The sequence below is a fragment of the Chrysochloris asiatica genome, unplaced genomic scaffold (genome assembly GCF_000296735.1).
Source record: "Chrysochloris asiatica unplaced genomic scaffold, ChrAsi1.0 scaffold00023, whole genome shotgun sequence".
NCBI lineage: Eukaryota > Metazoa > Chordata > Mammalia > Afrosoricida > Chrysochloridae > Chrysochloris > Chrysochloris asiatica.
Window position 1 is genome coordinate 11,697,237 of NW_006408541.1, and position 68,236 is coordinate 11,765,472.

Sequence of the window (68,236 nt, forward strand, 5' to 3'; positions counted from 1 at the left end):
GGGGTCTGGCGGCAATGAATGGGGAGCGGTTGCAGGCGCACCCCTTCTCCCCAGGGCTCCCCCCCAGCGGGGCTGCCGGCGGGGAAGGACGCGATTGCACCTCTTCCGCTTCGGCCCCGAGCAGCCGCCGGGGCGCCTGGCGGCACACGCCTCCCACACGAAGTTTTCTTGGGCTGTTGCCCCCCAAGCCGCTGGCGAGTTGGGGCCGGGCCCCCCGTTTCCCAGACAAAGGCTCAGGAGGGCTTCTTGGGTTGGCCATTTTCGGCGCTGCCCATCCCGACCCCCGGTGCCCATCCCGAGGTCGCCTGGGTCTGGGGCCTGCGCCTAACACCTAACACTTAACGGGGTGGGGGCCTAGCGGACCCCCGGGCGGCCGGTTGCAGCTTCTCGGGGAATCTTCATTGTTGCCCCGGCTCTGTGGCCATGAAGCCAATACCAGCCCCCACCCAAAAGGCACCGCAGCCAAGTCGGCGAAAGGCGATGAGTGTGGGCGTCAGTAGGGGGCGCACTCGCGGTTGCGGGCCGGCCTGCGGGGGGCGGGCCCAGCGCTGGAGCCGGAGGTGCTGCACAGCGCCTTCTAGGGACGGCGGGAAACGGGCTGGCGCACGCTCGCCCTCCGCTCCTCGTGGGTGCGCCCACAGCAACATGGCGAAGCCCTGAGCGAGCCCGGGGCAGGGGTTCGGGGCCTGCCGCTGACCACTGTCCCCTCTTTACTTCCGCACAACTTGACCCTCAGACAATCCACGTGAGTTCTTGACAGATCACCTTGGCATTTCCTGGGTCCACAGGTTTCACCTCCTCTGGAGTCTAACATTCTCAGCTCTGGATGTGGCACCATTTCCTTTCCTAGGTCAAGTGGTCGAGGGCCGGGTGTAAAACCTGAGACGAGAGGGTTTGTGGCCTTGTGGATGACCTCCCTTCTTCATAGCCCAGTTCTGCCCAAATCTTTCCAAGGCTTGCGAGTTCGGAGCTGTCATTCTTGAGGGATGTTAGATGGTAGTGCGAGTAGTGGTCTTAGTCAGCACCTAGATGAGTGTCACGATTTGCAAAGCCTTGTTGGTAAACAGTAAGCCCATGTTGAGTTCTTCATTGTCAAACTCAACAGCTTTGAGTATCCAATTGGGTTTCTTTCCAACATCGGGTTCCTAATTGCCATCGTTATCTCAGTGGCCAACCTCCTTTGCAAAAAGATTGACACTGGTCTTCTGCGAGCACCCACCTTATTTGGGGGTGTTGATGTCTGTAGATTTTACTCCTTTCGTTATTTCCATAGGTGTGAGATGCACAATGCGAAACCTAGGCCCCAGCTTGGCCCCAGCTTTTGCACCATGATGCACAGGGTTGTAATTTTGGTGCTGAACTGATAGGTGGCCTAGTGCTTATGCCCTGTACTACCATTTTGAGGATCTGGACTCCGTTTCCTGCCTTGCCTTTTGGACCACATTGTCAGTTCACACCGGTGGGTATATTCCTTTTTGGAGGGATGGGGGAAGAACTACAGCAACATGGAAGCCAGAGACTTCTTTCTTCTTGGTCACCACCAAAGCCCACACTTCCAAAATTCCAACCTAGCCACCACATTCCTCAAGCAAGCTGCTTAGAACTGGCTGGCACCGTAGACTTCTAGAATGGAAAAATGACTTAATACGGTTTTAAGAGAAATACTTTCTGTTGATGATATTGTTTTAATCATTTACAGTCTTCCATCTTATGTATAAAGTACGTTAAGTACTCACCATTATTTGGATTAGACCAGTCTCAAGAGCTGCCCAGAACAGACCTTTCCATGAACTTGTCTTGCTACTAAAGGTTGACCAGTGTTGATACTTAAGAGTACTTTTAGAGACTTCATTTCATATCTCATGTAGATCCATCAAGATAAATTTATGGGAAACGGAATGGGCTACTCTTTGATACAAAGCTAACCAGTTAATGCTTACAAGAGAATTCTCTGGGCATTTGCTACCAAGTAGCATTTTCATGCAGTTTTTAAACTTGGATGGATGGCAGATTGGTTCAGGTATTTCATTAGAGACCTGGCATGTATTTAGTAGTTAAAAATCAGATGTTTAATCTAGTTGGTATTACTTTTTTCGTTTAAAAATACTGTATAATATTTGTTAAATTAATTCTGACCCATATTTGATCTGTGATACACAGACAGCTACACAAGTTTTTAAAATGAGTAATTTGAATACAACTGTTTGAGGATGTATTGAAGTTTATGAGAGTGCTTTTGTGTGATTTAGTGAATTATAAATTAGATGTAGTATTAATTGGTGTCCTTAGTGGGAATAACCATCCCCCTACTCTACCCTGATATGCACACACACACACACAGGAAAACATGAACTCTTAGAAAGCATATTTTCTGTTGTCTCAAAGATTTTCTTATTTTTTTTGACACTTCAAAAGTGGAAGAGGAGTGAAAAACTTGGCCCTGATGGCTAGGATTTACAAACTGTGGGTTTTAAAGTATCTACTATCCCTTACTAGAGGCTGCTGTACATAATGGAACTAAATACATCTTGGTTTTGGGGTTGCATAGTCTCTGAAATCATTGATATAGGTGGTTTCACAGTCTCCTGAAATCTATATAGAAAATGGGGCTGTGAAGTTGTCAGACTCCTGACTCTGCCTATCCTGGAAGTCATCAGTTTTAAAGTACCCATTGTGATTTGTTTCGCCTAAATACCTTTCTTAAACCAGAGTGTAGGAAAAATTTTGATATTATTTATATGAAAAATAAAGCTTCAGCTTGTTGACAGATTTAGCACCACTTGCAAATGCCCAGACGTTAGGCTTTTAATCAAGTAAACATTTTTATTATAAAATACATATTTATATTTGCTAACTGAAAGCATAGGGGTATAGGATAGACTGTTACACTGTTGCTTTCTATATAATTACTTTTGAGAATAACTATTTGGTATTTGAAAATACTTGGCAATGTGTGGGTTGATAAATTATGATTATATACAAGTATAATTGTGGAAAGTACTATTTACTAAGGAAAATAACTTTTTGTTATAAAAGAAGGGAAAGTTCAGTACTTGTATAGAGGGAAAGAAGTAAAATTAAAACTTTAAAATTTAAGCACAAGTGTTTCTTTTCAGAATCATTCACGGGACAGAATTGTAGACGTTATAACAGACAGATTCCGCTAGTTGGGGTATGCGTGTACGTTTGTATGGGTGCATACACATAGAATTTAGTCAGGTTTTTAGAGATAGAAATTGTCTTCCCATTATTAAATATAAATAAGAAACCCCAAACATTAGAGAAGTGGTGTAGGACAATGCATTTAAATTCTGGAAAGAATACGTCCGAATTATACACTATTTAAATAACCTACATAAATCTCAATGAAATAACCTTGAAAATTACGTTAAAATATGAAAATGTTGACATTTTTCATTTTGTACCATTGGAAGTCAATTTGTGGCTTACATGTGCCCATGAGAGTGTTGTGCAATAAACTACTTGTTCAACCTGAGTCTTCCAATGGATTTTTCACTTTAAAAAGTCCATTACATCTTCGAAACGTAAAATACTTTCAATGAAAGTTTACCTTTCATTTCCTTGCCCTAATGGCATGGCGTATACCTTAATAGAACTTCGGCTTCCTTAGGTGAGCAACTCGATGGTAGTTAAATATCCAGCATTTGGTATCAACATCAGTGAACTTAACAGTTTTTCATCCCCTATTTTTCCAGTGCTTGTGGGTTTAAGTCATTTTGCTAACCTCATTTATAGCTTTTATGTTATTTGGAAACCTGGACACTCCAACTCCCACACTAAATTGGTATTTTGAAAGTAAGAAGCTGCCAGGCGGGGGGCAGAGCTGTGTGTGTATACATTGACACTTTTCACCTAGATTGCTAAAACACTCAATGAGATAATGCCATCCGTTTTTTTTTTTGCCCAGCATGAGGGTCTTCATTGTGTGTTTTCCTTTTTGTCTGATCTGTTTAGAAAATGAGAGAAGGATGATTATGCTCTCTCAGTGTCTCAACGTCATAATACATTTAACTGTCTTTTGGTTTACTTATAACAAACATACCTTTAATATCTGCCAGTTTGGGCATGAGCTTAAGTGAGAATCCATATTCTGCTTAATACAAAAAAGGCTCTTGTGTATATTACCATGCTTTGAAAAATGGGATGCTTGATGTGAAGGGGTATGGACATAGAGAGAGGTGAGTCGTGGAGTATGTTCCAACTCATAACACCCCTGCATAGGGTTTCAGAGGCTGTAAATCTGTACAGGAGCAGAAAGCCTCCTCTTGCTCCCCCTAAACAGCTGGTAGTTTCGAACTGCTGACCTTGAGGTTAGCAGCCTGACACATCACCAGTACGCCACCAGAGGTCCCTAGATAAGTTAAAAATAAAAATAGGATCCAACTTTTTAAAGCGACCATCTTGATTGGCGGTGCACTTTGTTACTCAAATAGCGTACAACAACACGCAAAATTCTTGTAGTGTCTCTTCTGGGTTTCCTGGAATCTGTCTCCTTGTATGAGTCTGCTGCCCCCTGTCTTTCCAAGTTCTTTAAGACGCACACTCAAGCTGCTCTGGTATTAATGCTCCCCAGCTTAGTTCCTGGGTGGCAGCTAGAGAAATCCTGGAACCTCTCAAGAATTTAAACAGCATTCCATAAATAAACTTTTGGAAAGAGGAGCATGTAGAAGACTTAGGGTAGCATTTACTAGAAGACTCCTCTGAACAGTGGAAGATGTAATTTACAAACAGGCCTGTAATCTAAAGGAGGCTTTAGTCTCTGCTTATCCTATCCTAATACCGACACCAGTAAGGGTATAGATTTGTAATGAGTCGCTCAGCTGTGGATTGTTTTATGTGTCGCTTCTGTGACTTGGGTGATGCCTTTAATTAAGGACAAGCTGTAAGTCTAAAGGCTCCCTTGCTGGTCTTTGTGGTATTATAAAATAATGTTGATGGCTTGCTCATTTCATTTTCCAGCCTCTTTTATAAACCATTCTTTGTTCTCTCTGGACTGTCCGTGTTTAACAAGTAGGGAAATCTAGGCACTTGGAATGGTGCATTGATGAAGTGAACCACAGACTGTGTCTGAAGATCTGAGTTCTAATCCTAGGCTGCTTCCCAGGCCTTAGCACAGGGAGGGCCTTGCGTAGCTCCTGTCAGCTGTTTGGCTAGTGAAGAATGCGGTGAATGCAACCAAACTTCCCAACATGGCTCTGTAGGATAAGCAGTTTACTGCAAACGGGCTCGCAGTTCAAACCCACCAGCTGCTCCTCAGAAACCCAGTACAGGGTCTCTGTTAGAACATCCAACAGCACTAAACAATAGCTTCTTCCTAGCAGGGCTTCAAACCGGTTCATTCTGGTTCAACCCCTGCTGAGACTCTTCAACCCCAGAACTCTGAATCAGAATCTACATTTTAACAAACCCCCACACCCACCCCGGTCTTGTGGAAATGCAAGTTCTCAGCAGGGATCAAGCCAAAATGCACTGGTGTGTTGCCTAAATCCAGGGATCCTAAAAGGCTTTATTGGAATCCTGGTGTGGTGCTGTGGGTTAAGGTTCCAGACTGCAAAGCCCTTTGAACTGCAAAGTCAGTTGTTAAAGCTAACTAGCAGCTCCTCAGAAACTCTATACAGGGTCACAATGGGTTGGAACCAATTCGAGGGCACTTAACAATAGGCTTTAATGGGATTAAAGACATTGGCCACACCCCCAGCAGGAGAGTATCTACTTACTGTACTGATGGTACTCAGATGAGTTCCCAGGTCTGGTTTGAAATTCCCTATAGAAGAAGATTTTTAAAAGTTTATGCCCCTTCTTGCTTTTCCGGATGTTTCATCTTTGAGCTGTCTTGTTCGTTTCACTTCTAAGCAGCTATTTTGCTTAGATAGTTGCTAGCTTTTGCCCTGTGGATTGTTTTTTAATCTGAAATCTCTACTCCATTTAAGAGCTTGAGGTGGCCTGTCCTTCCCTTAGAATTTTCTCCTGGTAGGAGCTGACTCCTGTGTGAGTGGTCTCTTGTAACCTGGCATATTTGAGGAAACTCATGTCCAGTGGCAATATATTGGGATTTATTAAAATGGTGCATTAATTGTAAATTTAAAATTGGCCAGTTTTCTTTTGAAAAAGTGAACTGAGGATGCTGATGTACTAATAATAATGTAGGGAGTGCTCAGAATCCTGGCTCGAGGTCAGTTATACAAAAAAATAATAATAATGCAAATAAAATTTCTCTAGGGAAAGTGTAAGGATTGAGCCAACAAGTGGCCAGACCTGCTACAAGAGTGCTTCATTAAAAACTGCTGTTGCTTCAGCCTTGACCCGAGGAGAAAGTTTGTTTATAAACTTGAAAACATTTAAATAAATTCTATTGTTCAAGAATGAAAAAAATTACATTTAGTATTACTCAGGGGAATTTATTTCTGAGTAGTTTTGATACAACTTGACAGAAATTCATAACCCTTTTTCATATTTTCTTAAGCCAGATTGTCCATCTATGTTGATAGCACTTCTGAGCCTACGGAGTTCTTTGTAAGCAGTTCGTTTCCCAGGATCGGGCAGTACCTACTTGCAGTGAACACTCCCTAAATCTAGATTGATACACGCATACTTGCTCTTTTTTTTTTTTTTTTAAAAGACCCCCCCCCCCCCCCCCCCCCCCCTTTTTTTTTTTTTCCCAAATAAAAATTGATGTGATGCATGGGGAGGGTGCCAGATTTGGATCTCCCTCTCTGGATCTAAAGTCTCCAGCTGCTCCTCGCTCCATGTCATCATCTCTGGCTCCATCTCAGGCATCACTGCTTCTCTGGGTCCCGCTCTCTGCTCTTCTCCCTTGATGGTCCTAGGGACCTCCGCTCCTAGATTGAAAAGTGACTCACTCCCCTCCTTGCTATAAAACGTCTACCTTAACATTTCCGACCCTCACAATCAGTCCTGATAACAATTATTCACTATTGTATCACCAGAGACCCACCTGCATTTCATTGCATCAGCCCCACCTAGTCAGATTGAATACTACTCACTGGAGATTTTTTTTTTCCCTCTTCTTTTTACTTCTGGGTGAGCTCTGATCATGCAGTCACTGAAGCCAGGATAAGTGGGTATTATCTGCAAGTGTGGGTGTTCTTGTGCATTTGCCCTCTCTTCTTATCAGCTGGACGCTTCACTCTCCGCTCTAGTCCTCTGTGGCTATGTCACTGACTCTGGGCTCTGTGGCTGTGTCTCTGACTCTGGGCCCAAGAGTCCCTAGGTCTTGTCACACTGCTGGCCAACCAGGTCTTCACCTGGGTTCACAGAAGTCTATTGAACATTGTAGGGCTTAGCTCACCGCTTCATTGCTGTTTTTCCCTCACTTCCCCTTATCGGTGTCACGCGTGGTCACCGATCAGAGCGTGTATTCCCATTGAGTCTTAGTCTTGGAAGGGGGTTTGCACTGAGGGGACCCCACCACTTGCCTTGATGTTTCCTGGGCAAGCAAGTTGCTTGTTCTTGTAGTAACAGTTGGTCTACCTATGTTGTTTTATATTTTTCCTGTAGGTCTTTCTTTCAAGAAGTCTCTCCTGTTCTTCTAGCCACTCGAGGTTGGTCTGCTTTTTCTTTCAAGTGGGAATTTTCCATCTCTGGAGATCTGGATGTGGTTTAGGCTTCTACCTATAGTCTTATGTATTGCAGAGGTTCCATAGGAAGCCTCCTTCACTGGGCACGTTGTAGTCCCATTTTAGGTATTCCAATCAGTTATAGGCAGAAGACAGACTTACAAGCTTTCTATGGTGACTTCAGGCATCATCTTTCCCTCCACCCATGCACACAACCTAGCAGGATCTGAGGAGCTCAGCCTGAAAACCAGTGATTCCATTGGTGGTCTAGAGAGCAGATCCCAGCTAGGACTCAGAGTCGCAGCAGTACATGGTGGCAGTTTCCAGGGATAGGCACTGCTGTTTCTGTCCAGACATGTCTTTAAAAGAGGGGAGGCCACATTTTTAAAAAAAGGTGCATAATCTAGATGACACCTTTGTGTTTCTTTGTGACTGTAAGTCACCTAGGTTTGTTGTGGGTCAAAGTATTGTATAGAAATACTACTGTGTGTATCCTATCTTAAGTATAAATGCACATTGTGTGTGTAAGAACAGATGTTGTCATGGCAACTACAGTCTTAAAGGGTTACGTTCGGATATGAACTCATGATTTCCAAAGAAATTATTCCAGTGGCTTTTCTAATTTGAGGTAATGATACCGGTTTTAAGCATTAGCTTGCATCATCTCATTTAATCCTGACATATGAACAATGCACTAGTATCCTTCTGGTTAACCCAAAGGAAGCAGGACTTTAACAAGTGAAGTAGCAATTTCAGGGTTGCAAAGATGATAAAGGCAGAGCCAAGATTTAAACACAGATCTGTTCAGCTCTGGGCTTGTATTCTTAGTCACTACATCTTACTATTTATTTTTCTTTCAGGCAAAGGAAAGCTTTACTGTCTCACCCTATCCATTGTTACAGAAGTGTGATAATACACAGTAAAAGTTTTTCCTTGTGGATGAATATTTGTCCATTAAAATAATACAGTCTTACTAGAAAACACAAATTTTGATTTAGACTTAACCCTTGAACCTTTCTTTTCGTCTTCCTTACTCCTTATACCTAAGGTGCTGGTGGTGTCTCAGACCTTGCAGATAAGTCTGGAATGGTTTTGCTTTAAACAGTTGACTAGGTTTGGCATACTAGTCTGTTGGCTTCATCCAGCCTGCCTTAATGGGACCTGCAGAACACAACCAAGTTAATCATCTTAAAGTGTCATTGTAATCATTAATTCTCTCCTCCTGATGTCTGCAGCATCTCCTTAGTGCCACATAAGACTCTTAACTTCATACTGGAGGTCCTCCATCCTGTCCCCAACCTTGTCATTCTTTATTACCCAGAAGTTTGGCTTAGCCACCATTCTGACTGTGCAGTAGTTCCTAGAACGCCTTAGTTTCCTGCCTGTGGGACTGCACCCACAGGTCTTTTATAGTGGGTGCTGCATCAGGCCCGCGCCCCTCCTCCTCGCTGAGAATGAACTCTCCCCTTTTGTGGGTGTAGGCAGGGACTGTTGATTCAGTCTTTCCTGGGTGCCTGATGTACGCCAGGCACTGATCTAAATGCTCGAAAAAGTAAGAAAAGTACAGGCAAGGCCCTTAATTTTATGGTGCCTGCTTTCTCTTGAGTAATAAGATGAAACTCTAGTCTTACATGTTTTAAGGATTCTGTTGAGTCCAGCAGTCAAAACTGGGAAATTGCTGTTAAATGAATACCCAGACCGAAACACTGTCTGGTTCTACGCCAGCCTCAAAATAGTTGCTAAATACATAAATAACGGAACATTTGCTGGTTTCAACAGTCTGTACACGTGCAGTTCAGTGACATTAACCATGAAATGTTCCTGAAGTTTTCTGTTAACCTTTAGCAAAAGCTCAGTATTCCCTAAAGCATGTCGTCTGTCTGTCCCTGTCCTTCCCCCCACAGCAGTGATTAAAGTCACAATATGAATATATAATTTTGGTGATTGATAATGTGATGAACCTGGCTGTTGGTTTTCCATTAGATTTTTGATTTATTACTAATGAGTCACACTAACAAAAGAAAATGAAACTTGCTTGAAATACTAAAATTAAGGGTTTTTTGTTGTTACTTTTTAAAGGGCTCCTTGTAAGTGTTTATGGGGAAAAAACACAAGGTGATTTTGAAATTTAATACATGGGAATTCTGTGCAGATCTTTTTTGTACCCCAACCTGCTCTCAAATCATTTTGATTTTGTGAAACAAAAATAGTTGAACTCCTCATATAACCCCAGATGGATTAAATCTGTTATTTAGTGAGTTTTAGCATCTTTGACTTCGTAAAAGTGATACGCTCCTAATTATGCTGTTCCTGGTGTGGAATAGATTGGCTACAAGAGTGGACTAAGCCTTCTAACAACTTGTAGGCTACCCAGATTGATTCATAGATTGATACAGATAATAGAGTCACTCTATTTAATAGTGTCCAAAATGGTCTAGAATGTTGTAAAGATGTTCAGCGTTCCCAAGTTCCATCCAGGACATGGTCTAAGGGATCTGTCCAGTTCAAGAGGATTGTATTCGATCCTTAATATTTATAGTTTTAAAAAATTAATCAATTTCAATTGTCTCTGATTGTGAACCGAGACCACTGTGCTGGTAAAATTTAAGCAAACCTTATCTTGTTTTGCCGTTGCTTTAAAATTTCTAGTAGCTATACTTTAAAACTAACTTAGTTTTAAAGTATTGTCATTTCAACATGTAACCAACACTTGTAAGGTACATTTGAGCTATTTTATTGTATTTTTTCATAATTAGAGCAAAATATCCAGAGTACATTTTCTACTAATGGATCTCAGTTCAGACTAAGCCACGTTTCAAGTGCTCAGTAGCCATTTGTCACCAGTATCTATCATATTGGAAAGCCGAAAAAGCAGATTTTTTTTTTTTTTTTAAGTCCATTTTCTGAACTGTGAGACAGACTCTTCCCCTGCCTCTTCCTTTTTTGCTGTCTCCCCCACCCCCTTGGGAGACAGGATTTCTGTGAGCAGAAGTGGACCTTATAAAAACTTTCATGCTCGATTAGCCATCTTGCTGCCAGAGTAGTCAATGAAGTAGAATGATTCCAATTATTTTTTAAAAAGTTAACAACAGTAAATTTACTTAAAATTCTGGAAGGAGGAATGAACTCAGGTATTGTCTTTGAACACCTTCATGTAAATTAATTTTATTCTTTGTTGTTGCTGTTGGGTGCCATGGAGTGAGTTCCTACTCATAGCGACCCTATGTAGAGTTTACAAGGAACGGCTGGTGTGTGAACCTCTAACCTTGCAGCCACACCAGGTGTCCTCCATGTGATAGTGGTGGTGTAAGTGCAGTCAAGTCGTTTCTGATTCATGGTGACCCTGTGTAGGATTTCCAGAAAGTAGCTTTTGGTTGACGGGATAGTGCTGATCCTATACCAGCAATTATTCATAGACCTGTCAGACCATTAGCACAGTGTCAGCACAGTCCATGTAGAAAAGTTTCATCATCTCAAAGCATTATGGCTGACTTTTAATATTCCATTGTATGGCTGTACCACATTTTGTTTATCCTTTCATCACTTGAGGAATATTTGGTTATTTTTCACTTATTGGCTATTATAAATACTGCTTCCGTATACATCCATGTGCACGGTTATTTGTGGATGTCCTTTTTTTTTTTTTTAATTTCCCAGGAGTCCTGGTATGGCACTGTAGGGTAGGATAAGGATAACTTCAAGGTCTGTGGTTCAAATCTACCAGCTGATCCTCGGAAACTCTGTACAGGGTCTGAGCAGGCTGTTCATAACAAGTTATTTAAGGAAAGCCAGGTGGTGGTTCTCCATTATGATTTACATAGAATTCCTTCCTGTGTGACTATAGTGACATCCATGGTGATAGGAAGCATGCTTTGGGGCAAATGTTCTCAGAGCCTAGTTCTTGTTTCACTTCCTCTCTGGATGTGATAGAGCCATGTGACCAGAGTTGTGTGCATATTCTTAATCTTTCTATCACTACTTGAATTGGTTTGGCTGGACTTTTCTTTTTTAAGTCATAGAACCTGGTGGGATGTTTTTCTGGCGGGGTTTTGTTTTTGAAAGGCCCTAGCTTCCTCTCCATGGGTAATGAATGGGAGGGGCACTGCATCCTAGATCTTGAGATACAGCCTGAGACCCCGCCTGCCCGTGTCCAGGTGGCCAGTGCTGATCTGTACAATGAGAAAAATTTAAGCAAACCTTAGATTCTTTCAGTGATTCAAAGTGCAGCTTTTTATAACAAATTTCCATTTCCATTGTGGTTTTGAATATGAATCTCAGTCTCCTGTCAAGGTCTGCACTGGGCATTTGTCCTTTCTCATTTGTTGTCAGATACAGAAAGCCTGTTGATCTATCGTTCCTTCTGATCCAACATAGAGTCAATGAGACAAATCTTTCCTTCTCACCATTTGAGCCAGCTAATGTTGAAAAGGGTGGCATGTATTTTTAAAAAAGAGAAGACTGTGGTTGATGCTAGGCCTGTGTGAAGTGGCTGCCACCAACACAAATGTACTCCAGGAACATTGATTTTAAAATATAATACCCAGAATTACAGGGGTTGTCATCATACATTTTATCCTCCTAATGATGTGTTGCATCTAAACAACAGTTCATTCTGAGCTCCAGAGAGATTGACATACTGGAGCAATAGAACAGAGGTGATAGAATGGTGAACTACGTTTGATTAACTTGGAAAATGGAGAAAGACTTTGGGGCAGGTGTCTTAAAACTTGAAAGGCTCTTACGTGGCTAAGGAATTAGACCTCTGATGGCTGTACTAAGTGTAACAGGCGAGTTTAAAAGCACTGTAAAGAGTCAACTTGAGAACGGAGACTTTACAGTGTACATTGAGTAGTGGCCTGGTGGGATTTTCCAGTTCCTCTCACTAGAGGGGACCAGGCAGAGTTAACTGGTCTCTTAGAGCAGGCTTTTTTATAGATGAAATTTATACATTGTTTATAGAAAAATGACAGTATATTTCAATCACCAGACACTTGTATAAGGTAACCATGTCTAGATAAATATACTCATTATTATGGAAGGTATTCTATGAGGAATATAAACTGTTAAATGCAGAATTTTGTAAAAATGATGTGGATTAAAAGGTAAAGGAAATGGGTGGGGCTATTTGTTTTATTTCTTAAAGTGGACGCAATTGGCAATTTTGTGTTTGAAACTCTGAATATGATTATCATCATCATCAAATTGGGAAAACAGTAGAAGTCCAATGTAGATAGTAGTTATATATGGAAGAAACCAAATGAGAATACATATTCTGCCTGCTGCTTTGTCCTCATTAACAGTATTCTAACATGATTACAAATCAGGCTGCTAACCTCAAGGTTGGCAGTTTGAAACTACCAGCTGTTCCGCGGGAGGAAGATGAGGCTTTCTGCTCCTGTAAAGATTTGCAGCCTTGGAAACCCTGTGCAGGGATCACTAGGAGTCGGAACCGACTCCATGGTACTAAACAACATGATTATCCTAAGTGACAGTTGATGCTCACTATTCAAATTTAACTTTGGTACAAGTTTGCTGTCATTCACCAAGTGCTTTCTCTTCCTAATCCTCTTGACTTCCTTAGTGTATCCACCACCACCACCACCCCTTTAACCTCAACACTACTGTACATTTTCTAGGGAGATGAAACTTTTATTCCTTCAGATATGCTACACAGCAATATTGCCTACTCTAGGAGAACATTCTGCCCCTGGGTGATGATGGTGATATGCCATGGAGTCTGTTCCAACTCCTTTATAGGGTTCTTTACGGGATCAGAAAGTCTCATCTTCCTCCAGAGGTGCAACTGGTAGATTCGAACTGCTGACCTTTCATTTCAGTTAGCAGCCCAGATCATAATCCACTACACTGCTCTTAGATAATTACGTGTTCTCTTGTATTTTGGATTGGAAGGTGGGTAGACAGACACTGGTAGAGTTGCTCCTTTTTTTTTTTTTTTCCCTTATAAAAGCCTCTGATACTTGAAAGTCTTGGTGTGGCATTGAAGGATAAGCACTTGCCTGCTAACTGAAAGGTCAGTGGTTCAAACCTTCGTAAACACTGTACAGGGTCACTATGAGTAGGAACTGAATTGGCGGCACTTGACAACATAAGAGAGTGAAAGATGAGGTTCTGTTGAGGGCTGTGTGTTGGAAGACTGAGTTAGGGTGATTGCTTCCAGCCTGAAACTGGGCCCCAGGTAGCCCGACTCACTAACTACTGAGTTAGTGTCACTGTAGAACTTAGTGACACATCCTTTACAACAAATACATCTTTGTCTACCATTTTCATTGTAGATTCCAGGATAGTCAAAGATTGTTATAAAAAGGAACAGAGGACTTGACAATGACTGAAGTTTACTCAGTTAATGCTGTTACATTGCTGAGGGGAAGGTAGTAGACAAGATGGTACATAAATATGAGACTGATGTTTTCGTAGTAGTTTTAATCTTGATGGATTCCAGTTGTTTCTACAAAGACATCACAAGATTTGCGGGGTTTTTTTGTTTCGAATTACAGTCCTGGCATCATAGCAGTGAAGTTCTTGACTGACACTTTGGTTCTGTTAATTGGAGTCTTTGCAAAATGTCTTGTCCCATTTAGGAAACTGCCAGCATAATTTAACATTCTTTAGTTAGATCAGTGGTCTAAAGAAACTTTAAAAATCTGTTTAACCCCTCTGTGGATTATAAGATCTTATGTAAATGCTTGTGTCTTGGTGTTAATTGAAGTGCTCGGTTTTGAGTTAAGCGGGACAGAAACAACTCTGTATTTTTGCATATTAATTTGTGTTGATGTTACCAAAAATGAAATTATAATTTGAACCTCTTCTAATTTTTATTATCATAGTAGATACAGATATCACTTTATTTCATTAGTAATGGCATCATGTCTAGGTTTCTTTTTTTTTTTTTTTTTCTTTTTTTTAATAATCTCCTCCAGGTAAAAGCTATTTCCAGCGAGATTGTATTTTTATTTATAGCTTGAATGTAGAAATGTTAAAAATACAACATCAAGGTAAAAACATTATATATTGATCCTTTAGGCTTACCGTGGGCTTCTTATAACTTTGTATTCTGGTCAGACTGCAGCTTTATTTCAGGGAGTTTTTGAGTAGACTCTTTATTGGACTTGTGGTGGAACCCTCGAGCGTCATGCTTTGGTTGGTTTACCATTGGTTGACCACTAGGCTCAGATTCTACATTTCAGCTGCCACCTTGGCGTAAGTTTACATCAAGGGCTTAGCTTTTATTTCAAAGAGACGCTGCCTCTATCCCTTTCAACCCACGCAGCTCTACTTCATTTTTTAAAAGTTTGAAGACCTGGTTCAGTCTAAGCAGCTCTGTTAGGTGCTATACAGAGGGAGCAGTACCCATCCTTGGCTACTGTCAGTGTAGTAGTAGAAATGTGTTTGTTATGAAACATGTAGATTTGTATTAGTATTATAACTGATGACATTAGTTGTTGCTCTGGCTACAGATTTTGGTTCCCAAATATCAGAGAGTAGCAGGTGTACCTGCAGTCAATGGGAACTAAGTCACTGTCATACTTACTGCTGTCTTTGATAGCATAGCGAACCAATCCAGTATGCTCTTACCAGGGATTTGAGGAAATTATTAAATAATGTATATTTTTAATCTGAAGATTTTTATGTTGAAAATGCCTTACTGGATTGATGCTTGTAGTCGCTAAAAAACTTAATGTGGATAGGTTTGATTTGGAAGTTTTTTTCTCCTGGCTGATTATTTGTGTCTGGTCAAAGGTTTAAGATGGGATTTTGTTTGTTTATTTACTTATTTATTTTTAACTTTCCAGTGGCACAGTTCTATTGACCCTTGCCTAAGTAAATGCTTTTTCTGCTTGTCTTCTGCCCCTAATTATAGGGACTATATGGTGCCATCCTTGATCTGGTAGCTTTGCAGAGGTACTACCGTAGACAACCCACATTGACTGTGTACAGTCAGGTCCTGCAAGCCTTGCCTTGAGCCTGCTGACCTAGCACTGCCATCAGAAGGGCCTGGAGTCCCCTTCTGTCTTCCTAACCCAGAAGAGCCAAGTGCACTCTTCTGACTAGACCCAGGGCTTTGGGCAGAGCTATTGTATTGGCAAAGAATTTATACCATGGACTGCCAGAAGAAGGAACAAACCTGTCTTGGAAGAAGTACAGCCAGAATGCTCCTTGGAAGTGAGGATGGTGAGACTCATCTCAAGTATTTTGGACATGTGATCAGAAGGAGAACCAGTCCTTGGTAAAGTAGAGGGTCAGCAAAAAAGGAGGCCCCTTCAGGAGATGGAGTGACACAGTGGCTACAACAGTGGGCTCAAACATAACAATTAGGAGGAGGATGCAGGGCCAGGCAGTGTTTTCATTCTGTTGTGCATACGATCACTATGAGTCAGAACCAACTCAGTGGCACCTAACAACAACACTGTTTCATAAATGATTATAATTAGATTTCTCAGTTAATGACCTCTATGGCTAAATAAAAGTTCACAAGTATTGTTGTTGCATCCTCATGCCCCTCCCCCTTTCCCAGTTCAGATTCAGCCTATAGATAGGTTATTATTTCCTTATTAGTCGGGTCTATCTACCTTTACTTAACCTTTTTGGTATCTGAAGTAAAGGAATAATTTTGCTTGTGGTAAAAGGAGAGGGTGGTATGCATTTGATCAGTCTTTATATGGTTTTAATTCATTTGTAGCTTTAGGCTACAGATGTAATATTTTTGTTTCATTCCTCTGATGCTTGCTTTCTAAGAAGCACGTGAGTAGAAGTGTAACTAGGACCCTAATGAGTAGGTGTGACTGTAATTTGCAGAAATGGATACAGGAAGCCAAAACCAAATCAAATCCTTTGCTAGCAAGTCGATTCGGAGTGTAACTGTCCCATAGGGTTTCCAAGGCTGTAATCTTTATGAAAGCAGACTGCCAAATCTTTTTCCCACTGAATGCTTAACTGCTGCGCCACCAGGAGTCCTTTGATACAGAAAGAAGTGTAGGTAAATCATTCAGTAAACTTAGGTCATTCTCAAAAATTGATAATTTAATTGTAGTTCATCATATAGCAGGGGAAAGAATAATGACATGAGCAAACATTGAAGTCTTCATCCCTCTGCTTTCTCCTTGTGGTTACAGCTCCCGACTCAACATTTTCAGCATCACTATCACCCCTCCTTGGACCACATGTCCATCTCTACTAATCGTAGTGTTACGAGGTGGAATACTCTTATTGGCCAGCCTCAGTCATACACATTGATGTAATAGCACACCAGGAGGGCTAGGGCAGTAGGGCAGTTCCAAGAGGAAGTTGTTAGGTAATGACTGAAGCTGCTCTGTGCTGTGGACCCCACCTTCTAGAATGGATGCTTTTTTAAACGGAAGGATTTTGCCCTTGCACAGTGTAGGTGCTCAGAGAGTGATTGATGAACATAAGAACAGTGGTTCGTTTCCATTAAATGGGTTATGTTGAGCTGTGAGAGGTTCCAGGGTTGACTGAAGGGAGCGCAGAGCGTTCCTTGGTTTTGTGGTAACAGTTCTGACCTGCCCGAAGTGGTCATCTAGATAGCCAAGGAGGATGGGAAAGAATTACCATTGAGGGAGCAGATTGGGGAAGAAAGTCAGTCCATTCCTCTACATGGGCACTTTGTCTAGATTTCAGATTCCATGGAGGAAGAGGCCAGAAGAAATTCTTGAAAATGCTATAAAACAATTAAATTACATGAATGAACCCTGGAGCCAGCTATTAACTTGAACCTTAACGTTTCTTGCAAGCTGTAAGCTGAGAAAACGTGGGCCCCATGCTCTTTTTCTGAAGATTCTAGCTTGATTAATAAACTTGATCGAAAGAGTTTGTCTCAAGGAATCTTTGGCTTCACTCGGGTATAGAGAAAAGCTCAACTATATACAAAAAGTGACTCCTTTGAATTGGGGAGCCTGTTGAATTAAAAAAACAAACTGGCAGAATCTTTGTGAATTCTCTTGAATTTGCTAACACATGTGAATGTGTTACTCTAGCTCCAAATGGACAAACTCTTGGAAATGGCCTCCAGAAACAAGCATCCAGGTCACCTCCTTCAGCAGGAACAAGGACAAATTATAGAATTGCTGTAATCCTAACTCGGAACATTCATCTATCCATGTAAAGTTTAATATGGACGCTTCCTAGTTGCTGAGCATAGACGGAACCCTTTCCTTGCACAGCATTTTCCAATAAGTAGTGTCAGTATTAACCACTGCCATCAAGTTGATTCCATGAAGGCCTGTCCAATTCGGTGTAAATATGTAAACTCAAGAGAATGGCTAAAATACCACTTGTTCAGAACTGCGGTGGCTCAATTGGCTGCCGACCCTGCACTGTGGTGCTTTTGCCTGGAGTTCTTAACGATGTCTTGGTTAGCACTCAGATCTCCTGATGTTTTCCATAGGAGAGTGGGTTTTCCTTTATCCCTGCGCTCCAGTTTATGACTTCCCCTGGATATTTTCTAGTTGGTAGCCTCAGTGATGACTGAGCTTTGTATCTCATTTTGCTGAGATGCTGAACTCTTACCAGGTAGGAGATGGGGGAAACCAAGAATGCCTGCTTTCTGGGTTTATCTCTGCTTCTGAAGTGAAGTGGTAGGAAGAGGATTCACTTGGAGTGTTCCAAAGAGCTGCTGGATTCGGACCCATAGAGAGTTTATGAAATGAATACAGAAGCAGCGTGTTGCTTCAGAGACTTGGGTGTCTTTGGGCATCCATTCTGGTGCCTGATCTCTTCAGAGTTTGCCTGTAATACTTTAATGTTTTTCTATCAGATGACTCTAAAAGACCTGGTTTGTGGAAACCCGTTTTATTAAACAATTGACTTTTTTTTTCCTAATTTAAAACCATCAAAAAGACATTTTTTAAATTGGCAATAAAATTTCCACAAAGAAAAATTGATATAGCCTTGGATGCACATTAAATATATCAGAAGCAAATTCTAATTTCTAATGTAGACAGTAGAGGAGGCAGACGGTACCAGAGTCACTGCCCCTCTATTTTGGAGGCTGTCTTTCCTCAGTGTGAGAAGTCTGGTGGTAGTTCGCTGAAATGCATTTCTCTCTTGGTCCCAGTTTAGCTCTGGTACTTCATACACAATAGTTTGAGACTTCTAAGATGTATTATCATATGGAGATTCAGAATCTCTAGATGTATTCCTGCGTTGGCAGGCTTCTCTTTTTCCTTTTCTGTTGTTGCCATTTGTTATGTTTGGTCACTTGGATAACTTGACCTTACATGATTATGGTGTCTCAATGGGAATGGTATTAGAGGAACAGCCAGGTTTGCATGCATTCAACTTCACTATCTGGTGCTTTGGCTTTTGGTTTTGGTTACTAGAACTATTTTATGACCTTCAAGGAGCCCTGGTGGTTTATAGTGGGTTAGGCAGTGGCCTGCTAACTGCAAACTTGGTGGTTCAAACCCACCAGCCACTCCACAAAGAAAGATGTGGCAGTCTGCTTCTGTATAGATTTACAGGGTGGGAAACCCTAGCAACAGTTCTACTCGGGTCTCTAGGTTCTCTAGGAGACAAAATTGACGACTATGGGGTTTGGTTTGTGTCCTGGGAAAAAAAAAAGTTTGTTTAGATTTAAGTTGTATGATTTCTTACTCTATTTATAGGAAGCGTTTATGTATCATTCACATAATGGAGGAAATACATATTCTCAGCTTCCAAAAACACACACTGTTGTTTGTAAAGAACTTGGGAATGTGGATCTAAATTTCACTTCCCTTACACATGGAGGCTTTTCATTTTTCCAAAGGATTCCCGTTAATCTTTGTTTTAGTAATGGCTCTAACAGTTGTTAATTTGCTCTGGTGCCAATTGCAGAGTTTTCTCCTACTCAGTATTCATCTCATGACCAGAAGTGAGTTGCCTGTGTTAGGTGTGGTGCTGACGCGGGTGACTTACATGCCCATTAGTGTTTGTAGTTTGGAGAGTGTTTAGGATATTTCTTTAAGAATACCATAGCAATGTACAGGACCATTCCCAGACAAGGAAAAGGTTTTTTTTCCTGGCACCCAAACTTGGGTGGGAATACCAGTATGGTAGGCATTTTTCTTATTTTCGGAAACTTAACCATCATGACGAGAGGAGCACTCACATTATTTGGTCGGTATTGGTTCCCAATTCTCAACTTTTGAGTTCATCCTGGAACTGATTTTTCAAAAGTCAAATCCATCAGAATTGTGCCAGATTAGTTGGGTCATAGTCTTGTCATAGCAAAAAACTTCCTGTTAAAAATAGCAAAGATTAGGGAGCAGCATATATTTTACATTCAGGGCATACTAGATAATATTTTATATACCTTTTTTTTTTGGTCAGTCTGGGCAAGGGTTTGTGATCGATCCTACCATTAGTGGATTTAGTAAATATTACCCGTTGTACATGTTTTGACTTGATTTAAATTTTTTTCCCCCCACTAGAAACTATGTTCCAACTTCCTGTCAACAATCTTGGCAGTTTAAGAAAAGCCCGGAAAACTGTGAAAAAAATACTTAGTGACATTGGGTTGGAATACTGTAAAGAACATATAGAAGTAAGTAGCATGTCATTTTTTTATTTTAACATGACTCAGCTCTGATCCCTTACTTTGCATCAGTGGTCTAGATGGTTAATTCTTAGGGTGGGATTCTGAATTTAACGACAGCATTAGCTTCACCAGAGCTTTCTCAGTAGCTGGACTTGTTCATCTTTGCGTCCTAAAACAAAAGCAGCTACCTTTGAATGACAACCTGTGTGTGTCAGACACTGCACTAAGTGCTGTAAAATTGTCTCTAAATTAACCCTTCAGTAGCCCTTGGGAGGAGGATGTAGGAATTCTTTATTTCCAATTGATCAATGAAGAAATGGGTCCAGGATCACACCGCTGAGTAAGTGACAAGGGAGGGCTGTCCGGCTCCCAAGCTGCAGTGTTGTGGTGGATCTAGCTGACGGTGAGGCATACATGGAAGTTGGCTGCTTACTCTCTCTTTCCTTGGGAATGGAGCATTTGTTGGCTCTTTGAACCCATCCTAGAGTATTGTCTTCCCCTTGTATATGAGTTTAGACTTCCCAGCCTGTTTTTTCTAGCTTTTTTATTCTCTGAGCCTTAGAGCATCCCATGGGATAGAGATAGCTAGCTGGGGCATTGGCCTCTCCTCTTCAGATCTCATTCATTCCTCCAGGTCTTATGGTGAGCTGGTCACACAAAGCCTTGTATTGAAAAGAAGTTTTTAACTGTTGTCCCCCATGAGCCTCTAAGTTTGACTGTCGGGGGACCATCTCTACCTTGTTCAGTCTAATGTTCCCCTAGCACCTACTACAGTGTTTTGTACATAGTGGGTGTTTGGTCAGTGGGTAGAATTGTAAGTTTAAAAGCAGATGCCATTGTGCAGTAGAGTTTGTTTGCCTGCGCCTCACAAATGTAGTCCAGCGGTATAGCATGAAGACTGTAGCTTCTTCACAGTGGGTTTCTCTGGTTCTGTGGCCCCAGTGTAGAAGTAGCCCCTCTCCTATCCCGCAAGTTCAGTACATCTGCCCAGTTGAAGTGTTCCATTCAGCGCCACACTCAGCAGGGTCATCTTCACAGGAACGCTTCAGGAGGGGACCTTTTCTATCCTGCGTTTGATTTGTTCTTACACTAATAAGCCCATTATATACTTTGGAGATAACGTGTACTTGGATTTCCCACTCAGGCTCTAAGCACTTTATAAGTGGAGGGAAATTTTACCCCAACACTTTGCACTTTTGTCTTCCTAGTCTTTGGAGAAAGGGGCCATTAGATTGTATATAAGCGTATAAATTAACAATCATACTGCTTGCTTTTTTTGTGTAGATTCTTTTGCTTTCTTTTTAGGTTTAAAAATCCGAAGTTTTCTACCCCTTCCCCACTACAGAAAAGCCGGGTCTGTAGTGCTAGAAGTGGACATTGCAATCTCACATATATTTCAGTTCTGTAACTGCTGAGTTGCTGTATTCTAATGAAAAGTGCTTTAGTATAAACACACAACTGGTTTTTACTTATTTAAGACTCCCAGTGGTTTCCTTGGAAACCTGGTTGACCATCAGGGAAATGTTTGGTTGAAATAAAATATTCACTGCAACTTCCATATGCTTTTTTTTGTAATTCCTCAGAGCCTTATCACTCCTAACTGTGTTTTGCATAGGGTGGTTTATTCTGGGTCTCTCCCAAGCCCTGGTTAAGTGGTAGGGTTTGTGTGCGAGCTTGGGCTAGAGGTGATTCTACTGTGCTTTTGTAAACTTCTTTCACTGTTTTCTAGGATTTTAAACAGTTTGAACCTAATGACTTTTATTTGAAAAACACTACATGGGAGGATGTAGGACTATGGGACCCTTCACTTACAAAAAACCAGGTAAGTAGCACAGCAGACTTCCCTGTATGGCAGCATTCTTGGAATGCCCAAGTTCTGCTATACGCCTTTCTTAGTGATGCATCCCAACCGTCTAAACTGGACAAATGTCAAAATTGTTGTGTGTCATATTTTTCTAAGTGGTTGGGAAAACCCTTTTATTTTCTGTCATTGGACTAAAACTTCCAGCATATAAGAAGAAAAAAATTTTACTTATAAAAAGCGCTGAAGTCAGTTGTACATCAACGTTCCCATTTTCCAAATACTTTAGCTCTTTCATTTTCAAAGTTTTCTCTCCCAACATTCAGTTTATCCAGGTTTCCATCATTTTTCTCTGCTGTTTGGTTTTTTCAACAGAAATGTGGGCTGCTCTTTTCTGCTTAATCTGATGTTGCCCCTCTGTCTGTGAGGGGCCAGAGCCAGCATGCTGGGAGGAGGGAGGAGGGTAGGCTTACAGGACTCTGGGGGATGGCAGTTGTGAGAGATTTTTACATTTTTCACAAATTAAAAACCGTATTAATAGTCAGAGGTACCAAATGTCACTCGATGAAGATGTGGCAAAGATAGGGTTTTTATATAAGTGGCGTTTCCTTTCTATCAGGAGAAGTGATGGTCAATTCAGATGTTACCATTAAGGGCCGTGGAGTTGGTTCTGAAGAGTGGCTAGTGGGTTTGAACTGCTGACCTTGTGGTTATCAATCTAATGTTGATTCTACAGTACCACCAGGACTCCCATAGTGTTCATAGTTTTGTTCCTCTACTGGAACAAACTTGGGGTAGGGAATTGATACTTTTGCCTCAGGACTGTAGTACATAGTTCTCTGCTTCCTTTCTTATACCCCAGGAGAAGGTATTTAGCAGTGTCTCTCAACACATGGACGCTTTACAGTGGGAATGCATCATTTTCCTTAGTTCCATTTTTAGAATCCCAAACCAGGAAAGAAAGGTTGAGCTTTAAGGAAAACAGTGTTTCATTTTGGTTCAAACCAGTGTCTGAAAAAGAACTGGATTTCCAATCATGTGTTTAACTTGTCTCCATCAAGAGACCAACAGCACAAAAGTTAATGCTCAGAATTCTGAGAGTTGCTCTTTGATCCCCGTATATATATTCTGTAATAGAATGCCGCACATGCCTTGCCTTCTACAGGAAATTTGTATTTAGCTGCTTAATTTTCATCAAAGCAGCTGTCGCTTCATTTAGCTCTTTTGAAGCTGCTCTCTTGTTTGAGAAGGAACAGCAAGGATTGTAGAAGAAAGCGGACTTTTCAGAGCAGTGGGTGTTTTGATCAGCAGTGAAATCTGAGTGACGCTACACTCTACTCCAGAGAGATAATGTGAGATTTTTCGCAAGATGTGGGGTTTTTTCCCTGTGGTAGTAAGGATAAAAGGTATACCTCTCATACTTAATAATTATCTAATTGCCATGTAACACTCTGGGGTCCTGAATTTTGCTGTCTAATAAATCCAGAGCCTTTATTAGCTTCCTGATTCACTGAGTGAAAATTATTTCATATATCATTACATTTCTAGCTATAAAATGTTTATTTTGAAGCCATTTGTCTGAAACCAAATCAGTAAGTGTGACTGGTATTTTCTAAACACTAAGAAAGTGACATTGAGTTTCTGATTTACACTGTGCAGCCCAAATGAAAGTACTTAATAATTAATTAACACTACTGCCAAACGGGGAAAAAACATTATACTGAAATCAATGCATTCCATACAGAGTTTTGTTCTCAAAATTACGTCCTGGGGAATGTCTGAGGACAACTGTAGACTCTGTCATTGCCTATCTGAAATGGCATTCTGATTCCAGTTTTTGTGTCTTCCTTAGGACTATCGGACAAAACCTTTCTGCTGCAGTGCTTGTCCATTTTCCTCAAAATTCTTCTCTGCCTACAAAAGTCATTTCCGGAATGTCCATAGTGAAGACTTTGAAAATAGGATTCTTCTTAATTGCCCCTACTGTACTTTCAATGCAGACAAAAAGACTTTGGAAACACACATTAAAATATTTCATGCTCCCAATGCCAGCGCACCAAGTAGCAGCCTCAGCACTTTCAAAGATAAAAACAAAAACGATGGCCTTAAACCTAAGCAGGCTGACAGTGTGGAGCAGGCTGTTTATTACTGTAAGAAGTGCACTTACCGAGACCCTCTCTATGAGATCGTCAGGAAGCACATTTACAGGGAACATTTTCAACATGTGGCAGCACCTTATATAGCAAAGGCAGGCGAAAAATCGCTCAATGGTGCAGTCCCCTTGGGCTCAAATGCCCGGGAAGAGGGTAGTATTCACTGCAAGCGATGCCTTTTCATGCCTAAGTCCTATGAAGCTTTGGTACAGCATGTCATTGAAGACCACGAACGCATAGGTTACCAGGTCACTGCCATGATTGGGCACACGAATGTTGTGGTTCCCAGGGCCAAACCCTTGATGCTGATTGCTCCCAAACCTCAAGAGAAGAAGGCCATGGGACTCTCACCAAGAATTAGCTCCCTTGCTTCCGGAAACGTCCGCTCTTTACCATCACAGCAGATGGTGAATCGACTCTCGATACCAAAGCCTAACTTGAATTCTACGGGAGTCAATATGATGTCCAATGTTCACCTTCCACAGAACAACTACGGAGTCAAATCTGTGGGCCAGGGCTATGGTGTTGGCCAGTCAGTGAGGCTGGGTCTCAGTGGCAATGCACCAGTCTCTATTCCTCAGCAGTCTCAGTCTGTGAAGCAGTTACTTCCCAGTGGAAATGGAAGATCTTACGGGCTTGGGTCAGAGCAGAGGTCCCAGGCCCCTGCAAGATACTCCCTGCAGTCTGCTAATGCCTCTTCTCTCTCATCGGGCCAGTTAAAGTCTCCTTCCCTCTCCCAGTCACAGGCACCCAGAGTGTTAGGCCAGTCCAGTTCCAAACCCACTGCGGCTGCCACAGGCCCACCCCCAACCAATACTTCCTCAACCCAAAAATGGAAAATATGTACAATCTGCAATGAGCTTTTTCCTGAAAATGTCTATAGTGTACACTTCGAAAAGGAACATAAAGCTGAGAAGGTCCCAGCTGTCGCCAACTACATCATGAAAATACACAATTTTACTAGCAAATGTCTCTACTGTAATCGGTACCTGCCCACTGATACCCTGCTCAACCATATGTTAATTCACGGTCTGTCTTGTCCATACTGCCGGTCAACTTTCAACGACGTGGAAAAGATGGCTGCACACATGCGCTTGGTTCATATTGATGAAGAAATGGGACCTAAGACGGATTCCACTTTGAGTTTTGATTTGACACTGCAGCAGGGTAGTCACACTAACATCCATCTGCTTGTAACTACATACAACCTGAGAGATGCCCCGGCTGAATCTGTTGCTTACCATGCCCAAAATACCCCACCGGTCCCTCCAAAACCACAGCCAAAAGTCCAGGAAAAGGCAGATATTCCTGTCAAAAGTTCACCTCAAGCTGCAGTGCCCTATAAAAAAGATGTTGGGAAAACCCTTTGCCCACTTTGCTTTTCAATCCTAAAAGGACCCATATCTGATGCACTTGCACATCATTTACGAGAGAGACACCAAGTTATTCAGACAGTTCACCCAGTGGAGAAAAAGCTCACCTACAAATGCATCCATTGCCTTGGTGTATACACCAGCAACATGACCGCCTCGACTATCACATTGCATCTAGTACACTGCAGGGGTGTCGGAAAGACCCAAAATGGCCAGGATAAGACCAACGCCCCTTCTCGGCTTAATCAGTCACCAGGCCTGGCACCTGTGAAGCGCACTTATGAGCAAATGGAGTTTCCGCTGCTGAAAAAGCGAAAGCTAGATGAGGATGCAGATTCACCTGCTTTCTTCGAAGAAAAGCCCGAAGAGCCTGTCGTTTTAGCGTTAGATCCAAAGGGTCACGAAGATGATTCTTATGAAGCCAGGAAAAGCTTTCTAACAAAGTATTTCAACAAGCAGCCCTATCCCACCAGGAGAGAAATCGAGAAGCTGGCAGCTAGTTTATGGCTGTGGAAGAGTGACATTGCGTCCCATTTTAGCAACAAGAGGAAGAAGTGTGTCCGCGATTGTGAAAAGTACAAGCCTGGTGTGTTGCTGGGGTTTAACATGAAAGAATTAAATAAAGTCAAGCATGAAATGGATTTTGATGCCGAGTGGCTATTTGAAAATCATGATGAGAAAGATTCTAGAGTCAATGCTAGTAAAACTGCTGACAAAAAGCTCAACCTTGGAAAAGAAGACGAGAGTTCCTCAGACAGTTTTGAAAATTTAGAAGAAGAATCCAATGGAAGCGGCAGTCCTTTTGACCCTGTTTTTGAAGTTGAGTCTAAACTCCCTAATGAAAACCCAGAGGAACACATACCGAAAGTAATTTCTGAGGATGCTTTAGAAGCTGAGGAGAAACTAGACCAAAAAGAGGAGAATAATTCAAAATATGAAACTGTTCATTTGACTGAGGAACCAACCAAACTAATGCATGATTCTTCTGATAGTGATGTTGATCAAGATGACGTTGTTGAGTGGAAAGATGGAGCTTCCCCATGTGAGAGTGGGCCTGGTTCCCAACAAGGCTCAGACTTTGAGGACAACGCCTGCGAAATCAAACCAGGTACCTGGTCCGATGAGTCTTCCCAGAGTGAAGATGCAAGGAGCAGTAAGCCAGCTGCCAAAAAAAAGGCTACCTTGCAAGGTGACAGAGAGCAGTTGAAGTGGAAGAATAGTTCCTATGGAAAAGTTGAAGGATTTTGGTCCAAGGACCAGTCACAGTGGAAAAACGCATCTGAAAATGATGAGCGCTTGTCTAACACACAGATCGAGTGGCAAAATAGCACAATTGACAGTGAGGACGGAGAGCAGTTTGACAACATGGCAGATGGGGTCGCTGAGCCAATGCATAGCAGCTTAACCGGAGTCAAACTCAGCAGCCAGCAGGCCTAGGTGCCAGGTACCCCAGCATCAGTGGCCTGCTGATGCGACTCTGGTCCTCCCATCTGTCTGACTGCAAAGCTGTATTGTAACTGGTACTGCCTTTTTGAGTCCTGGGTCATAAGGCTTGTGTGGACATGTGGCCGCTGCAACCCCAGTGGTTATCTCTGAGTATATGACACATTGTTGACTGATGTTGCTTCAAAACCAGCTGTGACAAACAGTGACTAAATGTGAAAAACCAGTAAGGTGGTGGCTCACGAACGCACATGAGGAAAAAGCAGAGGTTTATTTTACCTGCCTTTTCAACATCCTTTCCCTCTGTAAATGGTTAGTTGGTTGTCTTTGGGGAGCACTAACCCTGATTCACATGATGTAGTGCAGGGCCAACATACAGCTGCCAGTTCAATGTGTATAGAAGACTTCGGGGAAATCAACACACATTTTTTTTTTTTTTTTTCCCATGTACTCATTCTGAATAGTTGAAATGTATATTTGTACAGTCTTTTAGACCTATTCAAGTGATGCTTATGATATTGTTATTGTGGACCCATCATAGATTTCTTTTTTAGTGTTGCCCTTGCTGTGTAATAAACGCTCTAGTTTACCTAGCAGAAGCTTGAAACTACACTAGTGTGGACTTTTGGACAGACTTAGTTTTTGCACATAACCTTGTACAATCTTGCAACAGAGGCCAGCCTCCTAAAGTATATATCTGGACTCTCTTGTATTATAGAATTTTTCTTGTTCTAAATATCCTTGACATTACAGCTGACAAAAAAAAAAAAAAAAAAAAAAAAAAAAAAAAAAAAAAAAAAAAAAAAAAAAAAAAAAAAAAACGCAAACAAAAACTGGTATTTCAGATCTGTTTTCTGAAATCTTTTAAGCTAAAATCACATGCAAGAGATGACTTTGCAGCTACTAATTTTGACACCTTTTAGATCTGTATCAAAGTGTGTTGTGTTGCAGCAGCAAACCAATGAGCGCTGCAGTTTGGATATTTAGTTCTCTCTTTAGTTCCCACCACCTTGGTGTCTTTTATATCATCTAATATATGACACACTGCTGTAGTATGTATGATTTTGTGATCTTTATTTCCCTTTGTATTCATTTTAAGCATTTAAATAAATTGCTGTATTGTGCTTAATGTAAATATTTGCTTTATTACACCTGACAGTCCTGTGTCCATTATATCTTGTGCCATTTGATGCCCTGGCTCGCTCTCATCAGAGATGGAAGCCACAGTCACCAAGCAAATTTGTGGAAAACCAAGATCTGCTATGTGTGGAAAGAATGCTTTCTCTCAAGGCACCTGTTACAAATTCTTTTGGTCTTTTTTTTCTCCCCCTTCCTCCTCCTTTTTAACTGCTAAGATAAAATAAACATCCTTGAGTTTTCCAGTTCCCCTTTTGTTAAAGGAGAAGAGCCTGCTTATATCTGTAAATGTCTTAATGATAAAAGGATGTAAACATAAATTGGCATTGATTTGCAAGCAGAATCTTAATGCCCTGGTGTTCGTTCCTCTAAATGAAATAAATGTTAGTTTTCACCTTATAATGGGAGCAATTTACTAAACGGGCAACCACTCTGCCTTTGTTATAACTCTCTTGACCATCTTGCTATTAAGAAAAATAGGCTTTGGAGATCACGTGTTTGGAGGGCTGTCAAGATGGAAAGGTGGTGTCTTTATTTTGCATAGATTCCCAAGAGCAACTAAACAGAACAGAAGGTTATTAGGAGGCAGAATTAGCCCCACGTTTTTAGCAATTACAGCAGTGATGGAATGGTAAACCCATGCTGACTGGTCAGTCACCTCTCAGGGAGGGACGCCAGCCTAAAAAGTCCTGGAGTGGGTGATTCTGTAACAAATAAGACCCTTTCCAAAAGACCTGTCTTACTAATAAGTTTTTCACCTGAAAGTAGAGATTTGACCATCCTCCCCCTAAAATATTTATTTAATGCTTCTTAAAATCAACACAAGAGAGAAAGTACTAGTAAAAGACTTAAGTTTGGGGATGGCACAAAGCTATTTGTTGCACAGGTAGCTTACAAATTCTCTGGAGCCCAGTGAATATTTGGGACAGAATGTCCCCAAATTAAAGATGCTACAGATTTACCAAATATGTAAACTATGGCATTGAGAGGTCTGTTTTCTCTTTGAGATAGGAATACCAGCTGATTGAAGCCATCTCACATTGGTTTGGAAATGATTCTGCCTTTAATTAACAGGTGGGAAGAGCTTTGCCTGGGCTTATGAGTCCTGCTTGGAGGACGAATGAGATGTGTGCGAAGTAGCAGGGGTGGGACCCATTCCTGTGTGGACATCTGAGCAGAGGAGAGAGGAAGATGCTTTCTCACTGCCTTGTTTTACATGGTGGGAGTGTGCCTTTTTGGCATTCAGCAAAGGGTTTAGCCACCTAAGAGTTGGAAATAACAGATTCCCAACTGGAAATGTTGCAAAAGCCCTAAAAGTGTCTCAATAAAAGCCATTTTAAAAGAACGTTGTTGCTACTGTTTGCTTTTGGAAAAATCTGAAAATCATTTAAAAGCTGTGGCAACCTGCCACCTTCTCAAGAGAGGACAACTAGGCTGAGCAATTATGCTGTAGGCCTGTGTTTTGACCAGGCAAACCTTTAGGTATCAGGTTCCAAAATCAAACTGGCTAGGACTTTGGTCCTTCTCCCTTCCCAGCACACTGGAGAACATTTTCATGTCCCCGGTCTTTGGCTCTTGTCATTGATGGGTGCAGATAGAAGTCTTCAATTGTTTGTCCCTTGCCTCAAAGATCCAAGCACAGAAAGATGGGCCCCTTCTGTTGCCCTGTGGTTGTCTACTTGGTCCAAATGCCTGCCCATTTAGATGCACACCATTTCAGAAATGAGCCACGCGTGCCAGATGTAAGCTATTTTGGATCTACTAAAGACTGGCCTTCCCTGTTTCAACCACATTCGAAGGGATTAAACCCACTTGTTAAGTGAATACTGCTGTTGAATACTTCCGCCTCAGTCAACCAACCTTGAACTTGTGATGGGACCCAGAAGTGTCTAGATGATTCTATGCCAGTAAAGTTTTGAGTGATGAAAAGAGATAGATGTGACTATCAGGGCAGCCTTGTACTTACTCCTCTGTGGTGAGCAATCAAATTTTTTAACACGAGATTCTTCTGGGATTGGCTGGCATCTGTCTCCCAATCCCACAGCACTGCTCCCTAAAATTAAAGCCTCTTCAAATACATAATCCCTGAAAGAGTGTCCGGTAAGCAATAGCTTGCTTATGCTCATTTACCACAAACTAGCACAAGTAAGCCTGTGCTTCACCTTGCTTATTAAGTAATCTCTCCCTGTCTCTCCATTAGTGTCCTTTTCTACACATGTGATCCTGATTTCTAACCTTCCCTGCTTGTCATTGGGTTGGTACCAACTGCAGGCATGTTGAGCATCACCTTTGTGCAGGGCACTTCAAGGACAAATTCCTCAAAAATTGGAAATAGATGGTGCTCTTATCATCCTGAAAAAATAATATCGCAAAGAGAACTGGGAGTCAAGTTTTAAAATGAAAGGAAGGTTTTCCTACCAACAACTCATAGGTTGATCCAGACTTGCACCAAAGGAGCTTTGATGTTTACTAATTCTTTTGCAAATTGTCAAAACCACTCGCAGATATTCTTTAACTCATAATTTCCGATCAGAGGGATGCTTCCTCACAGATTTGTTTGGTGGGAGTGTTGATCTTTTTGGCATTTAGAATTTAGCTCCAACCAAACAGGATGATGGAAGAAGGTCCACAGTCTTCCCAGACAGACAACTGGGAATTACAAGGCAGCGCCTTCTGCGTTAGTGAACTTGTGTGTGTGTGTGTGTGTGTGCATGAAATGTTCATGTGTCTGTGAGGCAAGTCCTACACACAGCAGCAGCATCTGGCCAATTAGAAAGGTAAGGCCATTGAAACCTCTGCATTAGACATCTTTCAGGCCTTTATAAATGTAATCACTAAGGGGCTCAAAATGGATATCCTAATAATAAGCCAACTGGCACCTTTTGAAATTTGACAAAGCAATTGTCACGCTACCTGCTAGAATTAAAAGGGCTTTTCCAATGTGCTTGGCGTAAGCATTGCACTGACTGCCATCTAGACTGGAGCAGAACGTAGCAGCTGTGTATCGGAAGCAGCCATCTGGGAGTCTAGGAATCAAAAGTCAAACCCTGCCCTAGAAAGCTCCAAGGGAGAGAAGCGGGGAGATATTAGGTGACTTGCATGTTGCTTCTCGGTCTTCCAGCTATGCTGTATCGCTTAAACCCAGGTCACGGAGGCCTCCAAGCAAGGGGCTTGACCCACCTTCCTTACAAGTGCAGTTTTTCCTAAAAAACGCCCAAAGCAAGTATCCTCAGAACATTGCTGAACAAGCTGTAGGACACTGGATTCCAAGATGTGAGTCTTGACAACTCTGCCCCATCCCACCCTGAACACACACAAATCCTGCAAAGGGAGTATGGGCTCCAGGTGACCAGACATGGAAGAGCCTGAGAAGCTATATAACTTGTCCACGCTCCCAGCAGACAAAGGCGAGCTGGCCGACTCCACCCCAGGGTATCCGACTCCATAACCATTGGCATTCCAGAGACACCACACAGCCTAGACCTGGGTTAGAGACAAACCTGAGGAAAGTTCCCCTGCTGTGAATGCTAAGAGCCATCACCTCTGAACCAACTGCACTGGGCCTGGCCCACACTCCTTCCCGTTGCCAGGTTCGTGATTTTTTTTGCCACATCTGCTTAGCAACTGCATTATTTACAGAGTAGGTTTCAACTCTCCTTTTAATAAATGGGAAACTAACACTAGAAGGAGGAAAACCAGCATCGTTTGCCATTAGTGGAAGGTAACCATAAAAATAAACACCCCCCCAAAAAAAAAAGTTACTAAATTCTTGCTGCTTATTACCCCAGGAGGACTATGCCTGACACTCTACTAGATAAAGTGGAATTCAAGTGGTGTCAGGACATGCATGTTGTTGTTGTTGTTGTTGTTAAGTGCCGTTGAGTCGGATCCGACCCATAGCGACCCTGTACAGGGTTTCCGAAAGTGTAAATCTTTACGGGAGTAGAAAGCCTCATCTTTCTCCCTCGGAGCAGCTGGTAGTTTCAAACCGCTGACCTTAAGGTTCGCAGCCCGATTCGTAACCACTACGCTACCAGAGCTCCTTATGTTGTTAGGTGCGCGTAAATCGATTTTGGACTCATAATAAACTCCATGAGACAGAGTAGAACTGCCCCATAGGGTTTTGTCAGGGGAGAGCATGAGGGTTAGGGTTGGAATTATGGGTAGGCTAGGCTTAGGACTTCATTTAGTGTTAGGGTTTTAGTTAGGATTAGGGTTAGTGTTAAGGGTAAGGCTTGAGCTAAGACTAAGAATAAGGCTTAGTATAGTTTTTGGGGTTACAGTTAGGTTTATTTTTTATTTTTATTTTTGAAATCTATTTGCTTTCTTCTTCATTTGGAAGTTCGGTAGCTACAGTTTTTCCCTCTTCTTACTTTATGGGGTTTTTTGTTGTTGCAACTGTATCTCTGGTTTTCTAGTTGCAATCTTCTAGATCTGCTTTACTTTGCAGATTTCTGTATCTGGATTGAGTCTAGGTGATGTTGTCATATATGTTGGTCTCAGGTTGTTACCTGCTGTTTGTAAGGCTGATCTGGTTTATAGAAATTCTTTTAATACAAACTTCAGTTTGAAAGTGACCTGATTTTGCCATCATATCTGGTGGACAGTTTTGCTAGATACATGATTCTTGGTTGGTAATTGATTTCTTTTAGAGTGTCTTGCCTGCATGGTTTCTGCTGAAAAATCAGTTTAGTTTTAGTAGTTCTCTTTTGTAGGTAACTTGTTTTTCCCAAACTGCTTTCAGAATTCTCTCCTTGTCTTTGGTTTTGAGACGTTTGATCATGCCCTTGATGTGTGTCTTTTGGGGTCTATCCTGGTTGGAGTTCATTCTTGAATGGCTATCTGCTCGTCTGTCAAGATGTTAGGGAAATTTTCTTTCAACAACTCTTTGATAAAATTCTCTGTTTTGTTTTGTTTTATTTTGTTTTTGTCTCTTTATGTTCTGGAATTCCTATCATAGCTAAGTTTTTCCTCTTGATACTGTCTCACATAAATCTTAGGCTTTCTTCAGACATTTTCTTCTTTTTTCTGATTGTTCCTCTAGCAGATGAATATTGAGAAATTTTTCAAGCTCAGTAATTCAGTTTTCCATTGACTTAATTCTACTTCTTTGCCCTTCCAGTGTATTATCTATTTCTGAAGTCTTCATGTTAATCTTTTGGCTTTCTAATTACTGTTTTTGTCTGGGTCCCATTTTTTCAATTATTTTGTCAGTTTGTCTCCTGAAATTTTTCCATAATTTTATCTTTGTTTTCCTTGATTTCACTTACAATTTTCTCAATATTTCTCACAATCTATTGATGTTACCTAATTAGCATTCTTTTGAATTCCCCATCTGGTAGTTCCAATACCATGTCTAGTGTTGTATTTTCTGACTTTGCATTTTGGTCACTTGTTTGAGGGACTCTGCCTCGTTTATGTAAGCTGAAATTGTTTGCTCTGAGACCTGGTGGTTGTCGGATTTATATTTAATTGATGATTGATTGTACATTGGGGTATATTTGTAGATGTGGTAGAGACTGGAATGTTAATTCTCTGTTCACTGTGTTGTATAGTTCGGGGCTGGTTAACACACCTGCAAAAGCAGGGGAGCTATGCCAGATGCCCGACCCCAGGCAGAGCAGAGGACTGTACAGGAAGGGGTGTTACTGGCTGCGGGATTGTTGAGGGAAGGACTGGCCATGCCCCCAGCTACCAGGAGGTCCCAGGAACAAGGGAGACTTGTACTCCATTGCTGCCAACCTCCAACCACATCCTGTGCCTGCAGACCACTGTATCCACAGCCACTTGTGAAAATCAAGATGGCCAGGCTGTTCCCTGCCAAAGTGTCCCTGGTCAGCTTCCTCTTCTGTCAGCACTTAGTCCAGCTTGCTCGCCTCTCCTCCACCTGTACCTGTTCCACTCAATCTCTCCTGTCTTTGTTGTGGAGGGGGGGCACCTTACTCCGCTCTCTGGCCCAGAAATCTGCTCCCATATGCTTTCTAGACTGTAATCTTTATGGAGGAGTCCTGGTGTGGCGCTGTGGGTTAATGCGCTGGACTGCAAAATCAGTTTGAGCCACAAGGTCAGTGGTTCAAACCGACCAGTTGCTCCCCAGAAGCCCTATACAGGGTCACTATGATTCGGAACTGACTCGACGGCACTTCACAACAACAACAATCTTTATAGGAGCAGCTTTGTTCTTTCACTTTGCGGCTGAGCAATTAACCACTGCGCCACCAACCTCTATCCAGGGCATGCTGGCACCAAACTGTGACTTTGTCCTGAACCCAGGTAGCTCTGAAAGAGTTGGACACTGTCACTGACCCCTGTCACCTAACGCAGGTCGTCTGGAAATGGTGGCCCGAGCCCCAGCTTGGGCTTTGTCTCAGAAAAGCCTTCACCTATCATTGCTCAGCCAACGTTCTTTACCAGGCAGTAGACCCTTTTATATTAATTAGGGTCTTTCACTTGCCAGTAACAGGAAGCCCCCCTCAAACAATTTAATAGAAGTAGGCTAACTCTTGTCTGAGGAGCAGGGGGTCAGGTTCCGTCTCTCCCCACCTGCCGCCCACCTGCCCACCATCCTAGGCAGGTGCCCTGGTGTGCGCACACTCAGAGCCGTTCTCCCACTCGATTGAGCAAGGACTCTGAGTTCTTAGCAGCTGGACCATTCCTGAACCAGTCCCTGGGGGTGAAAAGGCTACTTGGTCAGGCACTCCTGGGCGGGATTCCTCTGCTAGGCCTAAGTCAGGAGCCATTTCCAGACCTGGGGTGGGATCAATCCAACCCAAATCAGAGAAGGTTACCTACATCCAGGGAGGCTTGTTGTGGTTGTTGAGAACACTACACACTTCAAATGAATCCCATGCGGCAAGTGAAACAGAAAGTGGAGACACACCACCTGAGGGGAAGTAGCAATTCCTCCTTGAGGTATCTGAAGTGCCTTCCAAAGCAATCACCCACACGGGAGCAATGGCAGCCCCTCCCTCCCCCCAAGAGTCTGATGTCATTGGTCTGGGGCGTGGCCCAGGTGTTACCTAGGTGCAGCCAAAGCTGAGCATCATCCTTCTAGAGACCTCTGGACACAAGGCTGAAAGCGTGGGGCTGATTATCCATCTGCTAACAAGCATTTCCTGTGTCAGACCATTTACTCTCCTTCCCAATTCAACAAACTCCTGTCAGCCAGCCTGAGAAGAATTGCCCATGTCTACCCTGAGACACAGCTTGTGTGTGGCAAACAATTCTAGGTAAGCTGCTGCCCTGTCCATTGAAAGCAGCAGTCAAGAAATCAAACAACATATGTATGGTCCTGTGTAAATTTGCAAAAGACCACTTTAACGCTCTAAAAAGCAAAGAAGTCCCAAATGACCCAGGTGGGCCTGGCCTAATTCATAGTCTTTTCAATCAGACGTGCAAAGCTGGACAATGAAAAACGACAAAAGAGTTGAGGCGTTGGAATCGCGAGGTTGTCAAGAAATACTGAATACGCCACAAACCACCAGAAGAATGAACAAATGAGTCTTAGAGAAAATAGACCCAGAATGCTCCCTGGAACTAAGGATGATGAGTCCTCAGTTTGCTTGCTTCGGACACATCCTAAGGAAAGACCAGAAAAGGACTTACTGGGTAAAGTAGGTCAGCAGAAATGAGGGAAGCCCTCTATAAAATTCACAACCAGTAGCCAAACCAGGGGCTCAAACATCTCAAAGATGAGAACAGAGTGGTTAACACTTCTGTGCCTTATCTATGACACCACCATGCATTGGCGCCAACTCCAGAGCCACAGCAATGAGGGAATACCTTCCTGTCTCCTTGGTTCATGGAGGAATAGGGTAACCAATCCCACTGATCCTCACTCTCTGGGGGAAGCCCCACTACAACCACACGCAGATTTGAGGTCAAAAGAGAACAGCGAACCTTGCTCTTGGGGTCTTCTCCATGTCGATTCGTCTCTTGTGAGCCTCGGGCTGGCTTTACTTCAAAGTACAGTGCCAAGGAAGCATTTGAAGGGTGCATTTCCCAGGTCACGGCTCCCCGGATCTCGTTCGGAGGTCCTCCCAATGGAATAAGCCAACCTCCGGCAGTCAGACTAACTTGGTAACTTCTCCAGGGGACAGATGAGAAGTCATTTATCCTAACCAAACACTCTACAGCTTGAGGAAGGCGCTAAGGGGGTGTGGGGGATGTAGTCACTAAAGCACACGGTGCTGGAAGCCCCAGGCAGGATGCAAAAGCAAGCCCCTCCACCACTCCTAAGGCTGTCTGAAGGGCCAGATGCATCCAGTTGCCAATTACTGATATGCATTCTTATGCGTTTGAGTCTACAGCCAGCCCACAAGCGCAAAAGCTTTGAACAGCTAGCTCTTGGCTGGCAGTCTCCAAAAGCAGTGATTTCCAGCCCCCAGGATGCAGCAAAACCACCTGGGGAGCTTTAAAAACTGGTGCTGTTAGGGCACCTCCCACAGAAATGCTGATGGAATGGGTCTGCAATGTGGTCCAGGTGATTCCAATGTGTGTGTAGCCAAGACTTGGAACCACTGTCTTCAAGTGAACGTGGTGATGTCTCGTGTAAGACCACTTTGCTACTCTGACCATCCAACCAACTCCTTCTAGACAGCTGCCTAAAGTCAAAATTACTTTGAACTCTTCCAAACTCAAAGACGGTTGTGTGCTTGACCACAGAACAAAGTTAGATGGTGCCTTTCAGAGAGCCCACTGCGGGGATGGATGGATGGGCTGTCACCTTTACGGAAGCAGACTGCTACATCGTCTTCCCACAGAGCAGCTGGTGGATTTGAACCACCGACCTTTAGGTGTGCAGTCGAGCGCTTAAATGCTGTGCCACCAGAGCACCTCTGCTTTCAGAAGGAGAGTGAGTTTTTTTTAATGCCTCTAGCTGCTTGGGTCAACAACTCATTCCCAGAGTTTTTGCAATACCTCTAAGTCAGGAGTTGTTGATGCTAAGTGTCATGGAATCGGTTCCAACTCATAGTGACCCTGTATATGGTTTCCGAGGAGCAGCTGGTGAGTTTGAACCACCGACCTTGCGGTTCAAACTGACCTGGAGGTCGAATGTTTATCCTACGGCACCACCTTTTTTCTGTCAAAATATATAACATCATTCGCAGGTCATACACAATTAGAAACTTAAAAATTAGCCTGCTATATTTGGTCAAACGTTTAATTAACTTACCCCTAATGTGACAGCTGGAACCGTGGATGCCTTGGCAGGGCCAGCCTGCTCTAAGTAAATACCTTTTGGAATGTCTGCTTTTTCTTGAACCTCCCTGAGCACTCCTCTTCTCATGCCAGAAAAGAGTTTTTACCATGAATGGATGTTGGGTTTTGTGAAAAGTTTTTTCTGCATCTATTGTGAAGACCACATGGTTTTTGTCCTTTATTCTATTAATGCAGTGTGTTCTATCAATTGCTTTTCATATGTTAAACAAACTTTGCATTCCTGGGAAAATTTCTACATGGACATGGTATATAATCCTCTCCCTATGTTGCTGAATTCTATTTGCTATTTTGTTGAGTTTTGCATCTATGATATTCATGTCATTTTCTTATGAGGTCTTTGTTTCAGTTGGTATCAGTCACCCCAAAAGAAGAACTTTGGAAAGTACATATTGATATAGTAGAACCCCACTCCTAGTCCCAGGGACTTTGGAGCTGGGCCACAGAGAAGCTAAACTGGACTCCTAGTTGCTTGAATTGCTGTGAACTTAACATCCGCACAAGTACGTCTCCCCGTTGTAAAGCTGAAGCCCAGAGACATCTCTTCTTAATCTTGGAATGAAATCTCATGGCATTCAGGTCTCAAATGCAGATCCCATGGGGATCAGGAAAGTGACAAATGTGCCAATTCAATACTTCACTGAAGAAACTTGGAGAGCATTGTTGTCGCCAGTAGGTGCTGTGGGTTTGATGTAACTCACATGGATTACAGAGTGAGCCCTTCCGTAGATTTTAAGGCTGTGACCTTTCAGACGCCAATCACCAGCCCTGTCTTCCAAGGAAGCTCTAGGGCGCTTGACTACTAGCCAAACGTTTGGCAGTTCAAACCCCCTCAGAGATGTACCTGTGGGCATAACCCAAAGATCACTGTCAGACAACAGCTTCACTCACTGCTGCCTTGCAAGAAAGTCAGCCCAGTATTGCCGGATTCTTGCATTTCCCAAAAGAAACTGAAAAGCCAGTTCTTTATGTGGACTGACTTCATTTTTAAATACTAGCAACTGACCTTAATTGTCTTTTTAAATAAAAACTCCCCAAAAAATGTAAGCAGTGAAAAATCTAGCTCCTACCAAAAACAGATAGCAACAGTTCACAAATTCTTGTTTCTTCTTGCAGAGAATTCGCATGTCTTTTGTATGTACATCAGTGGGATCATTCCATGTACACATTTCTGGAGTCTGGCTTTCATATCCATACCAGTTAATAGAGGAATTCCTAATCCATTTTTACAACTTCATGATGGACTACTATAATTGAACTAATGATGGACACTTGGGTTTTCTTCCTGTCTTTTGCTAGTTCAATGTCTAGTGGATAATCTCGTGTACTGACCATTTTTCTGGTATGTATGTATACTGGGAGGCTAGATTTCTAGAGGCAGAATTAATGAATCAAGGACACATTTCTAATTTTGATAGGTACTGCCAAATGTTCCTAATTTTCCCTCCCATCCATTAATCTGTAAGAGTTCCTTTGTCTTCATTGTAGTCAACTGACATTAACGTAGTCCACAAAGACAATGTTCTACACCCTAGTTAGGTGAGCAAAGTCTGAACTCCTAAGAGCCCATAAATAGCCTTCTAAGGTACAATAAAGGAGCTCTGGTAGCATAGTGGTTACCAATCAGGCTGCGAACCACAAGGTCAGCAGTTCGAAACTACCAGCTGCTCTGCAGGAGAAAGATGAGGCGTTCTGCTCCCGTAAAGATTTACAGCCTCAGAAACCCTGTGCAGGGTCGCTATGAGTCGGAACCGACTCCACGGCACATAACAACAATAACAACAAGGTACAATAGGAATCCTAGTGTGGCGCTGTAAGACCAATACTGGACTGTGAACCATAAGGTGCTCCTTGGATATCCTAATACAGGACTGATATGAGTCAGAACCAACTTGACAGCACTTAACAACAAGGTACAACTTGGTCTCTACTTGTCTAGAGAAAAGAGGAGTAATGAAAATCGAAGGCACTTGGAAACAATTAGTCCAATGAACTCATGCAACACATGACCATCCCTCTCCATGACCCTGAGACCAGAACTCAATGGTGCCTGGAAGGGATCATGTTAGAAGGTCCTGGTTAGAGCAGAAGAAAATGTGGAACAAAACTCAAAATGATTTTAACACAAAAACCATGATTACTGGTTAGATAGAGACTGGGAGAGCCCTGAGATTGGTTCTTGGGCACCCTTCAGGTCTGGAAATGAACTCAGCCACGGGGTTCAATTTTCATCCAAACAACAAACTGTACAGGAGGAACAACAACACAAATGATGTGTGCACATCATAGAATGGTCACCCACTAGAGATCAGAAGGGTGACGTTTACCAAAGAACAAAGTTCAGAAGAGGTGGGAAAGGAGGAGGATTGGGAACAAGTAACACAGGGAGTGGATGAAGAGCTGTTACACTGAGGAAGTTGCAGTCATCGAGAGGAAACAAAGTATATGATTTGATGAACATAAAACTGATGATCTGCTCTGGAAACCTGCACTCAATTCACAGTATTTTTTTTTTTTTTTTACATTTAACAAATCTTACACTTTGCTTCATTACATGGTTGCAAACCCCTCTAGGTACCAACAGTTAACAGCATTGACCTCTAATCACTTTAACTAAGGCATTCCTTCCTGTGTCCCCCACTACCTTCCTGTTTCCTCTGCTAACCTCCCTCTTGTATATTTCCTGCCCTGTCATTCCTGCTATCATGTATCTATCTTCTAGCCCATGAATAATTTTCCTGTTCCTCCACCTCTAACCATTTCTTTTATCAAGAAAACCTTTAAAAAAAAAAAAAAACTTTTTACAACATTGTTGTTGTTGTTGTTGTCAGGTGCCATCGAGTCGGAACCGACTCATAGCGACCTCATGCACAGCAGAACGAAACAATGTCCGATCCTGGGCCAACCTCACTACCGCTGCCGCACCCGAGTCCATCAATGATGCCACCTGGCTGATCCATCTCATTGGGGGTCTTCCTCTTTTTCTCTGACCCTCCACCCTACCCAGCATGACATCCTTCTCCAGCGATTGTTTCCTCCGGACAATATGTCCAAAGTAGGAGAGACGAAGCTTAGCCATCCTGGCCTCCAAGGAGCACTCTGGCTGCACTTCCTCCAAAACAGATTTATTGGTTCTTTTGGCAGTCCATGGCACTTTCAGTATTCTCCTCCAACACCACAACTCAAAGGCATCAACATTGGTCTCATGCAAATCTCGTTCTTGTGTGATTGACTAATTTCACTCAGCATAATGTTCTCCAGGTTCAACCATGTTGAGAGGTGTTTCACAGATTCATCATTATTCTTCAGAGTTTTGTTAGGATTCCATTGTGTGTATGTACCAAAGTTTGTTTAACCATTCTTCTGTTGATGGGCATTTTAGGCTGTCCCCATCTTTTTTACATGTCTCTTGTAGACAGGATATTGAAGGATCCTGTTTTCTTATCCATTCTGCTCTTTATGTCAATGACTGGTACATTTAATTGATTTACATTCAGTGTAATTATCAATAAATATGAATTGATTATTGTCATTTGTGTGTGTGTGTGTGTGTGTGGTGCTGGATTCTTCCGCATAAATTCCTATGATGAGTTCATTTTGTTTGCGGGTTTTCTTTTAATTTCTACTGTTAATGTTTACTTAATCTTTCTGATAATCCTCTTATTTTGATGTGCAGATGTATTATTTTTCTTTGAGACTACACTGTAATTTATTATTTTTTTTCCTGCTTAAAACAATCTGTTTTATCTTGAAATCGACTTGACTTCCTTGCCATTTGGAAGTTCTGTATCTACACAATTCCCTCTATCTGTTTTTTAGTTGCCTTCATTATACATTGATATCTCTGTTTCCATATTTTCAGTCTTGTATGTTTGATTTAAGGACCTTTGGTAGCGTAGTGGTTACGAATCGGGCTGCTAACCTCAGGGTCATCAGTTCGAAACTACCAGCCGTTCTGTGGGAGAAAGATGAGGCTTTCTGCTCCTGTAAAGATTACAGCCTTGGAAATCCTGTACAGGATTGCTATGAGTCGGAACCGACTCCACGGCACATAACAACAACAACGTTTGATTTATTTTAAATACTTCTATATAACTGGATTGCAAATTGGGCTACAAACTTTCAGGTCAGCAGTTCGAAACTACCAGCTGTTCTGCGGGAGAAAGATGAGGCTTTCTGCTCCCGTAAAGATTTACAGCCTCAGAAACCCTGTACAGGATTGCTATGAGTCGGAACCGACTCCATGGCACATAACCACCCACCAGCGTAACTGGATTGAGTTCTGGGTGGTGGTTGTGTGATAATCTCAGATTGTGTGCTGCTGCTGGTTCAGTCCAAAGAACACCTTTCAGCACTTTTTGAAAAGTTGGTCTGGTCATTACAAATGCCTTAATTTGTGCTTATCAGGAAATATTTAAATTTTGCTGTCATATTGGAGGGACATATGACATATGTCCAGCTTTGTTGGGCATATGATTGCTGATTGTTGGCAATTTTTTTCTTTCAGAATTTTTGGTAAATCAGATCTTTTTTGGGTAGCAATACTTTTTTTTTTTTTTTTTTTAACTTTCATTATGAACTGAGTGAAGGTTAACAGACAAGATCATCAAGCTTTACATTCAACAAATTATTCACTTTGTTTCATCTCAATGATTACAATCCTCTCTCTGCAACAACAGTTATCCCACTTCCTCCCTGTGGTTCCCCATTTACAGCTTCGATTTCACAAATGAACAAAGCAAAAATATTTGATGTCCACACGTTCCTACGGGCATATTCCACAAGCCAACCTCCTGCCTTTCTCGGTATTCCCACCTAGAGGCCGCAGCTGCTCTGTCTCTCCATTGCCACCATCTCTTCTGTCGCTGCTTTTCTAGGTAGGATCTCACACTCTCACTCATGCCCTTCTTGATGGTCCTGGGAACGTTTGTTCTTGAAATGAAAGATTAACTACTCCCCCTTTTTAGTTACTCATCTTTTACAATTACAGTTTTGACAATCACAATTAGCACTGCTAACAACTACTCACAACTGAATTATAAACTCCTCTCCCCAGCATTCCCCTCCCTGTTCACCAGATACATCTGGAGGAGAAGAAAACTATTCGGTGGGGAAACTATTCTACATTGCCCGACTCGTTCTGAAACTGAGCACATTCAAGAAGGCTTGTAAGCCAGCCACTTTACCCCTTTACAGCCCCCCATTTTTGATAGCCAATGTCTAGATTGCCCATCCCTACAACCCAGTGTTCCTTAATATGAAGACTCTTATTTCAGTTAGAATTTTGAGCAACTGTATCCATAAGCAAAGTTCTAGCTCATCAAATTGTTGCAATTTGCACTCGCTCACTGTATCAAGCATCTTTACCTTCATCTGGTTGAGTTCTGGTCAGCTAATCATCTAAGCTAGGTCAAATGGGTACTAGCTGCAAGTGTGGGATTCATGCATACCTCTCCACAATTCAGACCAGCTGGCCACTTCACTCAGTTCAATCCCCCATTGGCTAGGTCAGCTGGTGAGCTGTGAGCTCAGAAGTTCACACATTTCCCTAAACTACAGACTAGCTGGTAGCGTAGTGGTTACAAATCGGGCTGCTAACCTCAGATTCAGCAGTTTGAAACTACCAGCTGTTCCGCGGGAAAAAGATGAGGCTTTCTGCTCCCGTAAAGATTTACAGCCTTGGAAACCCTGTACAGGGTCGCTTTGAGTCAGAACTGACTCCATGGCACATAACAACAGACCAGCCAGGCCTTCCTCTTCTCTCTCATCTCCAGGTCAACAGGTGTCAATGGAACATGGCCAAACTCAGCCTAGGTCTGCATCGCTGCATTTCCCCCACTTCCACTCACAAGTAGACCCAGGTGGTCACCAGTGAGCATATAGACGGCTTGAGAATTCCCTTCGAGTTTTAATCTTAGAAGGGGATTTGCCCTGATGGGCTTTTCTTGTCTTGATTCCTCCAAAGCAAACAGCTTGCTTGATAGATATTCTAACGGTCAATCTTTTTTTTTTTTTTTTTCCTGCAGGGGTTTTTCTTTCAATAAGACTCTTCTGTTCTCTCAGCAATTCTGGGTTGGTCTGCATATTTTATCAAATGGGAATGTCCCAACTCAGTAGGTTCTAGGTTCTTTCAGCGTTTTGTATATGTCATCCCATTGCCTTCTTGCCTGCATGGTTTCTGCTGAAAAATCAGAACTTAGTCCTATTTGTTCTCATTTTTAGGTAACTTTTTTCACTCAAGCTGCACTCAGGATTCTTTTCTTGTTTTTGATTTTGGAAAGTTTGATCTTGGTGGTTGTGGAAAGGATATGACAGAGAGCTCCTGGCCCTAGATTGAGTTCCTAGTGGCCTCAGTGTTTCTATGTTCAGGGCACTCAATCCAGAAGTAGTTTGAGGGGGCTGTGATGGAGCTGGTTTTAGGGTCTGTTAGGACCACAGGGAAGCTGGGGGTAGGGTGACTGGTTAAATGCTGGTCCGATGGCTCTGCAGGCTTTGTAGGTCTAGAGCTCAGCCCACCTGTATCCAGGTGCCAAAGTGGCACAGCCGGCCCCCACCTCACACTGTCTCCCAACTCCGGGAAACAGGGTCTGCGCTGGGGGGAGTGGATGAGGGAGGGAGCTGGCCACATCTCTGGTCACCAGGGGAAGAGTCTGGAAAAGGAAGACATCGCACCTTTTCCGTCACCCGAACGAATCTGCTCTGCCAGGCCTCCCTCTGCTGCCAAAGTTGCTCACAAGATGGTGAAGTCTGACCACCATTCACCAGTCGGTGTCCCTCTCTCACGGTCCCTGCTCAGCCTCTCCTCCCAGCAAGCACTCCATCCACCTCTCTAACCTTTCTCCTGAAGTTCAGGCTACCAGAATTTTCATCTGTGTCTGTTTGATTTTTTTCTCTCATCTCTCTGTTGTAGAGGGTCCATGTAGTATGTCTGCCATCTTGCTGAAAGTCCAATAAATATCTTCATCATTTCATCAATGCTGTTATCCAAGTGTCTCATTTTTACTAGCCTGGTAAGTGAAGAATCTGAGTAATTTCAATATTTGCTGATTCAGGCATACGGACATATGTCAGTATGACATACGGACCTCACTTTATTTTCCTTGGATGGTTATTTCATTTTCTCAACATGAAAGCATTTAAAAACATAGTTAAGGCCTAAACCAAGCATTTCTGCCAACCAGATACAGCTCATGGATCACCATTTTGAACAACAAAGCTGGTTGGGAAAGCAGAAGAGGTGGTTGGCCGGAGATCCTTGTTCTAATGACAATTTTCAGTGACCAGGCTTCCGATCGATGTGTGTCTGTCTGACAGTGACCACAAAGGAAAAAAGGAAAGTTCTAGGTTGAAGCTTCCCTTGCACACACAGGCTTTGTTGTTGTTGTTAAGTGCTGTTGAGTCAGTTCCGACCCATAGCGACCCTGTACAGGGTTTCCAAGGGTGTAAATCTTCACAGGAGTAGAAAGCCTCATCTTTCTCCCGCGGAGCAGCTGGTAGTTTCGAACCGCTGACCTTAAGGTTCGCAGCCCGATTCGTAACCACTATGCTACCAGAGCTCCTTCCAAAGCCATTAGTCAAACACTTTATTTAATGGTCAAGTCCGGCACTTGCTTTAAAATGAAAACATACCAGATCTCTTGTCACAAAGCCAGCAGCTCCTGAATACACGCAGCTCAAAGGACTGAGGTGGAAGACTCTCAGCATCTCATGGCTTTCCCTCTCCTCAGGTATCTTCTAGTGTCCCCAAAAGTCATTGTTAAACATCGCAACTCACAGGAAATTTGCAATGGCCGATTCTAGGTTATCTGTCACCTTATCCCCAAAGATGCTCTCATGCAACCTCTCACTCCTTCCTCCCTCAGGTTGAAAAGTCCCTGAAAGAATCCAAGGGTAGGTGAAACCCTGATAAGTTAGTTAGACTTCTCACTCTCACCCATCCATGGCTTGTTTCTTACTCTGAAATTTTAGGGCACCCTCTGAGTCACTCGCTGTTGAGACTCTTGGGTGCTACTAGACAATAAAGAAATAAAGCAGATAGTACTTTTCCCCATCGAGCACCATCCCTGCTACTTACAGCTGCCATGACCATTCCTGTGCCGAGTGCTCACATACATCACCTCCTGCCATCCCCAGAGCCACCCAATATGCCCATGTCATTCTTTTCTGCATTCTACAGGAGACGCTAGGTAACTAGGCCAGGGTCACAGAGCTGAGATGTGTAAGAAATGGCCTTGTCACCCAGCCAGGCTGACTCAGGACCTCGACGCTCTCAAGCCACAGTCTTTTGGGTCTCTAGTCTATGAAATTTACGTTGCTGAGGGTTGATCTAACATTCCCTGGGTCCTGGCTCACGACCTGAAAAAAAAGACACCTGGGAGGTCTCAGACTATTAGGAAATTAGGGATGTCAACTAGTTTCCTGAAAACTTAACTTTCCATCAGATCTAGGCTCTCCATCAGCAAACTGGGGTAGAGTGAGCAGCTAAGCGTGTTATTAAAGTTGTGATCAATACAACACAGCTGTGAAAATAAACTATCTGCAACTATGTATGACAAAAAGCAAGGGGTCAAGGCAGTGAAGCCAGACATAAATGATGGCCTCCTGCCTGTGCTTACTCCGTCCATACTTCCAGTCAACTCCCACCCATAGTTTCATGTGTACTCCAGCCATACACCATTCATATTCCATCCAGACTCTTCCCATACTCCATCTATCATACATGCAGACTCCTCAGATCCCATTCATACTGCCATCCATATTTCCATGTATACTCCATCCATATCTCATCCATATTCAACTTATATCCATCCATCCTCCACCCATATTTCCATTCATATTCCATCTAGGCTTCCCCCATGCCCCACCCATACTCCATAGTCCCCCCACACCTCAGTCTTACTCTACTCTTACTCCACCCCATGTCTATTCATACTCCAGCCTTACAAAGAAAGTACAGCAACCGGCAGCCCAGTCTAAATTGACGGCAGAATGGTGTCAGCCGGGGTGGGACTAGAACGGTGTTTGGAGCATTGACAACATTTGTCTGTTTGCTGGTTCCTTGTTCTGGGTGAGGAGTTAAACAGATGCGTTCTGTTTGAAAAATTCAGTTAAGTCACCCACTTACGTTCCTCTTTCTGGATGCAACTGATACTTGCACAAAATTTTACAAAAATCATCTTAACGTAAAATGTTGCCTCTTTCAAATGCTTAATCTTTCAATCCCCAACACTGCCCTGAAATTAGCAAGATTCAAGTTTTCCTTGCTTTTCTACTGCTGTCTTGCCTGATTCATTATTTTAGATTTCCTTGAGATTCTAGTGCGGTCCTGCAGAGCAGGCAAGTGTGACTCTGAGTGTGTGTGTGTGTGAGTGAGTGTGAGTAGAGTGTTCTTGGCTCTGAGAAGTTCAGAAAAGCCAGCAACAGCCTCCACAGGTCTGAGGAACCATGAAAAGAAAAGAAGGTAAACACCTTTGAATACCCTGGGGTCTCCCAATAACAGTTGTGTTCTTGCTGGAAGCAAAAGTCCAGTGACATTAGAAAGCTACTTCAGGGGGTCCGGACAGGGCCTTCCCAGAAAACATTCACACATAGTCAAAAGGAGACAATCATTCCCTGGTGTTCTCACACCCAGACCACACGTGACCTCTAAACATCTTTATTGAGATGATTCACAGGACCAATGGGGGCTGGGGGGCTGGGGGGCTGCAGGAAACAGACCAGTACCAATGGAGTGGGAGCCTGCCACAGACAGAGGGAAACCTGAGTCCCCGTGTTAACAGCTAGGTAGGTCAGATCTGACAGCCTCCTCCCGTTTCAAACACAGGGCAGGTGTGAGCCAAAACTGGTACACAGTGCCTTCACCTCATCCCCGAGGCCCTGCCACATGGGACCAACTGCCTCTCCTTAACTCCGTGGCCTCAACTGAAGCAAGAGAAGAAATTAAAAACAAACAAACAAAAAAACAGATCAGCAACAAATAAAAAAGCAAACTCCGAGCTTCTCCCTAGTCACAATTCTACCCTCCGAGGTCCCTGCTGGGAGGAGTGTGGGGCTCGCAGATGTAGGGGTCACTAAGGGGCATGAAGCTTTGCCTCCCTGTCACCCACAGGAAAGTATTCCTCTGTCCTGTACAACACGGGCAGCTCGTACGGTGGGGGCACCGGTGGGGATCGTTTCTGAAATGAAAAAAAAAAAAAAAAAAGAGTCAGAATCTGCTTGATGGCAGTGGGTTTTCTTTTGTTTTTTGGTGTCAGCAATTTCATGACCCGGGTGGCACATATGATGAAGCACTCAGGAACCAACTGAGAAGTCACCCAGAAGCCCCTGGGAAAATGGCCTAGCCATCTACTCCCCAAAGGTCACAGCCTTGTAAACCGTATGGAGCACGGGTCTACCCACACATGTGGGCTCGCTCACTGTAAGTGGGAATTGACTCGACAGCATCAAGATTGATCAGTAACTGGAAACCACTTGTTCTCCGGCCCAACGATTCTCCTTCCAGAATTCAATCTGTCCGAGTCACACTATGTGTGAACCTAGTAGGCTCCCATGTGCGGGAGGCGACATCTGAAGCCAGACCTTGTGAAGGCCATGGGACCACCTCCTGCAGGCCAAAGCCCTGCAGGTGAGATCCATGCCTCAGACACCCTGGAGGATCAGCACAGTGACAGACAGACCAAGTCTCTTCCTTACTGGGCCTCAGGTTGTTGCCACACACAAGTCTACTTTTTCAGGAAACCATTGTATGAAATGCTTGCTTGCTTCTGGTTTGGCTTTTTGTTAGGGGTCAGGAAAAGAGTCCTTTCCACTAATGCAGCTCCCCTCAAACCACACACGTTACACTTGCAACTTCAGGCCAAGTCAGCATGACACAGGACCACCAAACACACTGCTTCCTTCCATTTGATCCACCACGGCTGCCTGGGCCCACTGGAGAGTCTGAGGGGATCAGTCTGGGTTGTGGCTGGCCATCAGGGTATTTCCAAGTCGCCAGGTGAATTCATGAAAAACCAAGGCTGATACCCTTAGCACTGAGATGAAGACAGGGTCTGAAAGGTTGCTCCGGAGGGACTAGCCAGGAGACGACGGGTGGTCACGTGGGGCTCAAAGGATGCAGACGGGGTGCCCCTTGACTCATTTCCCACTCGTCCCTCTCCCTGCAGTCCCCTGGACCCTTTTAGATCCAGCCACCTCTGCCCACTCCAACACCATTGCCCAACTCTGGTCCCATCTTCTCCTGAAATCTTCCCATGGGCTTCAGTCCTGGGTGCCCAGGTAAGGATGTGGGGCTCCAAGCTAAGAACAGCTCCCCCCTTAACACCCCCCACGATACTCCTCATGCTGTGCCGTGTGCCACTTGTTGCCCCAGAATGCCTGCCCCCAGGGACACCAAGGCCTTCATTTCCATTGCAACGTGGGGAAACCAAGGCTCGGTGTGGGAGCCAGCCCCAAGTCGCACATCCTCCAAGCCTCCATCCAATCAACCACATTTCCACAAGGTCCAGGCTGTGAGGGTCACACACGAGGCACAGTCCCAGCTCTCATAGGGCTGAGTGGGGAAGACCATGGGAGAAACACCAGCACCATGAGACAGGGGCTATTGGCAGGGGGCACCAGAAGGTTTCAAACAGGCACAAGCGGTTCCCATAGGAGTCAGCCCGGGTAGGGGATGGAGGGGCACCCGGCCTGAGGGAACAGCAGATGCAAAGTGAACAATCCCCTCCATGCATCATCAAACAACCAAAGGGAACAACGAATCTCCTGGAGGCCAGGCTGCTCCTAAGAGCACCAGGGAGCCTTGGGTGCCATCAAGCAGGAGAGTGTGAGTGAGGGTGGGTGTCATCACATGGGTGCTTTAGAAAGAGCAAGACTGAAGGAGGGAGGAGTCTGCTGTAGGAATTCCAATCACAGTGAGAGAGCAGGTTAGGGTGCTAGTGGAGGCAGGGATGAGCTCCAAAGCCCTAGAACATTCTAGCACACCGAGCCTCTCTACTGCAGAGGGGAGGGTTAGAAATAAGCAGGGCATGTTCAGATGTCTAGGGATCTTACCTCCCCGCACCACGCCACCCCCTCTGCACCTGGAAATTCAGATGGGCAATTCACTGTGGCCAAGAGTCCTGCTCACAAAGGGGCATGCAGAACACCTGGTGTCCCACCCCCCTTGGTTCTTCCCCCTTGGCGGAGACTGATTGAGCCCCACCTGTTTCCTCTCTTCTCCCAGCACCTTCACGGGCTGCCCCCACCACCACTGCCCCCATTGAATGGGAGACGCGCACAACTCTTACTGAGATCGGAACGTAACTGGGAAAAGCAGCAGCTATTTTTTTTCTGATCACAAGATACACCTCTCGGCCAGCTGGATGTGATTATAGGTCATCTACAGTTTTAGAATATCATTACTGTTTCTCCCGAGAACTAGCCACTGCAGAAAATGTAACATTCTATCTAATGAGTAACAATGGTTCAAGGTAACAATGGTTCTCATCCTGACACATGACCGTGGGGCCAAAGACTGTTTTGTGATCCTGAAGAGACATTCCTTTTTCTCTCAACCCTTAGACTCAGGCATGAGGAAGTACAATGAGGGGGCCCAAGGGCCAGCGGCCCTGCCCAGCTAGTGCGGCTGCTCGTTTCTGCTGTGTGTCATCCCATGTTCCTTCTAGAACTGGGTTTATTAATGGGATGGGCCTTCTGCCTCCTCCCTCAAGGATTGTTATTGTTAAGTGCTGTTGAGTCGGATCCCACCCATAGCGACCCTATACAGGGTTTCCAAGGAGCGATTGGTGAGCTTCAACCGCCGACCTTGCAGTTCAAACAGCTTTGCAGGCTGGTGCATTAACCCACAGCGCCACACCAGGACTCCCCCTCAAGGATATACCCCTCTCAGCCAGCTGGATGCAATTGTAGGTCATCTACAGTTTTAGAATAGCGTCACCGTTTCTCCAGAGAACTAGCCACTGCAAAAAATGTAACATTCTAATGAATAACAATGGTTGGTTCCCTGAGCAGTCCTCTCATGCTGACACATGACCGTGGGACCCAAGAGCGTTGTGTGATCCTGAAAAGACGTTCCTTTTCCTCCCAACCCTTCCAAAATAAGGTGGGAACTAAATAGAATTGTGACAGAACCTAGAGAGCTCACGAGCTTTAGCTACCTTCCACTGGTTAGCTAGGAGCTCTGGTGATGTAGTGGGTTACAACTTCAGCTGCTACCTGCAAGGTGAACAGTTAAAATCTACCAGTCATTCTGCAGGTGAAAAATGAAGCTTTCTGCTCCTGCTTTTACAACCTTGGAAACACTATCCAGGGTGTTATAAGTCGGAACCAACTCAACGGTACACCACCACCACTGGTCAGTTTGCCACACTGTGGTAGTTTGCATGAAGCAATGCCAAATACCGGCAAGGTCACCCATGGTGGTCAGTTTTCAGTGGCGCTTCCAGAGAGACTAGAAAGAAATGCCTGGATATCTACTTCCAAGAGCTGGCTGAGGATGTACGGAGGTCCCTGGGACCATCAAGTGAGAAGAGCGGAGTGCGGGACCCTACCCAGAGAAGGATTGATGCCAGAGATGAAGGCAGAGACGATGATGTGGAGAGATGGAGCAGCTGGGGACATGGGACTCAGGGAGGGAGAGGGGCTGTGTGCTGACAGCCAGGGGGGCAGGCCTGTGGGGTGTACTTTTTGGTTGTTTGATGATGCATGGAGGGGACTGTAATCATTGAAATGATATGAAATACAATAGGATGAATGTAAAACTGATGTTCTCCCATGTAAACCCACGTAATTCACAATAAAAACTTTAAAAAAAGAGCTGGCTGATGAAAACCTTACGGATCACAAGGGAAGATTATCAACCTCATGTGCTTTGAGCACATGATCAGGAAGGAGCCATTGCTGGAGGAAGAGACCACATATGGTGAAACAGAGAGCCAGCCAGAGTGAGGAAGCCCCTGGAGAGATGGACTAGGATAGGGGCTCAAACATGCCCACATGGAAGGGCGGCGCAGGATGGAACAACCCTTCATTCTGCCCAACACCATGAAGTCAGAACCAAACCCCACAGCATCTACCTATCAGCTTTAGATACCTATGTTGTTGTTAAGTGCTGTCGACTCGGTTCTGACCCATAGCGACCTTGAATAGGGTTTCCAAGGAGATATTTTGGTGGTGGTGATGGTTATGTACCATGGATCGGTTCCGACTCCTAGTGACCCTGTATAGGGTTTCCGAGGCTGTAAATCCTTCTGGGAGCAGAAAGCCTCATCATCTTCCGTGGGACCGCAAAATCTAAAGTGCGCCCCTAACTGTGGCCTTTCTCTGGGTAAAGAGGAGGGGAAAGACATTCCTGAACTCAAAGGCTCAGAGATGATAACGGCATTATTTCTTAGTGAGTGCTTAGCCAAGGAGCTGGGGAATCTATATTTTAGTTTCACCCATGTAAATGGAATCATATAGGAAGTGTATTTTATATTCAGCTTCTTTAACTCAATATTATGCTTGTGAGACTCATTCGAGTTGTTTTATGTACAGATTTATTCATTTTCAATGCTGTATAATATTTCATTTTCTGAATGAACTATAATAACTTGATTGGTTCCAGTGCTGATGGCTTTTCCTTTGGGGACTATAACAAATGGTGAGGCTTTAAAAAAAAAAAAGACGATGAAGAAGAAAAGGAACTGATCCCCAGGGACGCACGGGGGCTCACGGAGAACAAGCCATCCCCAAGAAGCTTCCTTCTCTCCGAAGGGAAAGGAGCCTGTGGACCAGGCCCCTGAAGGTACATGCAGGACACTGGGAATGTGGGTCAGTGGATGGCAGCTGGCCCTGGCCTCTGAGCGCCAGCTGGAAGAGTAAGTGACCCTGTGTTCATTTCGCCTGTCCTGCACTTACCCTCTGGGATCAGTGTTCACTCGCGTCCAACTACCCATCATTCTTGTCCTCCTCAGCCCCTAACACCCAAGTGGGCCCAAGAGGAGGTCTGACCAGTCTGAGCAGCTCGTCCCCTTGTCCAGTAATTGGTTTGAGGGTGACCATGTGATCCAAGCTAGCCAATGAGAAACATCCTTAGGACTGTGCTATCGGAACAGAGGTATGCCCCTCTTCCCTTGGGGAGAGGTGCATGAGCTGGGGGGGCACGTTTGTTGTCATGGGGTGGGAGTGGGGGTCTGCCTAACAATGTTGCCAACACAGAAGCAGGCAGAGTCCTGACAAGATTATGTGAGCGGCTGAATCCGATTTTGCCTGAGGTTAGAATTGCCCCAGGACTTCTGTTCGGGAGCTTTGGTGAGGTGGGCTGGTAACAGTTATAACAATGGATTCAGACACACCCTGAAGTGGGAATCACACAATGTCATCGGGTATCAGTGTTATATACAATTGTATCTTTAAACAAAGCTGACTGGACTGCTGTCACTTGCAACCAAGAGTCCTGCTTACAGTAAGAAGCCACAATGTTGGCAGCAGGGCGCTTGAATCAGCGTGAATCGGTGGGTGAGGGGCTGGGCACGTGGCTGACAACAGCTGTCGGGGAGGGGGGCAGGCCATATCCTGGCTTGCCATAATGCTGCTTCTCACGCCAGACTAGAAGGCGGGGAGCTGTTCTACACACCAGAGGTCACAGAAGCCCAGGGACCTTGGAGCTGGTTACACCCAGGCCTGTCTGGCTCCAAGCCTGGCCCCTGCCCATCATCCCATGGGACTCCTGCCATAAACCCTAGCCAAGTCCTTAGGGACAGGGCAGCAAAGCCAAATCCTCCTGGGAAGGAGTCTGGACTCGGCTGCAGTCTTCACCCTTGGGAATATCCAGGGGACTTCAGAGATGGCCACTTCCATTTCCCATCCCCATTCACAAAGTAAGTCCTTGGGGAGTCAGCCAGGTAAGGAAGCAGTTCCTGACTCTGAGATTCCAAGAGGTGAAAGGTATTCTCCCCCATTGCCCCTACAGCAAGGAGCCCCTCCTTCCAGCCTGCTCAAGTGACCTCAGAGAGGCCCAGGCACCAGAAACCTGACACCTTGGCTCAGCACTCAGCTCAGCCCATGTGGGCTTATCTCTCTCACAGACATGCACACCCACCCACACATATGCAAGCATGCAGAAGCACACAGTTACACACATATGCATACATTTGCACAGTTCACAATGCACTGCACAGCCCCACACGTTTGTGTGCAAGCACGCATACTCCACAAATGAACACAGGCACATGCACACATGCAAAAAGTATGTTCACATACCCACAATATGCACACATGTACTGCACACAAACATGCACTGCATGGTCACATACACATGCGCACTGTCCACACATGAATACATGCATGCACATGTAGGTACACTGCAAGTTCATGTATCTACAATATGCACACACACAGTACATGAACACACATGGCATGCTCACACCCATATGTGCACATACATATGCACATATGTGCAAAAGCATGGGCATAGACCCATGTTATGCACGCATATGCACACAAATGTGCGTGCACACGGTCACATGCATGCATGGCTACTTCACACACAAATACATACACATGCACACACCCATGCACATGCCCAAAGCATGTACAAGACCCACAATATAGACACATGTGCACGAACATGCACACACATGTTCACATACACAAGTTCATATTCCACACACGAACACATATGCAGCACAAAGTACGTGCATACGCCCACATTATGCAAATAAATGTGCATGTTTGTATACGCGTGTGAATACTCCACACATGAGCACATTGGTGTGCACACACCCACACATATGCACACAGGCACATTTGCACACACCCATGCATAGCTACAACGCACCTATGTGCATATACACATCCTTACACATGCATATGCGTGCATGCACACCATGTCCCGAGCCCCAGCCCTGAATCTGCCTGGCCCTCTTCTGGATGGGAGGCCTCATGGGCGCTCCAAGGTTTACCCACACCCCTACATCTCCCTGTGTCCACCCATGACATCTGGGTTCCTAAACCCACAGTTCAGATCCATGTGTGCTTGGCCTACTACACAGTTTTTTGTTTTTTTTAAATGTTGTTAATTGCAAGCATCTAAAAATCAAGAGACTTCACATGAAAACTAGGCTTCCAGCTTCTCTTGGCAAATTACAGTCCCACGTGGCCCCAGATGGCTAGGCTGAGAAGCAGCTGTCCCTTTGACGGTAGGGGGTGGGTGCTCCTCAGTTTGCCCCCAGCCCACCTGGCTGCTTCATGTTTCTGAAACCTGCTGTTCCTGGCAGATGCCTTAGAGTGCCCCCACCCCCAATCCCGATCAACAAGCTGCTCCTTTCCTGATAAAGACCCCGAATGCCCCTCAGAGCCTCTTTTGAAGTCCCCCTCAGTCAGACAACTGTCTGCCCACCATCCTGCCCACCTCAGGGCCTTTGCTAGTGCTGTGCTATGTCTCCACACCCCACTCCTGCTTCCAGAAGTCCTTCACAACCCCACCCCAGAATCCCGCTGTGGAAACACTCATTGCCCACCCCAATCCTAAATGGTTCCCTGTTCAGGCCAGACAGAAAAGAGTCCAGAGGGTATTATAGGCCACATGATCTTTGTCACAACCACGTGACTCTGCCTTCACAGCACAAAAGCTGAAGTTGAATTGACTCTCCCAGCGACCCTGTGTGTGTCCGAGGAGATCTGTGCTCCACAGCCTTTCCAGTGGCTGAGTTTGTGAAAGTTATCACCAGGCCTTTCTTCAAAGGCACCTCTAGGTGGGCTTGAACTGCCAATCTTTCAGTAAGTAGCGAACATTTGAGCCATTTGCAGCATCCAGGGACAATTCAGTATCAGTTACAGTCCATGGGACTGTTGATCCATGGTATCGTCATGCTTGCTGCCACGGAGGGTGGCAGAAACTAGGACTCAGAGGGACCACCCAACTGGGGACTGATAGAAATGGGGTTTGAACCCAGGCTTAATCAGCTTCAGTATCGGTGTGGTCCCAGTACTGAGTCAGACACAGTATCCTCAAGCTGAGCTGGGCTGAGGCTAGAGACCCCAGAATGTCACTTGAGCCTCTGCCTTCCAACCTTGGGCTGTAGAATCCCTGCTTACAGCCTCCTCAGATGGTAACCTTTGGTTAAAAATGAGTCTGCTGAAGTAGGAAGTCTCACACTTCCAAATCTCAAAACCTGCTACCGAGCCATGGTAGTGAAAACAGCCTGGGACTGATGCGATGACAGACGCAGAGACAGACAGAACAGAATTGAGAACCCAGAAGTAAACCCATCCACACACAAGACAGCTAGCTGATCTTTGACAAAGGGCCGAAATGCATTAAGAAACAAAGTGGTTGTTTCTTCAACAAACAGAGCTGACAACATTGGAAATCCATTTACAGAAAAATCACACAGGACCCATATCTCGCACCATATACAAAAACAAACTCAAGATGGATCCAAGACCTAAATGTAAAACCTAGAACTATAATCGATGAAAAATCAGAAACAAACTTTAGGGGTTCAAACACATGGCACAAATATACTATCAAACATAACTGAAAACTAACAGAACACAAAGGAGATGACTGGGACTGTCTAAAATTAGACATTTATGTGCATCTATCAAAGGATTTCACCAAAAGATTTCAAAGAGAAGCACAAGCTAAGAAAAATTTTGTTTTATAATGGCCTATCAGACAAAGAGCTAATCTCTAAAATGTATAGAAAGCTTCGACACCTCAACAAGAAAAAGCAATAATCCAATTTAAAAATGGAGAGCGGACATAAACAAACACTTCACCGAAGACGACACTCAGGTGACCAACAAACATCATTAGCCATTACTGCAGACCCACTACCATCAAGTTTGTTCTGAGTCACAGCAAAGCTATATTGGGCTTTGAGACTAGATATGGGAGCACACAGCCTCATCTTTCTCCCATAGAGTGATTGATGGGTTTGAACCACCAACTTTGCAGTTAGCAGCCCATGCCTAACCCACTGTGCCAACAACTGTTGTCGTTAATTACTGCTGCGTCGGTTCCAACTCACAGTGACCCTGTCTAGGGTTTCTGAGGAGTGGCTGGTGGATCTGAACCACCAACCTTGCAGTCTAGTATTTATCCTACAGTGCCAGAGAGAGAAATGCAAATCAAAGCAACAGTGAGACATCACTTCACCTCAGCATTAATAACAAAGTTAATAAAAGCCAGAAAACAAATGCTGGTGAGGGTGTACAAAGACTGGAACCCACATGCACTGCTGACAGGACTGCAAAACGGTACAACCACTATGGAAAATGGCCTGGTATTTCCTCTTTACCATTTAAAACATTGGAAACAGAAATACCATATGCGCCGCAGTAATCCCTCTACTTGGTATATATCCTAGAAACAAGAGCCCCAGCATGAATGGATGCATGCACACCCACGTTAATTGCAGTATTAGTTACAATAGCAAAAGGATGAAAACAAACTGAACTCCCACCAACAGAAGAAAGGTTAAACAAACTTTGGTACCTACACACAATGAAATATTACACAACGTTGAAAAATAACTATGAATCTGCAAAACACCTCCCAGTGTGGATGAACCTAAAAGACATTAAACTGGGTGAAGTGAGTCAGTCACCAAAGGACAAATAATTGTATGAGATCACTGTTGTAAAAAGAAAAGGTTTTCTTGATAAAAGAAACATTCTATAGTATTACTGGTAGAGGGTGGGGAAGGAAATTTATTCATGGGCTACAGAAGGGATGGGGAACATCTGGCCCACAGGTCATATGTTGTTGTTGTTGTTGTTATGTGCCGTGGAGTCGGTTCTGACTCACAGCGACCCTGTACAGGGTTTCCAAGGCTGTAAATCTTTATGGGAGCAAAAAGCCTCATCTTTCTCCCGTGGAACAGCTGGTAGTTTGGAACTGCTGACCTTGTGGTTCGCAGCCCAATTCGTAACCACTACGCTACCAGAGCTCCTTCTAAGGCCCTCAAATTCATTTGGTCTTGCCCTGCCAAGGCAACCACAGTTCCAGCCATCACATTTGTTGTTATGAAGTGCCGCTGAGTCGGTTCCCATTCATAGCAACCCCGTATAGGGTTTCCAAGAAGCAAATGGTGCGCTTAATTGCTCACCTTGCAGTTCAAACTGACTTTGTAGTCCAGTGCTTATCCTACAGTGTCACACCAGGACTCCAACATCACACTGGGGTGAGTTAATTAAATGTTTGACTAAATATCAGACGACGTATTGCACTGGGCAAATCTGCTGCACAGGAACTTTTTAAAGTGTTGAAGAGCAGAGATGTCAGCTTGAGGACTAGGGTGCGCCTGACCCAGGCCATTGTGTTTTCAATAGCCTCATATGGATGTGAAAGCTGGACAGTGAATAAGGAGGATCGTAGAAGAATTGATGCCTTTGAGTTGTGGTGTTGGAGGAGAATACTGAAAGTGCCATGGACTGCCAAAAGAACCAATAGATCTGTTTTGGAAGAAGTGCAGCCAGAGTGCTCCTTGGAGGCCAGGATGGCTAAGCTTCGTCTCTCCTACTTTGGACATATTGTCCGGAGGAAACAATCATTGGAGAAGGATGTCATGCTGGGTAGGGTGGAGGGTCAGAGAAGAAGAGGAAGACCCCCAACGAGATGGATCAGCCAGGTGGCAGCATCGATGGACTCAGGTGTGGCGGCGGTAGTGAGGTTGGCCCAGGATTGAACATTGTTTCATTCTGCAGTGCATGGGGTCGCTATGAGTCGGTTCCGACTCGATGGCACCTGACAACAACAACAACACAATGTGCCAGACTGCAAAGCCATTTGAACTGTAAGGTTGGCAGTTCAAGCTCACCAGCCACTCCTTGGAAACCCTATACAGGGTTGCTATGGGTTGGAACCGACTCGATGGCACTTAACAACAACAACAACCATTTTTAAATTAATAATTTTGTATGATCCATAAATGATGTTACAAAGTTTGGCATAAAAAAATGTTCCCTACCCAAAGGGTAGACATGTTATCATAAGTAACGAAGCAGGCAATATACAACAAGAGGGAGGTTAAAAGAGGAAAATGAAGGTAGGAGAGAGGAGAGGAATACAAGAGTTACAGTGAAGGGCTAACTACTATTAACTGATGGTGCACAGAGGGGATTGACAGAAGGGATTGTAATGAAACAAAGTGTATGATTTCTTAAATGTAAAACTGATGATCTGCTCTGTAAACCTTTACTCAATTCGCAAGTGGAAAAAAAAAAAGAAAACAAACTAAATGCCCATCAATGGGAGAATGGGTAAACAGTGGGTACACCCACAAACACAATGGAATACTCCACGAAGACTAGCAATGAATCTATGAAGCATCTCATAACATGAATGAACCAGGAGGACATTAAGTTGAGTCAAATTGTTGTTATTGTTAGGTACCATCGAGTGACCTTATGTACAACAGAAGGAAACATTGCTCAGTTAGATTAATCAGTCACAAACCAACAAATACTGTATGAGACCATTATTGTTGTTACACTCCGTTGAGTTGGTTCCAACTCACAGCAACCCTGGATAGGGTTTCCAAAGAGGAGCTGATGAGCACTGATCTTGTGGTTCACACCGACTTTGTGGTCCAGTCTGTGGTCTGCGTTATCCTAGAGCGCCACACCAGGGCTCCGTGAGACGACTATAGTAAAATAGCTAAAAAAAGGTTTTCACACTAAGAGAAACATTTTTTGATGGTTACCAGGGGTGGGAGCAAGAGGGAGTAATTCACTGGCTAGAGGGTAAACATGTTAACCTGGGAGCTGTGGAAGGCACTATTCATAAGAGGGAGGTTGGCAAAAAATGCTGGCAGCAGGGAAGACACAGAGAGGAATGCAAGAGTTAAAGTCAACAGCAGTAAATACTGTTATATACACAACTCTGCAATAATGGCGATCTATGGATAGATGCATGGAGACAGACACATAGGCTGAATGGGTGTGAGAGGGAGAGTGGGAGGATCCCCACGAATATCGAGAGGCTTGACAGAAGAGATCTGGACACGGATGTGGTGGAGCAAACAGGGGAGAGAGTTATGCTAACTTATCAGACATAACCAAATACTTTGGAGGGAGTGCGTTGTAGGCTGGGGAATGACAAAGTCAAGTGACATAACATAGTCCACGAAGAAAATGTTCTACAACCTACTTTGGTGAATAGTAACTGGAGTCTAACAAGTTCATGAGCAGCCAACCTTGTTCAGAAGAAAGAAGAGTGAAGAAAATCGAAAATGCACAGAAAACAAACAGTCCAGTGGACCACTCAAAATCAGTCTCACAGTGCTGAGACCAGAAGAACTAGTTGATGCCTGGTTACCACTACCAACTGCTCTGAAAACCATCATCAGATTAGGAGGTCCTGGAAAGAGTAGAAGAAAAATGTGGAACAAAACTCAGAATCAAATTAAAAAGATCAGAATTATTGGTCAAATAGAGACTGGTGGGACCCCCAAAACTATGGCCCTGAGTCGCCTTCCAGGTCTGAAAATAAATTCACTCCCATCACTGATTTTTCAGCCAAATAATAAAGAGGTCTACAAACGGAATAACAACACCAGAAAGGTCCACACACCTTAGAATCTTCAACTATTTGAGATGAGAAGTGTTGAGATCAACATTTGCCCAAGGACAAAGTTCAGAAGGTTAGAAAAGGAGGAGAAATGGAAACAAGAAATGCGGGAGGGCGTGAGGTAAGAGATGCTACATTGTGAGATGCCTGTCAAGGAGATGGAGCAATAGGGTGGGAATTGTTGGAAGGAAAACTGATCTGCTCTGGACCTTCACCTAATTCACAAAGAAAAGGTTTTTTGTTTTGTTTTTAAAATGAGTTTGTTGCCAGTATTTAAGAATTGGGAGGTTTCAGGTAAGTATCCAAGTTCCTATTTAAGAAACAGAGCTCTCTGGCCGCCCTGGGCCCTATTCCTACAGGGGGACAGGGCACTGCCCTTTTGCAGCACCTTCCAGTCCTGCAAGCATCTGAGCTGGCAACGACTCCAGCCAGGCCCATGCGGCTCAGACATGTCTCTGGCCTGCTGTCAAGGATTCTGGGTGGGGAAGGTCTTCTGCTTCCATGCCTTGGGCCCCTCCAGTGTGGGAGCTGACCCCCAGGGCCACCACCAAGACCAGTGGTTGCTGCCTTGGCCTCCCAGCTCCTCCGGAGTTCACTGCGGCCTAGCAGTCAGGCATAGTCATAATGTCTGTGACACAGGAGAAATCAGACTCAGACAGGTTGGATCCCCACGACCCTCCGCCTGGTCCTGGCTCCCTGTTCTGTCCCGGCTCAGGGCTTCTGTGCCTCTGGCCACACCTGGCAGCCTCACCTCAGTGTCTGCGTCTCATCAAGAGGCCCCAGAGCCTTTGAGAACACTCTGACAGCTGTGAGCAGAGCCCCTCCCATTCCTCTGTAAGCAGCCCTACGTGTCCAATCCTGTCTTGGGGTTGGGCCGGCCAGCCTGGCAGCACCTACAGGAAGAGAGTCAGACTATTGGGTCAGAACCCTCCTGCCCAGCATCAGCCTCTGGCAGACTAGGGCCTGTGACAGTTGGTGAAAGCAGAGGAAACCCTAGGGACAGATGAGCCGAGTTGGGGGCTCCTGGATTGGGGATCCACTGCCTGGGGTGTCCTGAGTACCAGAGACAAGCTAGTGCATTCCTCCTTACAGGTGAGGAGGACCATTGGGCAGCAGCTCGGGAAGCCCCACAGATTCTGCGTTTAGCTAGGGTGAAGGTATCAGCATGGAGAGCAGCAGAGGAGCCCTAGTTCTGCTGAGAAACAGCTACTAAATCCCAATGACACCCTGTCAGAAAGGAGAGACCAGGGTGGCCAGGTGGGCAAACCAACGCCAGGCACCTTACCCTAGCAGGAGGCGGGGGGTCTCTGGTGCTCCAGCTCCACACCCAGTAACTGATCTCCTCAATCTCGGCGGTAGACCTACTGCCCTGTACTGGGTCCTCCTCCCTCCTGGCCCAGCCTATCTCCTGGGATCCTGCCGCCCCTCCTCAATCGATGGTTCACACTGAGGTCATCTTGCTTGGGCACCAGGATGTTCCCTGACCCTCTGAACTGGGTAGGGTGCTGGACTTGACCCCACACCACATGTTTACTGATCATATTTATCTGACTACAGTACATGTATGTTTTAAAACAAAGATTCTAGAGATAAATCTTAATCACAAGGGAGACATGCAGAACAAAACTTCCAAATTCTCATGGACTCGAGACTTTGTGGGGCCATGGAAGCTGGGTTGTTATTATTAGGTACCCTCGAGTTGTTTCCGGCCTATTGCGACTCTCTGCACAAGAGAACGAAACACTGTCTGGTCCTGCACCAATCTCATATTCATTACGCTTGAGCCCATTGTTGCTGTCGTCACTGTGACAAACCATCTTGTGGGAGGTCTCCCTCTTTTTCACTTTACCAAACATGATGTCCTTCTCCAGAGATTGGTCCCTCCTGAAAACATGTCCGAAGTATGAGAGATGAAGTTTGGTCATCTTGGCTTCTAAGAAGCATTCTGGCTGTAGTTCTTCCAAAACAGATGTGTTGGTTCCTCTGACATCCATGGAACTTCTAATATTCTCCTCCAACACTGCAAGCTGGGTGAACCCCCAAAACCATTGCTCTGGGATAATCTTTAAACCTTAAACCAAAAATATTCCCTTAAGCCTCTCCTTAAAACCAAAGAAGGTTGTTGTTGCTAAGTGCCGTACAATTGGTTCCGGCTTATAACCATCCTGTATAGGGTTTCCGAAGAACAGCTAGTGAGCTTGAACCGTCGACCTTGTGGTTCAAACCGACTTGCAGTCCAGCGCATTAATCCACAGCACCACACCAGGACTCAAAAAAATAGATTAGCTTAATTGTGAAAAAAAAAAAAAGCCTGCTTTGAGCATTATGTTCTTTTTCATGAACTCCCTATATGGGATCAAGTGGACAAAAGCAACTATAAAGATCAGATAGGAAACTTAGTGGGTAGCAGGTTTCTGTTAATGGGGAGGAACAATTCAGTAAAAAAAGGTGAGAATGCTTGTCTCAAATAACTCTTAGAACGTGGTAAATGTCATTGAATTGTACATATAAAGACCATGGAATTGGAATATTTGCTCAACAGAAGAATTACTTTTTAAAAATGAATATATGTATATAAGGGAGCTCCAAAAAGCTTGTAGAAAAATTCTATTATCTTTTAATTCTATTTTTCCACAAGCTTTTTTGAAGCCCCTTCATCTATATCTTAACATACAGTACACCAAATCTTGTTGGCTCCTTAGGTCTGCCTACTGTTACCATAGTGATATGAGAAGACACTAGTGGGACAAAGTGGAGCTGGAGGAGGGCACACAGGACCTCTCTGGGCTATCTTTGTGTATTTCTTGCAAATCTAAAATTGTCCAGCCTAAAAAGGTTATTTTTAAATAAAGCACACAGCAAGGCAGCACACACAAAGTGTCAAGGAAACATCACAAATGTTGTTTGGTGCCATCAACTCAATTTCAGCTCGTAGCAATCTCAGAGGGCCGAGGAGGGCTGCCCCGGGGGGATTTGAAGCTGTCATCTTTATGGTAGAAAACTGGAAGGTCTTTCTCCTGAAGACTTGCTGATGGGTTCAAGTATCAGCCTTTCATTTCACAGATGACCACTTAACAAACGCACCTAATACCAAGGCTCTTTATAATGCAGATCCCTGTGTTATCTGGCGCTGTGGGTTAATGCACTGGACTCTGCCGATTGGAACCACAAGGTTCAAGCTCACCAGCTGCTCCTCAGAAATCCTATATAGAGTTGCTATGGGTTGGAACCTACTCAACAATTACTGTCAGTACTGTCACCAAACCTGACAATAATAGCGGTCAAACCACCCTAAATGGGCCCAATCTCAGAAGCTAAGTAGGGTCGGGCTTGGTTAGTACATGGATAGGAAGACACCTGGGAATATGGGCTACTATAGGTTTGGATTCCTGGTGTGGCACTGAAGGATCAGCACCGGACTGCGAACCACAAGGTTGGCAGTTCAAACTCACCAGCTGCTCCTTGAAAACCCTACACAGGGTCACTCTGAGTCGGAACCAATTCGATGGCACTTAACCACAATAAAAACAAACCCTATGCTTTGTCAATTGCTGCTCACAGCAATCCTATGTGGGGTGGATGCTGGTGTTAATCCCATTTTACAGAAGCAGACACTAAGGCGAGGTTCAGGCATTCATTCACGCAGGCCACTTGGATGTGACAAGACAGAGCCGCTTGATGGGTGTGTTTGGGCACAGGCCCCGAGCTTGGTTTATGTACTGCTCTCACTGTGTGAAAGTCTGAGTAAGCCTTAACAATCAGCCCAAACCAAACCCATGCCACTGAGTCACTCCGACTCATAAGGACCCTACAGGACAGAGGCGTTTCCGAGACTCTCAATCTTTAGGGGAGCAGACAGCTTCGTTTTTCTCTTATGGAGTGGTTGGTGGACTTGAACTGCTGACCTTGTAGTTAGGCCTCACAAAGTCTGTCCTGATCCTAGTGATTGAGCTGGACTTCAAACTGTGGACTGTGTGCTCCCAGAACAGTGTTCTCAACCCTGTGCTATCACACAGAACCGCTCACGATTCATGGAAGGTTTCAGGGACGAGACCTGGATTACACAGAACCAGAACGGCTGTGGGGTCAGCACTCCGGGAGGCCGAGGGAGGAGGCAGGAAGGACCATGTGATCCACAGTAACATCAGCAGATGAATCTGGCTGGAGCTGGTCTTGATCTACTCCCTGCACAGTCTGAAGGCAGCCTCCCAGTCGACCGAGAGTCTTCCCCTCCGGTTATTCCCAGATCCGCCACTGTGTCTCCATGCTGCTTCCAGGCTCCTGTACATTGAGTTGGTCCACAGTTGGCTGAAGTCCAGCAGCTGGCCACTGTCACAATTAGAGTTGCACAATGTCCGCTTTGATGCCGAATTACCAAAAGAATGCCTTAGAGGTTTTGTCAGCTGGCCACAAAGGTAGGTTGGCTCCACACACAAAAGTGAAGAAAATTACACCAATTAAAGATGGGAAGCAAAAAGCAAACACAGACACAATCTACCATTTTGCCAAGTTCCACGAAGGCCATTTTGAGGAGCCAGGCGTCCGTCCTTACAGCTGTTGTTCATTAAATAAACAAGCTACAGGGACAACAACAGACTGTCACCAGAACCAGCAGGTGCTCCCCAAGCCCCGCCCTCCAGCCCCCTCCCCCTCAGGGAAAGAGACCTCCCTCCATCTGAGCAGCAGACATCTTTCTCCTTACAGGAATAACAAGGCCCAAGCCTGAGGCTGAAGGACAAAGCCAGCCTGTCATCAGTGCTACCACTCAGGGCCTCCAAGCAGCCTTGGGAGCCTCTTCTCCATCGATCCTTTCCCCTCCGTGCTCTGATCTGTGCCCACAGCCTCCTTCTGTCTGCCTGCAGCTTGGGCATGGCCTGCCGGCTTACCTGGGGGACCTGTGCGCGTGGTCACATCAGTTTCCAGCCTCACAGAGCCCTTTTTTACAAGAACTCCAGCTAGTGTGCTCTCCAGGTCTGATTAAGACACTTTATCCCGGTGGGCCTCTTGAGGGTGGAAAGGGATGGTTTTCAAGGTCTGGGAAATAACATTTGAGAGTGATAGAAAGGAAAGAGACGGAGAGGCAGGGATGATGGGAGAGAACAGAAATGAAGGAAATTAGACAGGGGAGGGGACACAGAATAAGGGAGGTCGAAACATAAGGGAGAAAAAAGGAGGGAAATGTAAAAAAAAAAAAAGCAAAGTATCAACAACAAGAGAGAAAATGTATAAACACCCATTGGGAAATTCCTAGAGAGAGAACAAGGAAAGCTGGAGATAAGACAGAAAATGGAGAGGTTGGGAAGAGATAGAGGAAAACAGAAGGGGAGGCATGAAGAGGGGGAACTGGAGGCACAAAGAGAGAAGAGGGGAGGGAGGAGGAGGGGCCTGAGAGGTGACAGGTGACAGCAGTCCATGGAAATGCAGGTGGAGGAGAGAGAGCCAGAAGGTGAGGGGGCAGACATGGGACTGGAGGTGAGTCCCTGGATCTTACAGCCAAGACACCCTGTCAGCCAGGAACAGCCAGCCTTCCCCCTTCCCACCTGCCAATGCCTCCTTAGTCACAGAAATCACCTTTCACAGGTAAGGAGGACATGGAACTTGTCTCAAGGATACCACTTCACTCTCCTCATTTCAGTCAGGGCTCCTGGAAATTTCTGCTCTCAACTCCAAAGACCAAGCTCTTGCCCTCAATGTGTTTGCAGCCCTGGTGTGGTACTGTAGGATAAGCACTGAACTTCTAACTACAACACTGGCAGTTCAAACCCACCAGATGCTCTTTAGAAACTCTATACAGGGTTGATATTTGTCGGAACTAACTCGACGGCACTAAATCATCATCATCAACAACATAGGGCCTGCAGAACCCTGGTATGGTGCTGTAGGATAAGCACTGGACTGCTAATCACAAGGTTGACAGTTCAAACCCGCCAGCCATTCTTTGGAAACCTTATACAGGATCGCTATGAGTTGGCACTGAATTGACAACACTTAAGGACAACATGGGCAACCATGGGCTGCCAAAGAACCAACAGATCCGTTTTGGAAGAAGTGCAGCCAGAGTGCTCCTTCTAAGCCAGGATGGCCAAACTTCATCTCTCATATTTCGGACATGTTGTCAGGAGGGACCAGTCACTGGAGAAGGATATCATGTTTGGTAAGGTGGAGGGTTGCAGAAAAAGAGGAAGCCCCCCTGCAAGATAGATTGGCACAGTGGCAGCCTCAATGGGCTCAAGCATAGCAACAGTAGTGAGGTTGGACCAGGACCGGGTAGTGTTTCATTCTGTTGTGCACAGGGCTGCTGTGAGTAGGTACTAACAACAACAATGACAACAATGGCTGCAGACAGACAAGATGAGAAACAAATGCTCACAGTAAACTCTGAGCGCTCACTGAGTCCCAGGTCCACACGGGACTCCTCAGCCCCGAGCTGACCCCACACGTCTGTCTCATTCCCACTTGTGTCTGCATGCCCAGAACAGTACTTGTTGTTATGTGCCGTGGAGTCGGTTCCGACTCATAGTGACCCTGCACAGGGTTTCCAAGGCTGCAAATCTTTACGGGAGCAGAAAGCCTCATTTTTCTCCTGCGGGACAGCTGGTAGTTTCGAACTGCCGACCTTGAGTTTAGCAGCCTAATTTGTAACCACTACGCTACCAGAGCTCCTTACAACAGTAGTTGGTATACCAAAAAATCAAACACACGCTTTCAAGTTGACTCAAACTCATCTGGAGTCTATGTGACAGAGTCGCACTGCTCCATAGGGTTTGTGAAGCTATCATCTTTAAGGAGCACAAGCCTCACCTTCTTCCCACGGAGTAGCTGGGAATCATGGACCTTTTGGTTAACAGCCAGTGCTTAACCCACTGTACCACCAAGACTCCCACCTGGTATATCCAACCAAAACAAAACCCAAAGCTTTGACAATTCTGACTCATTTACCCTGTATAGAGTTTGCGAGACTGTAAATCTTTATAGGGGCAGATAGCCTCATCTTTCTCCCTCAGAGAGGCTGGTGGATTTGAAATGTCCACCTTTCGGTCAGCAGCGCTTCTGATCTCCATTTCCTATCCCTTCCTGGGCCATCTCATTCTGTCTCAGGGTGAAAGTCACTACTACGCTGGATGCCTCCAGCCCTGAATCCCACATTCACATCTCCAATGTCAGCTGTATGTGCAGAACACATCCCCACAGACTACAGTCACAGTTTCAATAAATCCCCAGGGAATATTCTGTGGAGTGAAAAAAGCCAATTCCAAAGAGTTCCATGTTGTATGGTGCCATTTCTAGAACACTTTTGAAGCGGCAAAATTGTAGAAATGGAGGGTCGGGGTGAGGGAGGAAGAAGGTGGGTTAGGGTTACAGAGGGTGACACAAGAGATCATTATGGTGTTGAGATTGCTTAGCACCGCAACTGTGGTTGTGGCTACACAAACTTCTACAAAATAAAACTGATACAATTGCCTAAAACTTAAAACACACCCTAGGAGTCCTGGTGTGGCGCTGTGAGTTAATACACCCGACTGCAAAGCCATTTGAACTGCAAGGTCAGAGATTTAAACTCACCAGCTGCTCCTTGGAAACCCTATACAGGGTCGCTATGGGTCAGAATCCACTCAACCTTCACTTAACAACAAGTGAGTAGCAAGTAAAACTGGAACATGTGAATTACATCTGTGGATTGTATCAATGTTGATATCCTGGTTGTTACATTGTACTCAACCAGTGGTTGTCTCCTCATTCTGAGGCACAGTAAACTCAGGCAGGTTGGAGCCTATCTGTGCTCCCCGGGATTTTCAATGGCTGTCATCTTTCAGAAGTAGATCACCAGGGCCTCTCTTCTAGGGCACCGACCTTTTCGTTAGTAGCTAAGTGTTCAGCACCCAGGGATTCCTGATTGATATGACTGTACTGCAAAATGCTATCATGGGAGAAATTGGGACAAGTACATAGGGATTTCTCTGCATTGGTTCTCACAACTGCATGCGCATCTATAGTCCTCACAATCAGAATTTCATTACCAACACACAGACACACACATCTAGAACCAGCCACACCTCCCACCCCTTACCCTGCCCCCAGTTCCCACAAGGTATCCCGGCTCAGGCAGCCAGGTAACCCTCGAGCACCTCGCACCGGGGTGGGGGCAGATCCTGTCTCCACCCTCATTCACAATGGCCTTCATCCACTCCCTGGCTCCCCCAATGAAAACTCCAACGTGAGCCCTGGCTGCTCCTCCCTCTTCCCCAGACATCTTCATACTTCTGTCACCCCCACCCCTCCAATGTCACCTGAGGTGTGCCCTGACACCCCCCACCCCCACGGGCGGGCATCTCCCTGCCCTATTACACTTTCCCCCTGGAACATCAGGGATCACACTAGACCTAGACCGCAGCCCTCCTCCCCT

General features: G+C 44.4%; 2 protein-coding genes across 2 annotated transcripts in view; one reads left to right on the forward strand and one right to left on the reverse strand.

Moving 5' to 3' along the window:
- The first annotated feature begins 1,386 nt into the window (after positions 1-1,386).
- ADNP (activity-dependent neuroprotector homeobox) lies at positions 1,387-26,915 on the forward strand. The gene is made up of 4 exons (XM_006839182.1): positions 1,387-1,459; positions 20,045-20,157; positions 21,881-21,973; positions 23,805-26,915. The coding sequence occupies exons 2-4, from the start codon at positions 20,050-20,052 to the stop codon at positions 26,913-26,915; spliced, it is 3,312 nt and encodes a 1,103-aa protein (XP_006839245.1). The 5' UTR covers positions 1,387-1,459; positions 20,045-20,049.
- A 20,432-nt stretch (positions 26,916-47,347) lies between these two features.
- Positions 47,348-68,236, reverse strand: part of BCAS4 (breast carcinoma amplified sequence 4) — a 78,017-nt gene continuing 57,128 nt past the window's right edge. Inside the window, exon 5 of the mRNA XM_006839324.1 lies at positions 47,348-47,452. Coding sequence (XP_006839387.1) covers positions 47,348-47,452 — 105 coding nt within the window. The remainder of the gene's footprint in view (positions 47,453-68,236) is intronic.

Excerpts from the sequence above, each read along its gene's own strand:
- ADNP (XM_006839182.1), top strand. The coding sequence starts at position 20,050 with ATGTTCCAACTTCCTGTCAACAATCTTGGCAGTTTAAGAAAAGCCCGG. Across the intron at positions 20,158-21,880 it reads ACTGTAAAGAACATATAGAA|GATTTTAAACAGTTTGAACC; the intron begins GTAAGTAGCATG and ends ACTGTTTTCTAG. Across the intron at positions 21,974-23,804 it reads CTTCACTTACAAAAAACCAG|GACTATCGGACAAAACCTTT; the intron begins GTAAGTAGCACA and ends TGTCTTCCTTAG.